The sequence below is a fragment of the Erythranthe guttata genome, chromosome 1 (genome assembly GCF_056151865.1).
Source record: "Erythranthe guttata isolate IM_541 chromosome 1, IM_541, whole genome shotgun sequence".
In the NCBI taxonomy this organism is placed as follows: domain Eukaryota; kingdom Viridiplantae; phylum Streptophyta; class Magnoliopsida; order Lamiales; family Phrymaceae; genus Erythranthe; species Erythranthe guttata.
Window position 1 is genome coordinate 7,533,795 of NC_142533.1, and position 72,089 is coordinate 7,605,883.

Here is a 72,089-nt window from a genome sequence, read left to right on the forward strand (position 1 = left end):
CAACAATTTTCAGCCGCCGCCAACCCTAACAGTTACCGCTCGCAGCCGCCGCGACTTTAGCCACCTACCGACTTTGGAAAAACCTAGATCCGCCATATGAACCCAAATCAAGCAAAATCTCTTAAAATATAAGAAAATTATAGATGCAATTAATAAGTCAAAATATGTTTTCAATAACACCCAACCATAACCACAACCCCCACCACACAAACCCCTGTTATCACCTCCTCCACCAAGCCTCCACCCGCTTCCGCCGCCTCCACCACGCCGCCCTTGCTACTTCCCCCTCCGTCGCCGGCGATGGCGGGCTGCCTTCAAACCTGAAGTTCTATCTCTCAACGTCTCTTACGAGAATGAATCGATGGTCAGGCACCTGCTACTGGAGAAAAAGGAGAGAGAGAGCGAGAATAGAGAGAAAGGGAGATGGGAGCAAACGTGAGAGAGAGAATGGTGAGAGAGAGAGAACGTGAGAAAGAGAAAACAAAGGGAAGAAAAATAAATCTAAATTGAAGAAACGTGAATGTATAGGTTATATGATTTAGGGTATAAGGGCAAGATTTGGATAAAAAAAATTAGGGATGTGGCTCATATATTATTTCAAACTAAGAATTTAATTAAAAGATTGGATTTGAACTTGTCATTTAGTTCACATTAAGTTTCGTTTGAGGGACTCATGGCATATTACCCCAAAATGTAAAGACATTAGTTTTATTTGTGTTATTGAGCAATTACAATCTTACCGCCACCTTTAGTATATAAAACAGATATGTGAATTTTAATGATTAGAAATATTTCAAACAAAATAAAAAATTAAAATCACTATCTCCTTCATTTTTTTCCAACATAATTCATCTTACAAACAATATTTGGATGACTATTTAAGCAATTGTTACCCCACCTTTAGTCTATGAAAAATATATGTGAATTAGTACTTAGAAATATTTCAAACAAAATAAAAAATACAAATTAAAGTCACTATCTCCTCATTTTTTTCCAACATAACCCATCTTGCAAACAATATTTAGAGAACTATTTAAGCAATTGTTTATCTTATTTTAATATTTTATTAGGTTGAACTTATTTTTTTGTAGTTCGTTATAATGGCAATTTTTTTTTTATATAATTAAACTCCATTAAGGAGACCTATTTATGGTGTTTGAATATATTAGGGGTTTGAATTAATTGAGTGGTATTGTTTACCCTAATTTAATTTCATATTTTGAGATATTTGATTTAATTAAATAATAGGTATCCAATTTCTAATATAATTTAGTTAGAATTGTTATATAAAACTGAACTCATGTTAACAACTAGAGTTGGACATATAGTGAAGTTAAGAAGAAAAAAATGACAAAAATGATTTCAAATGAAAAAATGAGGAGAAACAAAGGCAAAAAAATAAGACACATATAAGCTTTAAACCCTTGCACAATAGGGGTAAAAAAAAAAAAAAAAAAAAGTCGTTAGGTGATGTCAGCATATTCAAATAGAATACAAACATGAGGGATATTTGATATATTTCGTAATTAAGGGGTGTATTTGCGCACACCCATAATTTAGGGTGCAAAGTGAACTTTGTCCTAAAAATTATAGAACATTGCACTTCTTAAATTTTCAATTTTTTGTACTTTGCTTCCGAACATTTTGTTATAAAAATAATGCTCTTGCTTTCAATAAAAGTGCGAAATGTTAACATTAAAAATAGGGAAAAGTTCACTTTGCACCTTTGAGTTATATATGTATCGCTAACACATTCCTCAATTACAAAACGTACTAAATACACTCCCGCTGTTCGCATTCCGTTTAAGTATGCTTATATCACCTGTTGACTTTCTTGTTACCAACATTTATTATAGCATTTGTTTTTTCTTTTTTTTACATTTTTACCCCTGTGTTGGCTATGACTATTGTGTAAAGGTTGAATGCTTATATGTGCCTCATTTTTATTACTTTAGTTTTACAATTTTTTCATTTGAAATTTTTTACTCAACTTTTTTTTTGTTTTCATTATAATGTCCAGCTCTAATTGGCATCATGAGCTCAATTTCATATATATGTCAATCATAACCAAATCACAGTAGTAATTCGATACATAATTTTGTAATTAAACCAAATATTTCAAAATAGGATATTAAATCAGGGTAAACATCTCTCTCAGTGTAAGTCAAACCCCCAACATATTCAAACTCCTTAAATAGGCATCTATAATGGAATTTAATTACAAAGAGTTGATTCGTCATTATAATCTAAAAACAATATGCTCAAGTTGATAAAATATTAAACTATGCTAAACAATTGCTTAATAAATCATCCAAATACAGTTTACAAGATGAGATATGTTAGAGAGAAAAATGAAAGAGATAATGACTATGTATTTTTTATTTGCGCTCAAATATTTATAAGTACTAAAATTCATTTATAAATTCATATATATATATATATATATATATATATATATATATATATATATATATATATATATATATATATATATATATATATATATATATATATATATATATATATCACATACACTACGGGTGGATGTAAGATTGTAATTGCACAAGAAAACATTACAAAATTAATGTCTTTATATTTTTGTAGGTTTGGTCATAAAATATAGGAGCACATTTGATACGTTGCGTAATTAAGGAGTGTGTATGCAACATATCCCATAATTCACGGGTGCAAAATGAACTCTATCCTTAACATCATAGTACTAAAACTCACTTGAAATATACCATCGTTGGTCTGAGAAGAAAAGAAAAACATATGTTATCCTTCATAATTTTAATTAGCTAAATTGGTCTGACTCTGATACCATGTTGAATAACCACTTCAACCAAAAGTTTAAGATGTTGGTGAAATGTACCATTTAATATTAATATCTCCCATAATAAATAAAAGTAATTAACGCCCAAGTAAAACTAAAAAACCCAATGACATGTTAGTAATTTTTTAAATTATTCTTTTAATTTTTGCATCTCCTATTTTTTATTCTCAAATTAAATTAGCAAATCCGCAAGTAAAATCCTAATTCACTTGGATTTTTTTTTATCTAATATTTTTCAGTCAGATTGTTACCAACACAAAATTTATTTCACTTGAATCAGATTTGCGAATTCGCAAGCAAAATCCAAATCCACTCCATTTCTTCTGTTTTTTTTTTTATTTCTTTTTCTTTTTCTTTTCCTTTTATTATTAATTTTTATATTCTATTTTCCATCATTTTTTATGTAATGACGTTCATAGCAAATCGAATTTGTTAGCAAGAATGAATCTTAATCCACTTGAATAGTTTTTTTTTTTATTTTTTTAATTTTTTTTGTCTCATATTTTCCCGTCAGTTTTTATCAACACACAAATTCTGGGCGTTATATTTGAATTTTTCTTTCACAACTAATTCTCTAATTTTCAATTTTGAAATGTTATCCCGTGTATAGCACCAAAAAAAAAAAATAGTGAATATAATACCTGGCAAGAGATGACTTAATTGGGTAAACAAATTAATACGACTTTTATTTTAGTAACTGAAATGCTAAATCCCACATTATTTTTACCAAATCATGCACATAACTAAAAATATTTCTCTCTCCAAAATTCTCTTCTCCTTTCCCACCCTTCTTTTTTCCCTAATGTTTTCACAAAATCACACACTAAAAACAGCCCTATCATTCCAAGTTCGATTTTGATAAAAATCTTCCCATGTTCAAACTAAAATACAGTTGGAATTTGAGGAAAATATTCGAATTGATATGAATTTGAATAATTAAAAATGCTTAATGAAATTGAATAAATATTAAATAAACGAAACTCATTTTTTATGATTTTTCACGTAAAAAATTAATGAATTTTGAGTGACTTGGATAAAATCATTTTAGAGAGAAGTTAGAGAGAATTTGAATAGAGAGAGATTTCTTTTTAATTTATGTGTAGGATTTAGTAAATTTTAGTGTGGAATTTAGTATGCCCCTTTTAGTAAACATTATAATTTAAAACTTTCAAAAGAACCAGGCATGATTAAATAATCAATTTAGTTAACTTTTGGTTGTTAAATTTCTGGAGTAAAAAGAAACCTATGCCAAAAAATAAACTAAAAAATCCCCTAGTTTGTTAAATAAATGGGGATTCTGATTAAATAAAATAAATTGGCATTAAATTAAAAATATATTGTTCCTAAATAAATAGAGGATTACTTTATTGAAAAAAGATAAAGTAGATTTATGTTTAAAGGCGTATCCTGAAAATGTTCAGCTTTGGGCAGCGAATATTACTCTTGTTCTTCGCATATGCTTTTCCTTTTGTTTTGCTTTGGTATGGGTAGGTGTAGAATACAGTGTAAATGAGCATATAATGTAAGTATCAATTTATTATTTAACTTAAATCATTTAATAATAATGAAAAAAAGACAATATTAATATATAAAATAGAATAACATGAGATGAGCTCCATCTCAAACTTAGAAAATGAATTCTCGATGAGCTTGACCTCGAAAAATTGCCAAGTTGCCGGCTCGGCTCGCTTAGTGAACTTATGTCAATCAATTAATTTTTTGGTTAAGTTAACCAAGTTCTCATCCAAGTCAAGTCATATGCATCGATTATGTGGTCGACTCATATAATCAAGTGAATTCATTTGGTTTCGAGTTTTTCTTTTTCAAACGCCGATACAATGGGGAGTTAGGCTAAGACCCCCAATACGTCCATCTCATCTAAATAAATGTCATACAAAGTGACAAAACATATCAAAAGTGGCATAGTCGAGAAATCGCAAAAAAAAAAAGAAGAGGATCGGTCAACAAAGACAAAAACATTGTCGAACAATGACAACCAACGCCTAGTTTACTAAGGCTGAGAGTGCTTACAAAGCTAGTAAGCCGAAAGTCGTGCAAAAACAAGGGCCCCGTAAGCTTAGAGCTAAGATAAAAAGGAAAGACTTAAAAAACCCGAACGAAGATGAGAAAACTAAGAACAAGTAATCTCGGCCGATCTTGGGTTCTTGCCCTCGTAATGACAACAAAGTTTATACTTGTTTCGAAAAGAGATACGCGCCAAAAGGAGAACTGTGTCGGAAATCGAGCCTATCCACTAATACAAGAACAGGCTCAAAAAGTGTCCTGTACAAGCGGCTGGGAGAGTGAATTGATTTAGTTAACTAATATTCATCATAACAGAGTCTAAAAAAATAAGATTTTTTTTGTGGAAAATTTTCGTACAGTTTAACATACTTTTTTTTTTATTTAACAACTAAAAAAGAATAAGAACAACATGAATATTAATCAATCAAATCTGTACTCGAAAAGCTCACATAAATCAAACTCTGCTTGACATTCATAATGCACACTTGATGAACTCAAGCTTTGTTTTACTCAAATACAAAAACTAATACATACTAATCCCACATGATCGAGATCTTTATTTTATTGCGAAGGGTCTAACTTTAATTGGTATACACCATTCGTCATATATCGAATCGAAAAAAGTCTACAATCGAGCACTATGGAGCTGTTGCTTAAGCAGAGGCCTAATGTACTCTTTGTAGCCATCAGGTACAACCGATTCATTCAATGGTTCCTTCCAAGCAGCCTCGTAAAGTTTGGGGTAAACATTTCCATCATATCTTCCCAGAATCGAACCAAGGTAATGGTCCGTGTAATTGAATGCATCAACAAGAGCTATTGCATTCGGACGAACCTTTAAAAAAAAAACAAAAAGGATGTTGGTACAGTATTAGTAACAAAGAAGTTTTTCATGTGAAGAAAGATTAAGTAAGAAGAAGAAACAAAAACGAGTTTTAAGGACAAACCTTGGCATACAAGGCTCTGAGCTGATCGTTAGCAAGTACGGCCTGCTTAGGTGTCAGATAACTAGTGGCTAGAAAGTCACCCTGGTGTTTGTGAAGAAGTGAGAGGTAATATATACCGCAAAGTGCCTCTAGTTGTTGCTTCACTCCTTCACCGGGAATATCTTGTTGCAGTTTCTCGATAAACCTAAGCAAAAGCATTATTTTTTTTTCAAACAACCACTTTAAATACAATGACTCGGAACTTTTCTCATTTGTTTTTAGAAGATCGTTACGTTGAAAACTTAAATAACTATCCAATACACTGTTGAAAAGAAACTATCCAATACGCACAGCATAAGATCAGGTGCAGGGAACCTTATAAACAGAATTCTAGAAGTTCACAACTTCACTTCCTATGTTTTGGCTACATATCTTAGGGAATGAGCTTTTTCGGGTTTTTTTTTTTTTTTTTATTGAGGGAACAAGTTCTTATTTCCTCATAGTTTTTAGCTCTATTGGTATCTTTTGTTGGCAACTTTTATATGTGTGTTAGATACGCAAAAAGTTACTGCAAAACAGCATGAATGATATGAATTCATTGTTGGGTCAATCGAAATGAAAATATTAAAGATTCCATCAAATCGAAGCCCTAGACCCCGCATCCATATTCTATCTTCGTACAATATTAATTAGACAAGCGTAAACGAAAAACTTACTTGGAGACAACGATTAATTGACAGTGAGCAACTGCCGCCTCAACCAAATCAGCTGACAGCTCTGCAAAGCCTAAAGTAAAAAAGAAATAAAAAATTAAAAGTTGTATTTTTACAATATATGAACTGAACCCAACACAAATTCACCGGACCAGATTACAGACATAACAAAAACTCGTGACACCATTAGATTAAAATATAGGAAATCATTAACGTTCACAATTTTCACCGATTAGAAAATAATAAGTGAACAAAAACGAAGTACCTTCTTCAGGGTTACTGAATTTGCTCAGATTCTGAGCACAGGAAACGGACATTTTAGCAGCTCTTGCCTCGAAAGCTTCCAAAACTTGACTAGGCTTTAACCAATCCTCAGCTGCATGACGGGTAGAAACACAGCAAAGTCATGAAAGTAATTCATCCAAAGAGCATATGGGTGTAAATTTCTCGATGAAAGTTTTCATGATTTTTATTTTATAATATTTATAATAAGAATGAAATTTGTTGAATATATACATACAACATAAAATGCAATATTTCTCAATGAAATATTTTATACGAACATAGATTGAAGTGAATTTCTACAAAGCCTAAAGTACTCCGCCACTACTAATAGCAATGTGCATGTAGACAATCAATCTAGAGAACATGTAGATAATCAATCTAGACAACAGGAAAAAGTTCATTGAAGAACATATTTCTATCCCAAAAATTATCTTCTTCGATAATATTGATAAAAGTTCAACTACTCAACTACTTTGATGTTAGGCATGGAGAGTATGTATCTGAAATACTGTTTTTTCAGTATTTCTAGGCGGAAAAGCAATCTACCTCTTTGAGCAGTACAACGGCTTTGCATTAGATGTTCAAGTCTTCCCATATAAGCAGTTGTGCCTACTGGCTGTTTGCCTGATCCAAGCTGGGAGACAGTCTTCATTAGAAACCTAGCTACCTACAGTAGAAGAAAAAACCGATTAGTTAAATCTCTCTATTCTCAACATTGTAAATAGCTATAAAATGAAGTCCATTATTTTAGAATTTAGATCATTCAAATTAAAACAGACACTATGTAACTATTTAACACTCCAACAGCTTGGGATGTTCCAGATTCAGCTTTTGCAAAACTAAGACGAACAGAATGCTGGAGAATTAATGGGAGCAAAGCAATTCAAGAAAACATACAGAGCAACAGAGACATTTTGCTGGTAATAATTGCTAATATAAAAACTTGCACATTCAGAGCAAGTAATCTGACAGCAAGTGATATAACTGTGTGCTCGGAACATAAATTTTTATCCTTTATTGTGAAGAAAGCAATAACTACTCAAACACTACCAAATTATCCCTGTTTAAAGGAAACATGTACTAGAAAACTTATACTATTTTACTTAAACCTAATGTTGTGGTGATCCACTTACCATTGAATAACATATGATTTTAAATTCGCCACGGTTTCAAAAACACCTCTAACAGTACTTACCTGTGAGGAATCTTATGTCCAATAGTAAGAATATATACTACAAAATCCAAAATCAGGTTCCAAATGGTAATCATGTTTGATGTTGATTTTGGTTCAATATTTCACATTGTGAATGAAGTTAAAAAAAAAACAGATGAAGATGAAGAAAAGAAAACTTTGTCCATAGAATACATATCAGATGCACACATCTAACAGCAACATCTGAAGAAAAATACCTGTAAAAGCAGGACAGTGTTGTCTCCTTCATATGTACAAGCTGGAACATAAGCTGCAAATAGTTCTGGAAGCCCACTGCTGCATAAGTAACCGTGTCCTCCACATAACTTTCGACATTCTTCAATTCCATCCTGCCGATAAACAAGAATCATAAGAGAATGAATGAGAAAACTATAGCCTTCAAACAGTTCAAAATAGTAGCACCTAGCTGATAAATTCCTAGTGCTAAGGATTAAGCTCAAAGAAGAAACAGATACATAAATACATCAGACTGCATAACCACAAGAATAAAACAGTGATACGCATCGACGGTCTAAGAGAAAGGATGATCAGTTGCCATTCATAACTTACAGCAGTGATAGAAGTAGTGATGGACTTTAACCCTGCTGTGCATGCATGAGCCTCGGGCAATGTAGAGAAGTCGTTGGCTTCCAATCTTTGAATAACATCCTTGTACAGCCATTCTAGCCATTCACCCACAAATCTAAAGGCATAAGCAGAAGCCAACAATGGGAAAAGTCTGCTCTGTTGTGTTTTGTAATCAATGACCTATGCATCAAACATGTGTCGAACTAATTAATAATCTGTTTGCCTCAAACATTAAAAAATAGTACATTTTGCACCTCATAATAATTCCATCAAATCACTAAATCTCTAAAACGGATTCCTGAAAAATGTAATTAGCTTATCAAAGTTGAGGAATAATAGGATAAATAAGACTTAAAAAGGCCAAAATTGTTTGCTAATTGGAGTACTGGTATGGCATGACAATGGTGTAAAATATGTAATTGATTTGGACGTAAAAAGGTATTATCTATCCATCTTTAGTGACTGATTTATAAATAAGTACAAGAAACAAAAGTATTGAAGAGATCAATGAACACCGGATGTTTAGGAAGAAACAAGAACTAATTTCACACATTATCAGTGGTTGCAAGGATGAGCAGATCAGACCAATCAAAGTAAAATTATACCACAAACACTATTCGATACAGTATTAGGCCAAGTATGCACAGATATTAATGACAAGAAAGAGTAGATGTAGTTCAAAATTGAAGACATAAAATTCTGGAGCAAGTCAACTGGTTCACCTTTGAGGCTTTGACCCACTGGCTGATTGATTCTTAGACTAATATTAAAACTATATCTCCTATTCAGATTTCAAATGAAACTAGATATCAAAATGTACGAAGTAAAACTACCCTCAATTAGTTCATATCTTACCTGAGTTTCAGATCCACCATTCTGTGATCCGAATTGTCTACGTACAGCACTATATCTCGTAGCAATACAAACAGCTCTTGACAAAGCACAAGAAGCATCTTTTACAATTTGTTGCCTCACAAATACCATAGTGCCATAAACTAACTGCCGTGGCACGTCTGATTGCTTATATTTTCCTTCTCTTGTCACCTGTGAAACCCTGAGAGATTAAAAAAAAATTATACACATTTGCAGTACTTATATTTTCCAGATATAGTATTCCAAAAGGTTACACCAAGAAAGAAACTGCAAAACATTGACGCTACTTCGTGTTATTTGTAGTTGTCAGTACCAATCTAGCTAGATTTTCTCAAGGTTCACTGGTTCAGTATATAAATGCTCGCATGAAGATGACTATTGTCACACGATGAATTGTTTTAGGTAAAAGGAACGTCTTGGTGGTTTTAGAGTCTTTTCTATAAGTTTGTCTAAGCTTGAAGATTGAGACGAGTTTGTAGTTTTCAGGTCGGTCATGTTTCACACTATAATTGTTGCTGCAGTTTCCATTTTGGGATGTCCCAAGATAAAGACCTCATCTTGTAATGTGGATTTCTTTTGTCAGTCCATACACTCTACCATGACTTAAACCAGCAGTTATGCAATTATCCTCACTACCCTAGGGTTTGGTTGACCATGTGCTACATTACATGGTACATTCTGACAATGGACATTGTTTCTTAAAAATATCTAAGTAGAAATCATTTAAATCAACCAAAAAAGTCTAAATGAATATTTTAAATCCATTTGTGTTTCGACAAAGGTAAACATTTGTGTTTCGACTCGGTCATTCCAAATGCACATGTAGATGTAGGTACACTTAAAAACCCAAAAAAAATGTACATTAGCAAAGAAACAAAAGTCGAGTGTCAATATAACATACTTCATTAACATCTGATCCCTTGGAATGCGAACATGATCAAATCTCAACACTCCATTGTCCATTGTATTATAGCCTCCATTTCCAAATTTCATTCCAATATCACCAACGGTTATTCCTGGAAGAGGTGTATGGTCCTCCAAGCTCCGTAATTGAACAATAAAACCTAAAAAGAAAATGTTACTACACTACCCCATTGAAGGAAGATAACCAGACATCAATTATATTAAAACAAATAGAAAGAGTTGACTTGTACGTACCATGAACACCATGGTCTTTCCCATCTGTAATCAGACGAGCATAAACAACAGCATGTGTTGACACTTTTCCTAGTCCACCAGGCCACCACTATTTAAGGGGAAACAAAGAAGATGTGAAATCAATGAACAAGAAACGAATACAACAGAATAAAAGTACGGAGCCTTTTTCTCAAGTGTAACTTACTTTGCTTGAAGTCAATGTAGGACTATGAATTACAAATTCGTCTTTATCAGCATCAAATGTTGCAGTGGTTTCAAGACCTTGCACATTGGAGCCATGACCAAGCTCAGTTTGCGCATAGCAACCAATTATTTGCATCTTATATGCCAACGGCAACCATTTTGCCTGCTGTTCGTCAGTACCCTGACCTTTTAGGGCCGGTACAAACATTCCCTAAAAGAAACAGTGCAATTAAGTCACAGTGGCCAAAACAATTTTAAAAACACTCAAACAAAATATCAAAAACTAGATGAGGTAGCTACCCAATGAAGATCAGTATATGCTATTTCATCCACATAAAACCTTAATCTAGATGCTTCTTCTTCTGCAACCATGAAAATCAAAAGAAACGGATGAGAACTCCAGTCAGAAATAAATAAATAAATAATTAACACACACGCACACACAGAGAAGAAACTTTGAAGTTCGAAGAAAGAGTTTTCACCTGATAGACGAAGATCGATAATCCGTTTCCATGCATAAGCTGCCTTCCTAAGAGTATTTTTGAACAATTCCTTCCTCGGTAGCATCGGCCTGTCATCCTTCCGAAATCCCTAAATCCGCAAACGAAATAAGTTAGATCATACTAACATTCAGTCGAAAAAGACGATCAAACTAAAAAGTTATATACTTTTCGAAAGTTAATTTGTGTAAAATCAGAGTGATTGATACTCCCCATTTGTTTATTCCAAATTCCAATACAGTACATCAGGTCCCATCCCACGATTCTTAAATTTCAAAATATTCAATTCTAACGCTGTCTACATAGAAAAAATAAAAGGATAAAGATCAACTGCAGCAATCGATTTCGATAAGAACTTATCTAGGGATCTAAATCACTGATAGCAAAATGATTTATTTTTTTACAATTAAATCAAGTATAACGAACGGAAATTCTCAAAATAATTCCGTCGAATATCATCCAGCTCGATAAATTCATTCATCACCGACGAAGTTAATTCCACAACCCCAAACAATAAAAAATATTAAAAAAAAAAGAAGGAATTAGAAATTACAGGATCGGCGGCGACGAGCTTGGAAATACGATCGGAAACTTCGAAGGCCTGCCGCGATCCAGCCCAGACAATCTTCATGGAATCCACATCGAATACAGCCTTCTTCCTCTCGTCGGCTAGATAATCCATTTTTCTTCAGATAAACAAACAACAACAATGCTGCTACTAATTCACAGACTAACAATAACTATATCAAAATCTCTCTCTCTCTCTCTCAATTGGAGTAAGAGATCGTACAATTTTATGTATGTATACGTAGTATCTATAGCTGTATATATATCTACGTATTTTCTTTTGCGAATGAGAAGAGAGAAAACTAGCGATAAGGATATTGCACACGTCGGTTTGTGCTTCCCGAGGTAGGTGAAATGTATGTATATCTGTATCTATATGTGTGTGTGAATACGCGCACATTTAAGTTGCTCACCGGCCAACAGTTTGGACTTTGGACCACTACTAACTTTTCATGTTAAGAACGAATTTGATTTGTATACTCACTCTTTTAGGGGGTGGGTTTGATAGGGCATCACTATTTGCTACCGAAATTTTTTTTTTTTTTGGTAATGCAGGAACCCGCAGCCAACCATATAGGTGCACTGGGTAAACCTACACTCTCGTATAATAGCTTGCAAACCATACGAGAGATGTAAACCACACTAGGCTAACCATGTGTGACAAGCTCGACCTAGCGACCGTTGGCAAGGGGATTCGAACTTGGGTCAATTGACCCAAGCTCTCTTGCTCCAACCGCTAGGCCACCCTTGCGGGTGCTACCGAAATTTCATAATTATGAAATTCATTACTATTGTCATACAAAAAACTTCAATATATTAAAATTCGGCATACAGAAAGTTCGGTATGATAATAATAATTACTAATTTATTTTAGGGGAAATGAGTGATACCTCTAATTTTGAAAATATATATGAGGAGGCTCAATAAAGTTTTCATCTCTAGTTAAAAACCCAAATTTTGATCTTAATTACTGAGACCCCTAGATAACTTGAAATACATGTTTTACCCTTTTAATTTTAATTCAATACATAAAATCCTAACCCTAACCTTCTCTCTCACTTTCTCTCTCTCTAACTCTCTCTATATCAGCAAACCCTCTGCGGCCAGATCTGATCCTCCCACCGCCTTGCGTCGCTCGCCACTGATCCCCCACCGCCGCTCCATCACCGACGTTTGCCGATGCTTCGCCACTGACGTTTGCCGCTATTCCGCCCACCGTCGTTCGCTTTGCGCCGCTGCTCAGCCACCTCCGTGCTCCGCTACTCAGTCACCGCCTTGTGCCGCTGCTCCACCACCGACGCTCGCCGCTGCTCCACCACAGCCATTCGCCGCCGCCTCGAGCCGTCGGTCGCTGCTCCTCCCACCGCCTCTGTGGAAATAACTGCGATCTATGCTCTCATTATTCAGACCATAAATTCTCGTATTTCGTGTAATTTCAGATACCCAAGATTCATGTTAGAGGTGGAATGCCAATTGCATTTGCAGATTTTGAGGTGAAATTTACTATGTTTTTTAAGATGAGTTAATATTAAAAAAATTCTTTTGATTAATTTGATTTTTTATTTTGTTTGATTCTTATGTTGTTCATTTTAGTTATACATCATATGTCTTTTATTTTTTGTATTTATTTGAAGATGATCCGAAATGCCTCAAGTGTGAGAGCTTTGTTTCCCTGTAGTAGAAAACTTAATTAGTAGTGTTACTTAGATGGGTGATTTGGGTTAGGTGAATATACAGTTATATGTAGTCATATTCAGTTATATACGTAGTCATATACAGTCATATATATAGTCATATATGTCGTCATGTATAGTCATGGATACATATAACTATACATGACTATAGAACTTGTAGTATACTATAATCATTTGTGGTCGATTACAGTACAGTAAATTTATCAACAAAAAAAAAAAAAAAAAATCATGTTTTTTTTTGTATTTTTCATATAATCTAACTCGCATGTTCCATTTTGCTCTTTAATTTGTATTTTTTTTGTCACAGGTTTTGCTTTGTATAACATTATGAGATGCTAAGGATAAGGCGCAGAGAAGTGCCATGTAAAGTTGCATTCATGCTACAGTACTCCAAACTTATGTCACTTATATAACTATAGATAACTATAGTCATGTGTAGTAACATATAGTTATATGTATGCTATGCAGTTTTTAATGTATAGTAATGCGTGTTCATGCTTTGATGCTTATATGCACGTAATTGTGTTTTTTTTTTTGGTTAGTTGATTTATAATATCAAGATTAAAATTGTGAATTTTGTTGTTGGTATAGATTAATTTTGGGGTAAAAAGACATAACATGATTACATTTAACTATACACGACTGTGGTAAACTATAGTTAGGTGTAGTATACTATAGTCATGTATAGTCAATTTCAGTACAGTAAATTTATAAAAAAAAATTAAAAAAAAATTAAAAAAAAATTAAAAAAAAATTAAGAAAAAAATTAAAAAAATTAAAAAATACAAAAAAAATACAAAAATACAAAAAAAATAAAAAATTACAAAAAAGGATATGTATAAAAAATAATAATAAAATAAACATTTATATTTTTTTATTTAAAATAATCTATAAAAATGATAAATGCAGGCCACAAATGCTAAATGCAATTGGGCATTATGCTGAATGCAGGGGTGAAAATACTAATGCAGTTGGGCAAAAATTGCACTTAAAGGCACAATAATACTTTTGCCTCTCCAGAGGGGTATCTCAAAGGAAGAATTTTAGGGGTGGACATATCCCTATATATTTTCTATATGAGAGGTGTATATCTAATGGACCCTTTATTTTATTTACTATTTAAATTTAAATTGAATATCATTTTATCAAAGTAGTTCAAGGTTTTTACATGTTTAAAGTGTTCAAAACTAGTATTTAAGATATGAGTATTCAAAATATATATTCTTAATTTACCTAATATAAAATATTTCTTGAATAAAATTATAACATAAAAACTCTTAAATATCAATTATATCATTATTAATGAAAGCAATTCTAAATATTTTTGACAAAATTTATATTTAATTTTAACTAATAGTAGTTAGTTAGAATATTATTATGTTCACTTTTTATATAAAATAAGTTAGTTATTAAAATAAAATTTTATTTATTATTATTTATTAATAATATGTCGGTATGGTAGGATAATATTATTTTAATAATATACAGTATTGTTGCCCTACCAGAATATTTCGGTACAATAATCATTCGGTAAAAATATATCGGTGGAGAATCGGTACGGTTCGGTAGGACGATGGGTAGGTAGGGAAATTTGGTAAAAGAAAATAAAAATAACCGGCCTTACTCACTCCAGAAGAAATAAAATTAATTTGTACATAAATAATTAGGTAAATTACGGGCACCGCTGTTGATGCAAACCTCGCCAACAATGTGACGAGATCCGATATCAATACTTCGGATATCAAAAATCCCGGACCGTCCTAAAGAAGGAATCAAAGGGGTGTATGCGAAGACGCCACAATCGATTGCGAAAGTTCGATTGATAAGTCGGGGTGAACAGACGGAATCCACCGATATGTTCGAACAGTTCTTAAAGAACCAAAGAAAATAAACTCAATTTAAATCATTAAAATTCGTCCCATCAAATAAGCCAAATTGGCAACCTATTTATAAGATCTAAAAAGACTCCTTTTTCAGAAGGAAAAGGACTCCTACCTAAACTATAATAAGGAAATAAATAAATAACCAAATCCTAAGCATAAAGGACTCTAAAATAATAAAAAAAACATAATAAAACCTAAATTAAAAACGTGCATAATTAAATAAGATAACTTGATCTTCAAGTCGGCTTCTCGATCACCCTTCTAATCTCGCGTAGACAATTGGCTGTGCATGTGCACGAACTTCATGCTGAATTACGACACCGTTACACTTCGAATCTCTCTCCTCACGAAACATGAAAGTTGTAGTGTTGGGTGGCCGTTCAAATAGCATTAATATTACAGACCTTTAATCAAATGAATTACACAGATTAATAGGCCTAAGGGGAAGGGGAAGGGGATTAAGACTTAACAAATAAATTACAGAAATAAATAATAATAAGAACGAATCTGGGGTAGATCGAAAATCTGCCCGTTTTCGGCTCCGGTGGAGAAGATGACACAGCGACGGCTCAGTCCTCGTTTCCCGTGTCCACGTCCGGAGTCCAATCGGCGGCAGCCAGCACACTCCCGGTGTCAAGCTCACAGATCCACGCCCAGCAGTCGAAACATCATCCGAGTGCTCAGATCTCAGCCTCACTCCGACTGTAGTCTCAACCCAACCCAAAACCCCAACGAATCGAACTCACACACACAGTGTTTCCCCAGATCTGGTACCCTCACTCACAGAGGTCACGAAACCACTCACCACAGAGAGGTTTAAGACAAGAAGGTAGAAGATGGGAAGATTTCGTTGTTTTCGTTATGTTCTTCATCGTCAAGAAGAGATGTATATATACTCGTGCAGCTGCAGCAAGAAAGGAAAGGGAATCGACCGAATCTCCGACCGCCATGGAAACCGGCGAAAGATTCGGCCGTTGAGAAGAAGAGAGAAGAGAGAGGTGCAGCTGCTAGGTTAGGGTTTGGAGGCTTTGTGAGAGAGAGAAGATATATATATGTGGCATGGATGGCTGAGATCGAGACTTATCAATCAACGGTCCAGATTGACTCTGCTTGGGCTTTAAGTGAGCTGCTGGGCCGACACCAAGGGAGTGGGCTGCACAAGGTGGGTTAGCAGTTTTGGGCCAAATAAACATTTGGGCCCCTTTTATCTAACAATCTCCACCTGGGCCCAAATGGACTATCGGGACAAAATTGGGATATGAGGTCATCATTGCCGTTTTAAATGTACCTGCACAACAACACACAAAGTCAGCACCGTACATTAAAAGATTAATCACACAGATTAAAAAGTAGGGGCAGTCACGAAGACAGCCCTTCAATTACACACAATAATTAGGATTGAGAGATTAGGCTCAAGCTTTTCAAGCAAGAGCGAAACTTCTCGAGCGGTAGACACTTAGTACCCATATCTGCTGGATTAAATTGTGATGGGATTTTTTCCAGCTTGATAATACCATGTTCCACAATATTACGAATAAAGTGATACTTAATCTCAATGTGTTTAGTACGATCGTGGAAAACCAGGTTTTTACATAATTGAATTCTTGATTGGCTATCCGAGAAAACGGTGACATCCTTTTTAAGAAAACCAATTTCGCGCAGAATGCCTTTAAGCCATATGGCTTCTTTCATTGCCTCGGTGGCAGCGATGTATTCAGCCTCGGTTGTAGATAGGGCTACAATATTCTGCAGTTGCGATTTCCAACTAATGCATGATCCACACAAAGTGAAAACGTAAGAAGTGGATGATTTCCTACTATCTCTATCATTCGCAAAGTTGGAGTCAACATAGCCAATTAATTCAATTTCAGTTTCAGATTTAGAAAAATTTAGGCCAATATGCAAAGAATGTTTCAAATAACGAAGAAGCCATTTCAAAGCTTCCCAATGCGGCATACCTGGGTTTGACATATAGCGACTCAAACAACTTACTGCATAAGCTATATCAGGACGAGTGCTTACCATCAAGTACATCACAGAACCTATCGCATTGGCATAAGGAACATTTTGCATAGAGTCAATTTCAGTTTCTGTCTTGGGGGACTGATCCTTACTTAATTGAAAATGGGCATCTAAAGGCACGTTTGCAGGTTTAGCATTAGACATGGCAAATTTTTCTAAGATCTTACTCACATAAGAAATTTGATTCAAGAATAGCAAATTATTATCTCGATTGCGATCAATGTTCATGCCCAATATTTTCTTAGCATCCCCTAAGTATTTCATGTCAAATTGTTCACTTAGACACATTTTCACATGATCAACAGATTTCACACAAGGGCTGATTATGAGCATATCATCAACATAGATCAACAAGAAAATAGGCACAGAGCGAGTATCTTTGAAGTAAAGACAAGGGTCATAATCACTTTTCTTAAACTTCAATGAAAGCATGCAAGAATCGAATTTCTTATTCCATTGCCTAGGTGATTGTTTCAAGCCATATAAAGATTTTTTCAGAAAACACACATATTCAGGCCTTTTAGCATCTACGAAGCCCTCGGGCTGTTTCATGTAAATATGCTCATCTAATTCACCATGCAAGAAAGCAGTTTTTACATCCATTTGTTTCAATTCCCAATTAAAATGCGCAACTAATGCAAGCATAATACGAACAGTGGTAAATTTAACAACGGGAGCAAAAATTTCAGTATAGTCTATACCTTCCTTTTGCGTGAAACCTTTAGCAACAAGACGAGCCTTATACCTAATGGAGTCTACCTCATCCTTAACCTTAAACAACCATTTGCAGTCTACCAAAGAGCAATTAGCAGGTTTAGGAACAAGAGTCCAGGTTTGATTAACATGCAAAGAGTTCATTTCTTCTTTCATAGCATTTAACCATTCAGCTGATTTATCAGATTTTAGAGCATCCCTAACAGTTTTAGGTTCATTGCTATCTATAGATTCAAACACATTGAAAACATGAGAAGCAAGATGAAAGCTATCAAAACGTTGTGGAGGCCTAGCATTTTCACGTCTAGGTCGATCTCTAGCAAGTTGATAATCAGACAAGTCATACACATTAGGCAAGTCATGTTGAACATTTTGGTCATGCAAACTTTCAAGTATTTCAGATTCAATATCAGGCACATTTTCAGATTTAACAGTAGGCAGCTCCACCTCATTTGGAGCAGCCTCTGAATTCACAGCATTATGCACAACAAGGCAAGGAAAAACAGATTCATTAAAAATCACATCACGACTAATAGCAGTTTTATAGCCATGTTCCCCTTTAACCCAAAGTCTATAACCTTTAACCCCTTCGGGATAACCCAAGAAAACACATTTCACAGAACGAGGTTCAAGCTTATCACTTTTATGATGCATGAATGCAGCACAACCAAAAACACGTAAGTTGGACAAATCAACCTTTTTACCCGACCAAACACATTCAGGCAAATCACCATTTAAAGGCACAGAGGGAGATCTATTAATCAAATAGGTGGCAGTCAAAACAGCCTCACCCCAAAACATAGTTGGTAAACCCGAAGTGGCGAGCATGGCTCGAACCCTCTCTAAAAGAGTTCGATTCATACGTTCAACCACCCCGTTTTGCTGAGGGGAGTAAGGAACAGTTTTGTGCCTTTTAATACCAGATTCAGAGCACATAGCATCCATTTCTTGATTACAAAATTCTGTACCGTTATCTGTCCTAAGGGTTTTTATCCGTTTTCCTGTTTGGTTCTCAATATAAACTTTCCATGTTTTGAACTTATCATAACATCAGATTTTTGTTTCAACAGGAAGACAAACACCTTACGAGAAAAATCATCAATTATGGACAGAAAGTAACGGTTCCCACCATGTGTAGGAACACTGGCAGGACCCCACACATCAGCATGCACATACTCAAGAATATCATAACATTTAGAGGGATTGGGGGAAGGGGTTGGTTGAAAAGAAACACGAGTTTGCTTTCCAACGATGCAAGAGTCACACATAGTAACCTCAGACACTTTATCATCGCCAAAATAGTGATTATTATGCAGAATGCTGAGGCCTTTATTACTAATATGACCTAGTCTATTATGCCACAGAATAGAGTGATCACTTTGGACAGCATTCACAGAAGCAGATGATTCAGAATGACATACATACATATTTTGAATTCTCATGGCCTTAAAACATAGCAGATTACCCCTCATAATTTTCATGCAACCATTACCCCAACCATCATGAAACCCATCATCCTCTAAGATAGCACATGAAATCAGATTTTTACTCAAATTAGGAACATGCCGCATATTTTGCAAAGTTAACACATAACCAGTTTCAAACTTTAAGCAAACAGTTCCAATTCCATGAACTTGGCGTTTTGTGCCATCAGCCATAGTCACATTGCAATTATTCAATGATTCATAGTGGGAGAAAACATGTTTCATAGGAGTCATATGATGTGAGCATGCAGAATCTAAAAGCCAATCATTTTCACCAAGAGATGATAGCACAGAATTCACACAAGCATGTTCACCAACCATAAACACATCACCAAGATTATTATCAGAAACATGATTAGCATGCTGATCATTAGAGTGTTTATTAGGCTTAGCACAGTTTTGAGCATAATGACCAGGTTCACCACACTTATAGCACTTACGGTTACTAACACGAGTTTTTGACTTACTCCTGCCCCTGCCCTTTTTCTTTTGAAAATTTTTTTGATGAGAACTATTTTGAAAAACATTTTGGTTACTGGAGGAAGGCTTATTTGAAAATCGGTTTTGCTGCCTTCCTCTCACAAAGTTTACCTCACCAAAACTCTTATTGATTTTATTAACTCTCAAATCCAGTTCTTTACTCTTTAAACCGTTTATGACAGTGTCAAGAGAAATATTATCCCTGCCATACTTAATAACAGATTTCAAATCGTTGTAAGAATCAGGGATTGCGTTTAACAAAACAATGGGAGTATAGTTATCAATACTTTTGTCTCCCGTCAGTTTAATATCCTGAACTAATCTGGTAAACTGATCTATGTTCTCATCAATATCTTTGGTTAGATCCAATTTGAATCGAAAAAACTTTTCGAGTAAAAACAATTTTGTGTACAACTCATCTAACTTTTCCCACAGACCTTTGGCAGAATCATGCGTACCTACCTTTCTAATCACAGAGTCAGAAAGATTCAATATAATGGCAGAGTAAGCAAGTTCATCGAGTTCTATTTTCTTAGAAGCAGTAGTTTCAGCAGCATAAGATTCATCAATAGCCACATAGCATCTTTGTTGAATTAACACACCTTTCATTTTCTGTTTCCAAATAGAAAAATCACCCTTACCATCAAAATGAGCCATAGAATAGACAGACATGGCAGCCATACAAATTTCAGCACAAAGCAAGATATTAGACCAATTTTTCACAATAGGCCAAAAAAGTGGGACAGGTGCATATGCAACAAGGATAGGCAATCTTGGAGACCCTCCCTCACAGGATTCCAGGGCACTTGCGGTCCGGTCAAGTGAGGTCGAGAATCCAAGTTATACCACCCTTTAATATTTATATATATAAGTGAGCAGTTTATATATATATGCAGCGGAAGAATAATGTTCACACAGAAGCAAGAGTGGCACACAGACCACAACAGAACACACAGAGTGGCTCACAGACCACGAATCACACACAGTGGCTCACAGACCACATAATCTAACAATAAGGCAGTACCAATCACAGCAGAAAACTAAATCCCAACCATAGGGGGTTTAGGGTACAATACCTGAGCGGAATCCGGTTGGATTTCCGTACGCCCTATTTGAACGAGCACCCCCAACTTGACGATGCTCTGGTACCACTGTTGGGTGGCCGTTCAAATAGCATTAATATTACAGACCTTTAATCAAATGAATTACACAGATTAATAAGCCTAAGGGGAAGGGGATTAAGACTTAACAAATAAATTACAGAAATAAATAATAATAAGAATGAATCTGGGGCAGATCGAAAATCTGCCCGTTTTCGGCTCCGGTGGAGAAGATGACACAGCGACGGCTCAGTCCTCGTTTCCCGTGTCCACGTCCGGAGTCCAATCGGCGGCAGCCAGCACACTCCCGGTGTCAAGCTCACAGATCCACGCCCAGCAGTCGAAACATCATCCGAGTGCTCAGATCTCAGCCTCACTCCGACTGTAGTCTCAACCCAACCCAAAACCCCAACGAATCGAACTCACACACACAGTGTTTCCCCAGATCTGGTACCCTCACTCACAGAGGTCACGAAACCACTCACCACAGAGAGGTTTAAGACAAGAAGGTAGAAGATGGGAAGATTTCGTTGTTTTCGTTATGTTCTTCATCGTCAAGAAGAGATGTATATATACTCGTGCAGCTGCAGCAAGAAAGGAAAGGGAATCGACCGAATCTCCGACCGCCATGGAAACCGGCGAAAGATTCGGCCGTTGAGAAGAAGAGAGAAGAGAGAGGTGCAGCTGCTAGGTTAGGGTTTGGAGGCTTTGTGAGAGAGAGAAGATATATATATGTGGCATGGATGGCTGAGATCGAGACTTATCAATCAACGGTCCAGATTAACTCTGCTTGGGCTTTAAGTGAGCTGCTGGGCCGACACCAAGGGAGTGGGCTGCACAAGGTGGGTTAGCAGTTTTGGGCCAAATAAACATTTGGGCCCCTTTTATCTAACATGTAGAACTTCCAGTTGGCTTTCCATAGAAATTTGAATCACCTAAATTAGACGTCATATGAGAGAGTTATAGTCCGAATGGTAAAGTCTGCCAGAATCATACGGGATTTTCGGGATGCTTGAAATTCGACTTGTCCAATGAATTTCCGTTTTCTTTTCTTCCAACTCCAAACCAAGGACTCTTCAAAGACTTGATCCAAGCATTTATTCTTCAGTTCCAAACCGAATAAATTCTTTAAACTTGTACGCTTTCGCTTCTTCCAATTCTTCGACTTGGAGCTTGTTAGGATCGTATCAGCTGTGGTAAGGTCAAATTACCAAAAAATCTCTCATGTTTGGGTAATTACAACCACCCCTCAACTATGGATCTTCTTACACATTTTTCCTTACGGTGTCAAATTTTAGTGGAATCTTCTACATTATGTGGAATATATTCCCCAGTTTGTACTCATTTTATCATATTCGAGCTCCACATTTCGAAACAAGATGATCATAAGATGTGTCTTTTGGCTTGTAAATATCAGATTGTGGTGCATCTAAAACTGCATTCTTGCACAAAACGGATACAAACTACAGAACATTCCACATTTTATTGAATTTGATAACATAAGGATGGATATGTAAGAAAATTCATAGTGATGGGTGCTTGTATATACCCAAAATAGGAGGGAGAGTTTGTAATTTGAGATCACCTCAAGGGTTGGCCATAATTTACCTATTTATTACTCAGTAGTGCTATTTCCACCTCCAAATATAATTATCTCAATTTACAACCAAATTTACATAAAATATCATGACTCCCTTCAAACTTTTAATCCACTATCCTTCGTTACATTCGTTGAATCATTCCTATGTTCTAAGTTATTATTACTTAAAAAATTTATTAAAAGATATTTAAACTTTAATGTAAGAGAACATGCAGATTATGTAACTTTTGTTAATGCAACGGAGCATTTCATCCAATTTTGCACAACAAAATTGTAAACTTTAAATTGTATATAATTAGCTGACAGTTGATCTTTCCCAAAATTAAACTTAAAAAGGTAAAATAAGATTTTCCAATCTGAATCAGTTTCTGGGCAGATTGCACTAAATGAAATGTAACCTATTTTTCAAATTTTCATCCAACAAAAAACAATATCAAAAATCTTAGATTTTTTGTTTATTTTTTAATTTTATTTCTACACAAGCATTCTTATTTATTCTCCAAAAACATGAATTCTTTCTCTTTTTGATATTTGGGTATTTTTCTTTGGTGAAGGTATCGTTCACTTAAGATGAAGAGAGTGGGATTTTTCCGTAAGGATTCTAGTGGAAAACGGTAGAGTTTTTTTGTGAATATTCTAATTATTTTGGTGGTGGACAATTTATAATTGTACAAAATATTAGTAAAAAAGGAAGAAAAGAGTAAAATAAAAAAAATATATTTAATTTAGTGTGAAATAAGATATTTTGATTTTTGAGTTCGAAAATAACACGTCTCTTATTAATAAATTCTTTTAAAAACATAATTAAGGATGGGTTTGCCTAACTAACAACCTTTTGGCCTTCCTTATTCTAATCCTTATTCTGAGTCATGGTATCTTATGTTTAAAACATATTTTGGTTGACCGGAATTTCCCATAGGATATCGGACATAAAGTTATATTATAATCGCAACAAAAGATACTAAACAAACAAAACTTAAATAAAATTATCGAAACTCTGGCAATGAAGTATATAGTCTTGGAATATTATTTATACTTTGACTATCGTTCAATATAATTATTTTGACTAGGCTATATTAAAAAAATAAATAGTTTGACTAGGCAAATTTTGCAGGCAAATTCAATCGAGTGTGCAAATTCAACTCTCATGGAAACTTTTAAGGCCTCATCTACTTGCAAAGATATAATTATATAATTCAATGAAAATCCAATCTTACTACGTCCAACAAAAAACCTTCTAAAGACAAGATAATCTATAATAACATAATATTTGCGAATGCGTAGGTTGTATTGGTTTGAGGGAGTTGGGGTGTGTGATTGTTAGAAGATTGAATAAAATTTAGCGCGGTTTTAGTAAGTATCGATACGTGAGGATTTTTTTTTTCTTTTTTTTTTTTTTTTTGTGTAATTCTACCATCCTTTTAAAAGAAAAAAGATTTCGGTAACTTAAAACTTTATAACTTTTTTTGTCGAAGAATTAAAAATATTACAAATTTTTTTATTAGGGTCCATTTGGATGGAGGAATTTGGAGGAGGAAGGATTTGAAATGCAAATCCACATCAATTGCTCCATTTATAACTGAAAATGAGGGATAGAGACTTGAAATTTATCCCCAAATCCCTCAATCCAAATAAATTCGAGGGATTTGCCCCGCTCCAAATCCATCCATCCAAATGCTCCATTTATATCTAAAGAATTTGGTTAATCATTGGTCAAAGGAGGTTTTGATAATTATGAATACTCAAGGAGTCCTTGGTAATTAGACTTTAGTTCAGGTAATTTTACTTTAGTTCGGTATTTCAAACTTACGGGGTTTTTTTTTGGTAATTATACTTTAGTTCAGGCGGTTTTCGGTAATTTTCAAACTGAGAAATCACCGAGAAGCAAAGCCTAGTGCAACACAAAGCAAAATAACCGGAGAGAGAGAAGAACAACAACAACAAGATCTGTATCTATAAATTATAACTCCAAGTTTCTATTACCTCAACTGGTTCAAACGATTAACTAGTTCTCACATTTCATCGTTTATAAGTCAAAATTAATAAATAACGAAATATATATTCTCTCGACATAGTCCCGTTCCGTTAGCTCCTTTGACATTGACCAAAATAAGGATCCGGATTCTGTACACTCCATTGCAAATCTCTCTCTCTGGGAAAAAAAACAATAAAAAAGTAAATGGAAAGTCGAAGAAAAGCATAATACACAAAATCCACAACTTCAGACGAGCACGCATCTCTCTTACAATGTGTAAATCAAGTAAAACAACGTTATCATAAGCGAACGAAGCATACCTCCCAATCACGAAATCACGAAAGACGGAAATGCCCTTGGTAGCTTCTAATTGGCGCAGGTCGATTCTCTACCCAACTGGATTTCTAAGTTTTCCTCAAAGATAAAGAGCCGAATTTTTTTTTTAAAACACATTTCGCTCGTTTATACTTGTCAAGTATAAACAGAAACAAGTGCACTTGCAAGAGAGTAAGATTTCATCACGAACATATGTTATTCTTTCTCATCAATTCTATACTTCCGGCAATTGTCGACCCAGCAGTACCGTAGAAACCAAGAGAAGCACAGCTGCATATACTTTCTTCCAAGTATAAAAGTACATCAGGTAGTGATTGAGGATTGCATTGCTCCTTTCTCCCATCAAAATTACTCGAAACCGATTGAAGTTTCATACTATGCCCTGCATTCACAATTTCCATAGCAGTTTGAGCAACGAACTCGTCTCCCTCACTCAGAACAAACACCTTAAAAGCATCAGAATCTTTTGCCAGATCCCCCAAATAAGTTCCAGTCCAATTAACCTGGGGAAGATCGGTCATCACGAATATATGAACTGGACGAGAGCCCGTCTGTTTCAACACGTCCAACATTTGTTGCAATCCTAGGAAAGTATCTTTCCAGTGGTTCTTGAATTGACCATCCAATAACCGAAGCTGTGCGCAGAGAAACGGAGCCTTAATTGCCTGACGAGCAAATTGCTTCCCAGCATTTAGGATTTCTGTCACAAATGGAAGAAACTCGATATTCTGAATCAACAGTTGTATTCTTTGGTTCCTTGGAGATTCGTGGATGTCGATGTGAGATTCAGAACCCTTATACGGTGCAGAGAAAAGGCTTCCAAACGACAGAATTTTAGCCGATCCAGCTTCAGAGCCAGGACCAAGGGCGTTATAGACATCTTTCCTTTTCCTCACGAACGGAATTTTTCTTTTCTTCTTGAGTTCCGAATCGGCTTGAAAAGAATCAAGAACCCCATCGTCATCACTCGTTTGGTATGTCCATACTGTCGTTCTACAATCTTCTTGTGAAGCGAATAAACAAGAAGAGTCCATATTGCTATCGTATCCAGAGAGCAATGATCCACATTGTTTCAGCTCTTCGTTCAATGGAGAAAGCATACTCGATTCTGTGCCGCAAGCCGAGTTGATGTTCACTCCACACCATGTCGACACAAAAACCCTGAAATCTATAAATCTGATAGCTGAAGAAGACATTAGAGACGAAAGATCGATTATGTCGGCCATGGATATGTACCTGCACAAAACATCAAGTCGAAGCATCTCAATGTTTGAGTACAAGTGCAAAGGCAAAGATGGAAACATTAGTACAAGATCTTCGCCTACATAAACGAGCAAGAGTATGGTAAATTAACAACTACTTCTTATTCGTCGGATTCTAACGACTGCCACTTCATTCATTACGATTCGAAGTAAACGAACCGAAATGGAACCTAAATAATTAAGCCTTCCTAATACAACAAATGCCACTCGATCGATCACGATTTGAAGTAATCGATTAAAAAATCCAAATCAGCATAAATAAGCCTTAGTCAGATTCTAACGACCGCCACTTCATTCATTACGACTTGAAGTAAACAAACCAAAATGGAACCCAAATAATTAAGCCTTCCTACAACCACAAATGCCACTTGATTGATCACGATTTGAAGTAATCGATTACAAAATCAAAATCAGCGTAAATTAAGCCTTCCTACGATCACAAAGACAACGTGATACAGTGATTCGAAAGCCGATTTAAACATAGTTTCTTATAGTATCGCAATTTACAACAGCAATCTGATTCAACAAAGTGAGTGGAAAGGAAACAAAAAAAAAAATACAAATCAAACATAAATAATGACGAAACTTGCCTGCGATCGCGGATAAGCTCAACACTGTGATTCCACACTTTGAATCTGAGCTCGTTCGGATCCAAAACCCTAAATTTGGGGCAACTCCCGAGGGCAACTGCGTGGTGATCGAGAATGGGAGGCACAATCAACGTCCGATTCAGAATGGCGGCCATTAAAACAGCGTTTTTGAACTCGAAAAGCTGGTTGCTGAAGCCGCTGTGGGGCGCGTACCAGAGGAATTTCTCTCCCGGAGAACCACCACCACCGGCGCATCGTGGTCCGGAATTACGGGAAAAGGAGATGGGGGAAGGGGAAATTAGGGTTTTGAAGGAGAAGAAGAGAGCAAAGGTGATTAAGAGGGTGAAGAGGAGCGGAGTTCTGTAACTATGGTGAATTGTGGCTCTTCTTCTCCATTTGGCGATGCCTCTGATGCTGCTGTGGAGACTCAAATCCATCTCTGTTTGCTTCAGAGCTTCAATTCCGCAATTCAACTATTTTATTTGGTTCGGGTCGGGTCGGGTCGGGTCGGGTCGGATTGTTAGAGTCCGAATTAGGGGCTTGGAATCGGAAACTTTCAGAAGATTTTCAATTTTTGTTTTTTTTTTCTAAAAAAAAAGTGGAAATCCAACTCCAATTACGTTCCAAAAGATATTGGGAAAATTAGAAAGTGGAATTTCACAAATTGAAATGAAAAAAAAGTGTTCCCTGTATGATTATATCGAAACTTTTTAGATTGTAATCGGTAAAATTTGGAAATTCTAACATTTTAGTTAATTATAATATATAAATAGATAATAAGATTGATATTATAAGTGTGATTTTTTAAAAAAGAAATTGGAGTTCTTGGAAATATTTTTGGAAAGTAAAATCGAAATAATTGGAATCGAAACTTCCGAAAGTCGGAATGAAAACAGTGTTCCAAAATTGGATAATTTGGGATCGAAATGGGTTGAGCTCATAATTTTCTTTCCAATTTCCACTTGTTGTAGTCTGAACATGTGCAATATTGAGAGAGATAGGGGGAAACATGAAAGAACCGTTGTATTTAGAACCATCTCAAATTGATCATTAGTTTGGTGTACAATTGATCATAAAGAAACCCATCAAAAATAATAATTTGTGGACAATCACTGTTTTATTTTTGGGGCAATTTGCTAAATATCCTGGGTACTAATTCTCTTTCAAATCAAGACAGGTAGATGGGTTTTGTTAATTTGCTAAAAGTCCTGTATTCTTCATCTCGCCTTCATCCCGTCAAATCCATTTAACACCACTTTACTCCGTCAGATCCGTCCAATCCCACTTCACTCCATCAAATATGTTCCATCACTGTGATACGATTAGGCGTAGTTCTCGCAAGCCAAAACCCAATCCACGCTATTTAACAGATGGCTAGAATGATATGCACGAGAGAAGTTTAATTAAATATTATTATTTATTTACTTATATTTTGTTTAGTAGTTATTATTAGATTATGGGTAATTATTGTAGAGAAGTTAATGTATTAATGGGAACTATTGTAGGAGTTGGTTTTCTTTTTATGCAAAAATGGAACTTGAAGTTTCATCTACAACAATATATTCTTCTTTTACCACGAGATAGTATCAATTGGTATACAGAGCCACGTTGCGATAACATCAATACCGGCTTGAACGATGGAAACTTACAGAGAAAGATTGGAATTGTTGGAGAATTCCATCCAAGAAATAAAGACATCGATGCAACAGTTAATGGAGAAAGGGTGAGAACAACGCAATCTGCGTAATCCTTGGGGCACACGGAACAGTCGTTCGCCGACGAACACGTCGACCGAAGGGGAAGATAGCGAGAGGAGTCATGCTTTCAACGACTCAGTGATAAGTCGAGCGTCGGGACAGAGGGGTCACGAATTTAGGGACAGACGGAGGAATCAAATACGAATGGATTTTCCAAGGTTTGTTGGGGAGGAACCGAGGGTTTGGCTCAGTCGGGCAAAACAATTTTTTTTGGCCAACGAAATCAACGGTACAAGAAAGATTACATTAGCGTCATTTAATCTAGAAGAGGATGCCAATCAAGGTGGCAGTGGTTCGAGCGAGCAAATCGAGATCGTCGAATTTCGTGGAAACACTTCGAAAAGGGACTTCTTCTCCGATTTGGGCACGGAGACTATGAAGATCCAAATGAGTCAATATGTCGTCTTCGTCAAAGAGGACGATTTTGTGAATTCTTAGGAGAATTCGAACGCCTCATGAATTGTTTGCCGAAGTGGGGAGAAAAGGCACTCATGGGAGCCTTTATGGCTGGCCTCCGAGAAGAAATAGCGAGTGATGTTCGGCTATTTAAACCAAACGATTTGCAAACTGCTATCGAATTGGCCAAGAGAAAGGATAAACAATTACATTCAACACGAAATTGGAATTCGGGTAATCGCCTAGCAGGGAGAGGGGCGCCAACGACAAGTAATTCTAGTCGACCGCCGCTGACAGGGGAGACACAGCGAATATCGTGGGATGAGTTGCAACAACAGAGAGAAAAAAAAAAATGCTACAACTGCTACGAGGGGCATCGATGTAAACGCGCACAAGCATTATTGATTGAAATGCAGAAAAATGAAGAAGAGGACTTTGAAGACGAACCCCAAATTTCATTAAACGCATTGGGGGAAGAAACAGGGGCCCCTACGATGCGCCTCGCGGGTTTGTTAGGGAAGGACCGAAACTCGAATTCGGATGGGGGGAAGTTAGAATGTTGTGAGAAGTTTGTAAAGGTACCTATGGAGCTGCAAGGATATGCGTTTGAAACGACTATATTTTCTCTTCCGATTATTGGCTTGGATGTCGTACTCGGCTTGCCTTAGCTAGAATCCCTCGAGCCTGTTCTAACAGATTATCGTGCTAGGTCGATGTGGTTCTACAAAGGGGATCGAGAAAACCACATTAAGGGACGTACGAGGAAATAAATTGAGCAGAGTGACGTGAATTCAATTTTGGCAGATTGGGAAGAAGGTGGAGAACTATTTGGGCTTACATCGATTCACCAATATGAACCAAAATCAATTAAACCTGCAGAAAATAAAGCCATACAAAAAATTCTGGAGGAATTTGCTGATGTACATGAGGAACCAAAAACATTACCACCACCGAGAGAGTTCGACCACCGTATCCCTCTTACCGACGAGTCAAAAGTGGTGAACGTTCCACCGTATAGAGATGCTCACATTCAAAAAAATGAAATAGAGAAGCAGGTAGCGGAATTACTCGAGTCGGGGCTGATTCGGCATAGTAATAGTCCGTTCTAGTCGCCAGTTTTATTAGTACGAAAGAAGGATCATTAGGCCAAAATGCAGTTCAGGCGACTTTTTTATTGCGACGAAACAATATTCGTCGCACGATTTGCGACTGTTTTGTAAAAAATCGTCGCAAAAAAATTGGAAATTATATATTTATAGAAATTATTGCGACAATAAATAGTTTCGTCGCAAAATATTGTCGCACAATTAAGTGCTAATATTTCACTTCAATATTTGCGACGAAAATGAAATTATCGTCGCAAACTTGCGTCAATAATATTCTAATACGTCGCAATGGAAAAAAAATTTAAAGTTTATTTACCAAAAATATATTGCGACGTTTTAATTGAAAACGTCGCAAGTAGAATGGGAATTTTGCGACGTTATTTGCGGCATTTTTATTTAAAGTCGCAAAATTAAGATAAAAATCGCCTACTTAATTCAAGCTTGCGACGTTTATATTGAAAACGTCGCAAGTAGAATGGGAATTTTGCAACGTTATTTGCGACATTTTTATTTAATGTCGCAAAATTAAGATAAAAATCACAAACTTAATTCAAGCTTGCGACGTTTATATTGAAAACGTCGCAAGTAGAATCAGAATTTTGCGACGTTATTTGCGACATTTTTATTTAAAGCCGCAAAATTAAGATAAATATCGCAAACTTAATTCAAGCCTGCGACGTTTGTATTTAAAAGTCGCAATTTATTAATTATTAAAAATCCTTATTGCCCTAATTTTCTCCTCTCTCCTTTACCCCTCTCACTCTCTCACTATTTCTCACAGCACTCTGCCAACGACGACGCGTCCGCCCTTCACCGACGCCACATCCGCTCTTCTCCGAGGCACCAGGAGCCCACACCAACGCCTGCTCCGCCCTTCGACGACGCCACCTCCGCTCTTCTCCGAGGCACCAGGAGCCCACACCAACGCCTGCTCCGCCCTTCGCCAACGCACCTTCGCCCTTCTCCGACGCATCAGGAGCCCACAACAACGCCACCTTCGCCCTTCGCCGCGCCACCTCCGTTGTCACACCTCCGCCGACGCTAATCAATTGGTATGATCTTACTATTTTTTTTTCTTTCCTATATTTTTTTCATATATTTTATTTGGGGTTATTATTATTTTTTGTTTCCAAAATTAATATATTGTGGCTTACATTTGCAAAACCAACTATTTTAATTTATGGTTCTCTACTGTTTTTCAATTTTTATTTTTTTGGTTTTTTTTGTCTTGTTTTTTTTTTTTAATGTGTCTTACTGGTATTTGATAAATGGACATGGTTTGTTAGTTGGATTGAAATCTTATATGACAAACTTGTAATTTTTTCCGATTTCCCAGGTTAGTAGTTGGATTTCACCGTTTTTTGTTGCACACTGCCACGCCACGCCATTCGCTGCTCGCCGCTGTACATTACCAATTCTTTGAGCTTTACTATTCATTGTCGCGAACCACTCGTTCCCCGCTGCGTCTGCTCTTTACCTTGGTGGTAAGGTTTCAATTTTTTCTCAAATAATTTCATAGTTACGGAATACATTTGTGCCGATAATAAGTTCATTTAATTGAAATTGTATGTATTTTATAATGTTTATGAGCCTACGATTGACAATGCAATTCCCTTTCTCTTGATTCGTTTGCTTTCTAAATTTGGTGAATTTGTCTTCATTTGTTTTCTCATGACATTTTTTGTATTTGCATTATGAATCTAAAAACTTCATTATTCCAAAATAAAACAACTATTGTTGTTTCTTGGCTCTTAATGATTATGATGGTTTAAATAGTAATTTTTGTAGATAGTGTATGCATCAATCTTCTTGAATTGTCTATTACTACGGACTTGAAGTTTCTCTGGCAATTAAATGTATATACATTTGATGCATATATGCTATAGCATCTAATATGGTTTTTTTGTTTTTCCTTTGTTTAGTTACTAATTATCATATTCTTGACTCTTGGTTTTCTTCATTTTACTGTTTGCAGCAATTAGACAATATAAAAACTTATGCTTGTTTTATTATGTTTTAAACATATATCAAGGAAAAAAAAATATAATAGCATGAAATTCTAATCTTCAGCAGATTTTAAACTTTAGCATGTCAAGGCACTCTCAACTCCCTCTTTCCTCTCCGAAAGAAAACCATTGTCCCCCATGCTAACAACATCGAGGTTTCACTACCTTATCTAAGTATTTCAAGTTCCGTTCAAGGGATTTCGGACATAGCAATGGAAGAAAAACTATTGCATCAGTTTTATAGCCGGTGTAGCCAATGTAAGTTCGTTGATTATTAATTGTCATGTCTAAAGGTTCGTGGTTATTAATGAAGATTTTATTGATACAAACATGTGAGTAGAACAACTCATGGTTGGTTTAAGGTTGATTTTGTTCACTGTAAATGAACTACTTATATGTCGGCTAGCTACATGAAGGGACTGAAAAGTTGTCGAAAATAATTATTTTGGGACAAATGGTTCTTGTGTGAAAAAATATGTTTTCAGATGCAAAACTTTTGGGTATTAGACTTGCATATGATGTATTTTGTTGATCAGATGCAAAACTTTTGTTAATATGATGTGCATTGGTATATGCGAATAGCTGTATTAGGCTATATATTTGTGCAGAATGAGAACTTGTCAACTTATGTAATTGAAAATATTTTTATATATGTTCTTAGTTGTATGATAGTTATTTATATTTCACTCACCATGTTCTTGTTTTTGCTACAATATGTGTAGGGGATTTTCGATTAGCTTCAGGAAAGATAACGAGTCATTCAAGGTTGTTACTGCTTCATATAGCTATTCGTCGTTTCCATATTATTTCCTCATGCTACGTCTTTCTTTATTATCTGCTAACTGCAAGATTCAAGGATCATATATGAATTTTAAGGATTGAATATTGATTGAGCACTCCTTAACTATGCAATTTGTGCGAATGAGAGTGGACAACAATATTCCTTTGTCGGCAACTAACTCTTATGAAGATGAAGGAGAAAATTGAGATCAACTGATCTTCTATTTGTAATGCTACAAGCCTACGACATTAACATTTTGTGTATTTTAATTTCATATTTGGATGATTTATTTTTATTGTTGGATGATTTAACTTAAGGATATAAAATTTCAGTTGTTCATGCTTTTGTATATTTGATGAATTAATTTTATTGGTATTGTTCATAATTACAGGATAATTAACTATTAATTAAACAAATAAAATCAGTAATTTAAAAAAAATTATAGATTTGTGACGTTTTATAATTTTTCGTCGCAATATACAACAAACTATTGCGACGATTTATATATTTTATGTCGCAAATGTAAAGCCAAACATTGCGACGATTTTGTGCAAACGTCGCAACTAATTGCGACGATTCCTAACATTTCCGTCGCAGTATCTGCCTTGACGAAAAAAATGAAGGTTTGTGACTTTTCTCTTGAAACGTCGCAAATAGTGCGACTATTTTTACATTTCGTCGCACAAATTTGCGACGGTCACTTTTTTGACTTTTTTTTGCGTCCCTTTCGTCGCAAAATATTCGTCGCAAAAAAAACATTTCGTTGCAAACACGCTTTTTTCGTCGCAAATTTTCGTCGCCTGAAATGGATTTTGGCGTAGTGGATGGATCTTGGCATTTTTGTACAGATTACAGAAAATTAAACGAAGTCAGTGTCAAAGACAGATTTCCAATTCCAACGGTTGACGATATGTTGGATGAACTTCATGGTGCATAATTTTTTAGCAAATTAGATCTTCGGGTTGGATATCATCAAATACGCGTTCACCCTGACGATACCTACAAGACTGCATTTCGGGCACACAATGGGCACTATGAATATTTGGTGATGCCGTTCGGATTGTGTAATGCACCATTGACATTCCAAGCTGCCATGAATGAAATCTTTCGACCATACTTGCGGCGATTGATCCTCGTTTTTTTTTTGACGATATATTGATCTACAGTAGCAATTGGGACGACCACTTGAAACATTTGCATACGACCTTTGGAATATTGAGGAAGGGACAATTTTACGTCAAATCGAGTAAGTGTTGCTTTGGGCAGCGACAAGTTGAGTATTTGGGCCACTGGATATCTCGAGATGGAGTTCGTGTGGACCAACAAAAAGTGCAAGCCATGGTGGGGTGGCCGAAACCAGCTACAGTAAGAGAGTTGCGTGGATTTTTGGGGTTAACGGGTTATTACCGTAAATTCGTACAGAACTATGGAACGATAGCGCGACCGCTGACTAATCTCCTTAAAAAAGGGCAATTCATGTGGAATGATGCAGCAGAGAAGGCTTTCGATGTGCTGAAACTTGCAATGACGACCACACCTGTATTGGCTTTACCGAATTTCGCCGAAAAATTCGTTATAGAGACAGATGCATCGGGGAATGGTATTGGTGCAATCTTGAGTCAGAATGGACGTCCAATAACATTCCTTAGCAAGGAAATCGACGAGAAAAAACGAGCATGGTCGACTTATGAGAAAGAAATGTTAGCAATCCTAGAAGGGGTCCGGAGCTGGCGACCTTATTTACTTGGGCGACGGTTTCAAATATGCACCGACCATAAAAGCTTACGTTGTTTGCTCGAGCAAAGAATCACAACCCTGGAACAACAGAAATGGATAGCCAAGCTTTTGGGATTTGATTTCGAGATAGTATACAAGCCCGGAAAAGAGAACGGGGCAGCCGATGCTCTATCTCGCCGTGAACAACTAGACGACGAGAACCTCAACATGTCCGAGGTTCATCAAGAGACGGAGGATGAATTGCGGGCAATCACGCTACCAAATGGGGATATTTGGCATGAAATCGCTCGAGCAACTCGTGGAGATCCGCAACTTAAAGAGTTGCAACAAAAATTGAAGGCAGATCCACTCAGTTCCAAGGGGCATGAGTGGCGCAATGGATGTGTGTGGTTCAAAGGGCGAGTAGTGCTGCCTGAAGTGTTGCCCCTTCGCGAGAAATTATTGCGGGAGTTCCATTGTTCTCCCTCAGCAGGCCACGCGGGTGTTCTTAAAACCATTAAGCGGATTTCACAAATATTTTATTGGCAAGGGTTGCGTAGCGATGTCAAGAGGTTTATTCGAGAGTGCGACATGTGCCAACGGAACAAGGCAGATTTGCGTAAACTAGCTGGGTTATTGGAACCTTTACCATTCCCGAGTTAATTTGGTCAGATATTAGCATGGATTTCATCGAGAGTTTGCCGAGATCGCGTGGAAAAGATACAATTTTGGTTGTTGTGGATCGATTGTCAAAATATGCTCATTTCTTAACCTTGGCTCACCCTTTCACGGCTAAAGATGTGGCCAACATATTTATTTGTGGGGTGGTAAAGTTACACGGCTTGTCAATGTCCATTGTTTCCGACAGGGACAAATATTTCTATTGTTTTTTGAAATATATAATATAATTTTATGATATATTTTGTAATTCCATCATATAACTTATGTTATATTTCATATGAAAAATATACCTACGGAAGGGTCAAATAAATTAAAAGCTTAGAAAAGATTAATTGATATCAGAAACTTTATGTTGCATTTTTTCTTATACGAAAATCTATATTTCAATTTGTTGTTCCTTCATGTGTTTTTAATTATTGGGTTTTGTCGAACTCTTTTTTGGATTTTCTTGCATTTTCTTGCAAAATTTTAAAAAGATAGAAAAATATTGTGAATTTTTTTATTATATCCAAATTTGGAACAAGTGATTACAAACTAATGTAATTTCCGAAATTACTGAAATTACGCCGATTCCGTTGCGTAATCGGAATGAATTTTTGCATTCCAATTTTTTGGAACGGAAATTGGAACCCGTTTTTTACTTTTGAAAAAAATTAAAACTTTTTCGGAAAAACCATTTTGGATCTATTTTGTCCAATTTCCACCACTAGGTAGAACCTTTAAAAATTTATTTTCAATTAAAGTGAAAACTGAAAATAACATACAGACTGAAAAGTGACAGGTTACCAACTTTTTTTCCTTTTGGTTTGTTTTCTTTATTTTTTTTATTTTTTTTATAAACCTTTATGATTTTTTTTCAATAAAAAAGGGCATAACATAATATTTTAGTACTAAATGTTAGGGTAAATTACGGTCATCCCCGTGTGTTGGTCGAAAACCTACACGCAAGTGCACGTATCGTACAAGTAATATAGTGGACAATTAAGTCCGGATATCGAACCCACAGGGAATATTTAATTATCTAATCCTAGACGCTAAATTCTACCAATTATTATCAAGCCCACCCTACACAGTCGAATTTAGAGAGAATTAACTAAATTAAAATAAATTAAAAAGAAAATTAAAAAGACAAGAACACGAAAGCAATTTAAAAACGAAGATTAATCAAAGTAGACAAGCCTAGGATTTTATTCTTCCCCCTATGCGATTATTACTCCCCCAATTCCTTCAATTATGCAAGCAATTAACCCGGATTATTAACCTGAGATGCTAAAATAATCGTAACCCGCTTCCGCGTGTATTACGATTCTAATACTCTAGATTCAATTACTATATTCCTATGCAATTAATTCTAGAACACAGCATTAAGCACAAATCTCAATAATGGCTACCTAAGAGATTAACTATATTCCTATGTTAATACCACAAAGGCTCTTCTACCACAGTTCTAATTATTAACCCGATCTTCCGATTCATGCGATTAACAATAACATAAAAGCGCATAAAGTGGCCAGTTTCATGAACTTAATAAAACAAGTAGAAGAAATAATCCGGAATTAAAACTTGCATAAAATCATAGAATTGGGTTCATAACTCCCACATAGGGTTCCAAATAAAATCCTAGAAACTAAAGACTTAGCTACTCGTGATTCTTATGATAAAGAAAATAAAAGAAATAAATTAAATAAGAAAAACTATGCTTGAATCTTCGTTGATCTTTTTTTGCTCTTGAATTTGCGTCCCAAGATTGATCCCCAATTGTGTGCTTGGCTTGGTCTTATATAGGGTGAAGAACTTGGGGAAGAAGGCAGTTTCCTTGTGCAATTAAAATCCCTTTTCTGCGCAATTTCGGAGTCTCGGACGGGGGTCCCATGATTTGCACTAAAACTGGGACGGGGGTCCGAGCCTTGTTTCTTCAGAATTTTGATATTTTCACTTTTGACCCATATTTTCGCCAAAATTGCAGTTTTGACCCCATACTTTTCCAATTCTTCAATTTGTACCTAAAATACAATAAATCAACTTTTTAAGCACCAATTATCATTAAAACACACCAAAAGCCCAAATAAAAAGGTACGATAAAGTGTAAAAATATACACTTAACACACCCCCAAACTTGAACTTTTGCTTGTCCTCAAGCAAATAACTCAACTATTACATCTCATCACATAGATCAATGATCAACTTCACGTTTTCAGAACTTGTAATTATAATGACAATTCTTAGGCATTCGCAAGCTCAAAATTCAACAACACTTAGTCACTCACCATTACCAAAAACCACAATTCATACAATTGCTTCAAGCATCCAATATTTGCAAATTAAAGATAGAAAGAATTTATACTTACATGCATATGCTTGACTCCAAATACTCACCAAATTATTCTACTCTACTAATATCGAACATTAAGCTATTGGGATCATTGGGGCTTTGTGGCTTTCAATTGTTAGGCTCTTTGGTTTGAGGTAGGAAATATGGGTATGTGTGGCTATTTTTCTTGAATTTAGGTGATTACGCCAAATTTGAAAGATAGGCGTTTGAAACAATGAATTCACCTTTAAGGACTTTAATAAACTCGATTCTTAAGAGTTCAAAAGTCTCCACTTTTGCTCTTAAGACAATGGATCGAGTTTTCAAAAATAATTCAACAACTAGTCCTTATTTCTCCCTTCTAGTCTCTTCTTCTTCTCTTTTTCTCTTTTTTTTTTTTTTTTTTTTTTTAATATTTAATATATATATAGAAGCATATATATATTTATCTCTTTTTTTTTTCTTTTTCTTTTTTTTTTTTTTCCTTTTTTTTTTTCGAAGAAGAAGAAGGACCTTATAAAAATTTTCGACCGAACTCCAATGGGTAGTTTTTCAAGAATCTCCACTTTTCTACCTTATACACATTGGCTAAAAGAAAGAACACCTTTTCTCCGAGGCTCAAATCAAGGTTCTAAGGATAATTTTGATAAAAATGTCGGCTTGAAAGGCTCAAACGGTTCAAAGAAGGCCCAAATCATATCCCAAATCACTCACTACTCAATACTTCGTATCATAAATTTCCTAAGGTGAGTTCTAAAACCGAACATAGCATGATCTAGCACAAATTAATTCCAAATTTAAAATACAAAACATTCAACCAAAGCAATGCACAAAGTGTGATTCCTAGCAATAATTCGCTTCTAAGTCCCGTTGAATCGAAAGCTAAACAAACATCAAATCCTTATCACATAAAACAAGCAATTTCATCATCAAACATTGATCATCTCTCATCATCATAAATCATAGATGCATTCGACTCAAGCAAATTTTTTTTTTTTTTTATCTTTTATATTCCGGAAAAACGAGAAAAACAATAAAAACGAATAAAACCTAATGCATGCAAACTAAAACAAATAAGCACAAAAATAACATGTTTTTCACCCCCAAACTTAAAATTTTCGTTGCCCTCAACGAAATTAGCACAAAGTTTAAGGATAGAAAACACCTGATTTAGTCGGAGTCGATGTGATCGGGGTGCTCCTCCCTAGCTCTCTCATGCTCCTCATCATCGGAAAGCTCTCTCGCTCCATCTTAATTCGGAATCGTCGATCGGCACGGGAGCTTGAGCCTTCGGGGTCGTCTCGGGCTTGAGGAGCGGCTTTGGAAGAGGAATCGTCGTTTTGGTGGCACTTTTCTTGCCTTTTCCTTTGCCTTTAGAAGATGAAGCTTCACTCGTGCGGCTTCTTTTGTTGGACAAGAAAGTTGGGAGAGAGGTTGGAATAGATTCGGTAAGAATTGGTTGACAATCGAACTCAAAATTTGGTTGGAGCAAATTATCGAACACCTTGTGGGCGTGTCTTGAAAGAGTAGATTTTGAAGATTTTGGTTCGATTCTCTTGCCTCCATTTGTGTGTGGGAGTTTGAGAGAAGGAATGAGGAGGGTTTAGGAAATAATGGGGGATAAAATCTGATTTTTAAACATTTAAAACGCCCCAAATAGGTTCGGACGGCCGTCCCGGTTTTTGTGCTAAATTTCGGACGGCCGTCCGAAATTTTTTTCTCCTTACTGGTTGTGGGACGGGGGTCCCACATTTACACCTATTTGTGGGACGGCCGTCCCACAGGCAGTGGTGCAATTTTTTTATTTTTTTATTTTTTTTTTTTTTTATTTTTTTTTTTTTTTTTTTTTTTTTTTTGTTTGTTTTTCGGACGGCCGACTCGACCCTCGATCACGTTTTCGAACCTGAAAAGTAAAATTCAAATAGTGAATTAGAATGCATGCTTATGACAATAAAAAAAAAAAAAAAACGAAACGAAAAAATTAACGAAAACTACGAAAAACAATAAAGCTCGGGTTGCCTCCCGAGAAGCGCTAAATTTTAAGTCTTCAGCCGGACTTTGCTTCTTGAAATTGTTATGTCCAATCCAAAGCCTTGTAGATTGCGCATCCATCCATGAGCTTTGTCACTTCAATTGCAACCGATACAGGGATAGGATTGCAATATGTCAGGGTCCACCTTAGCTTGTAGTCTTTCTTAGTTGTAATCAATCGGTACGAAGCCAAGTAGGGATCTTCATCACCCGCTCCCTTAAATCGGTAAACAAAAACCTCACGTCCGCGTATAACCTCCACTTCAAACACATTCGCCTTCTTATCAACCTCTATTGATGCCTTCAAAGCCACGTCAGGAATAACAATAGGATCATCAATTTGAATATTTGCATTAACCACATCCATCTCTTTCTTCTCTTGTTCCGAGACATCTTTGGAGTTGAGCTCGATTTCATTGTCTGATTCATCATCTTCAAGTGTCTTCGTAATTTCTTTTTCCCTCTCATCGACACTATTTTCTAGGTCTAAAGGATTTTTCTCACTACAAGTTTCAGACGGATTTTCATTGTTGCAACCAGTCTCGATATTGTCTGAAATATTTTCAAGAGACCTTTGGCGCCTGAATTCTTCCAACTGTAACTCCAGTCTCCGGATAGATGCTTGAGTGGATTTCATAAAATCTTCAAGGATGGATTTCCTATAACACTCCTCAATAGTGGGTTCTCGTGGCTTTGCATAATAGGTTTGAAAATCATCAAATTGCGGCTCACGATGTTGAAAATTGTGGAAATCTTGGCTTGAATTGCTCTGCTCGTACGTGTTGGTGTATGTGTTCCAGTAACCTCTGTTGGTATTATCTACGAAATTATTCGCTTTCGGTGCATACCAACATTGGTTAGTGTAATGATCTCCACCACATCTTGAACAACGTAACGGCATATTATAGGTATTTTGGAGGTATTCACCAGACGGAAGCCATTCATATCCTGTTTGAGTTTCGCGAAAATTGTAACCTGACATGTAACCAAAGAAAAGAGAAAAAAAAAAATATTAAAAAAAAATTAATTTGGGTGAATCGTGAAAATTGTTCAAATTTAGAGCTAGAATAAAATAAATAATTAAAATATTCCCCGGCAACGGCGCCAAAAACTTGTTGGTCGAAAACCTACACGCAAGTGCACGTATCGTACAAGTAATATAGTGGACAATTAAGTCCGGATATCGAACCCACAGGGAATATTTAATTATCTAATCCTAGACGCTAAATTCTACCAATTATTATCAAGCCCACCCTACACAGTCGAATTTAGAGAGAATTAACTAAATTAAAATAAATTAAAAAGAAAATTAAAAAGACAAGAACACGAAAGCAATTTAAAAACGAAGATTAATCAAAGTAGACAAGCCTAGGATTTTATTCTTCCCCCTATGCGATTATTACTCCCCCAATTCCTTCAATTATGCAAGCAATTAACCCGGATTATTAACCTGAGATGCTAAAATAATCGTAACCCGCTTCCGCGTGTATTACGATTCTAATACTCTAGATTCAATTACTATATTCCTATGCAATTAATTCTAGAACACAGCATTAAGCACAAATCTCAATAATGGCTACCTAAGAGATTAACTATATTCCTATGTTAATACCACAAAGGCTCTTCTACCACAGTTCTAATTATTAACCCGATCTTCCGATTCATGCGATTAACAATAACATAAAAGCGCATAAAGTGGCCAGTTTCATGAACTTAATAAAACAAGTAGAAGAAATAATCCGGAATTAAAACTTGCATAAAATCATAGAATTGGGTTCATAACTCCCACATAGGGTTCCAAATAAAATCCTAGAAACTAAAGACTTAGCTACTCGTGATTCTTATGATAAAGAAAATAAAAGAAATAAATTAAATAAGAAAAACTATGCTTGAATCTTCGTTGATCTTTTTTTGCTCTTGAATTTGCGTCCCAAGATTGATCCCCAATTGTGTGCTTGGCTTGGTCTTATATAGGGTGAAGAACTTGGGGAAGAAGGCAGTTTCCTTGTGCAATTAAAATCCCTTTTCTGCGCAATTTCGGAGTCTCGGACGGGGGTCCCATGATTTGCACTAAAACTGGGACGGGGGTCCGAGCCTTGTTTCTTCAGAATTTTGATATTTTCACTTTTGACCCATATTTTCGCCAAAATTGCAGTTTTGACCCCATACTTTTCCAATTCTTCAATTTGTACCTAAAATACAATAAATCAACTTTTTAAGCACCAATTATCATTAAAACACACCAAAAGCCCAAATAAAAAGGTACGATAAAGTGTAAAAATATACACTTAACACCGTGGTAATGTTAAATTATGAAAAGCCTGTACTGTTTGGGTAGTTATAACCACCCTTTAACTAGGATTTTTTTTTTTATATTTTCACTCTTGCGGTGTCAAATTTCGTGGAATCTTCTAGATTATGGGGAATATTCTACAATTTGTACCTATTTTGTGCAAAAAAAATGCAGTTTCTCACACACCACAATCAGATATTTTCTAGCCAAGAGACACAGCGTATAATCATCTTGTTTCAAAATGTGAAGCTCGAATGAGGTAAAACGGGTACAAACTGCAGAATATTCAACATTATTTAGAAGATTCTACCGAATTTAAAACCGCAAAGATGGGCGTGTAAGGAGATTCATTCTAATTACCAAAAAACATTTTAGGTTTTTTTCTTCGTAATTTAACTTTACCTCAAGGGTGACCGTAATTTACCCTAAAGCTTATGATGATCGAGAAAGTCCGTCTAATTGTACGAGTAAACAATGACCTTGAGCGCGTGGACCACCAAACTTAATTTGGACAAAAGGTCAATATTCCATGCAAAAGGCTGCATGGCTGAATGAGGAAATTGGAAGACTGGTCTACCAAGCCCTAAAAATGGCGGGTGTACAAGTTTACTGACAACTATCCATATTTACCCCTCTCTATCTTATTTATTAAGGGGGTGTTCAAGTGTAAAATTTAGCACCGCTAGCTCTCTCTCTCTCTCTCTCTCTCTCTCTCTCTCTCTCTCTCTCTCTCAAGATATATGGGTTCATACGTAGTAGTTAAATGTATTTTTTTATACTTGCTTGGGCTGTTACTAGGAACTGTGACTGCATTAATTTGCGTGTTGATTGCAAGAATTATCAAGAAAATGAAAAGGTAGGGGAACATATATATATATATATATATATATATATATATATATATATATATATATATATATATATATATATATATATATATATATATATATATATATATGTATATTGTTTCTTGATTTTTCTTTTCTTCTTAATTACTCAATCACTCTCTAATCAAATTTTAATTTGTTATATGGTATAGTTTTATATGTTTCGTATAATCGGGTTGCTTCGATTCATACTAAGATTTTTGGTTTTCTTAATAGGAACAGAGGAAACATGGGAGCGAAGGTTTGGTCTCAAATGGATGAACTCAGGTTTTTTTTGTGGTGTTTTTCCTTTTCTCTTTTTTCTTTTTTCCTTTTTGCTCTTTTCTGTCAAATAACTATCTGAATTTCATGTTTTTGACTCTTGTAACCTAGTGAACGACATCCAATTGAATAAATTAAATATGGCGAATAGTTTGGATTTTTCCGTATCCCACTACTACGCTCAGAGCAACTCCAATGGGAGAATCAAATGGAGTATTAAATTCCAAAACTATCATTTTGATTTCCAAAAGTGAAAATATTTCACTCTAATAGAGACATTAAGTGGTAGTTAATTTGATACTCAATCTCCTAGAGGTGCAAAAAATGCATAAAAAAAAAGAGGAACCATATATTCCTTAAAAATAGCTCTAGCAAATTCAAGGGGAAAAAAATAAATAAATAAAATCTCAATAAATTTCAATGAAAAATGGATAATAATTTATGTAATGCCTATGGGTTGGAGCGAGCATATGAGTTTTTTAAAAGTATCAAAGTATTATCTCAAGCATCAATTGAGTGTTTGATACTTCATTTTAATACCTCTCCATTGGAGTTGCTCTTATTATCATACTTATAAACAACAAATTATACAAACCGTGAGGAAACACATAAATGACGTCACAAAATGTATACTTGATGGTTCTAAACCGCCAAGAAAAAGACTGACTAATGATATGCCTAATTGGGCCAGCCCAATGGGCCTACAATCTCTTTACCTATTAGGCCACGAGCCCAATATCTAAGACTATTATCACCGAGGCCCAATCACCTTCAAATAAGGTTTGGACCCAACACCTCATCTAAGCTATAAATAAATGTTTGAACTCATTCCTCAAGGTACGTCCTATTAACTGAGCAATACTACAATGTATATCCTCTGGACTATTTCTATGATCAGCACGTCTGACTTGAGCGTCGGAGGGGTTTCCGCCGGATCAACCCCCGGCTTAGTTCATGTGTTCTATGATCGCAGGTACCTCAGGATCATCAAGTTGTCAAGCTATTGATCTGCTTTGCTCTCCCAATTCATTTTCTACACTACCCCAGATGATCTAAGTAATTAGCATCATCATTTTGGCGCCGTCTGTGGGAACGATGCAAACCAGATCACGTAGCCAACAAGATCCTCCTGAGGCGTCTGCTCGGAGAGAAAATGACACAGCTAACGACCTCCCACCTCGTGGAGGCTCTGGCTTGCCACCTCCTCCACGTCCCATGGATCCGCCTCGCGAGGTTCAGGTGATCCCCCTCGGGACCCACCACTCGCCGATCCACCACTCATTGCTCCTCTAATGGTTCAAATAACCGAGGATGCTCTTCAACGCATGATAGCAGAAGCTTCAACTCGCGCTGCCACAGAGGCCGTGACCCAATATATCGCCACGATGGGAGCAAATGCTCCCAACGCGATACCAACACCTGCTCTACATGTGGAGCCACCTATGGCACCACCGCCATCGACTCCCTGGGGGTATACAGTGCCCCCAAAACATTTCGCTCGCCAAGGGTTATCGACTCCCTGGGGGCTTACATCTGCCCCCAAAATATCTCGCTCGCCAAGGGTTATCGACTCCCTGGGGGTATACAGTGCCCCCAAAACATTTCGCTCGCCAAGGGTTATCGACTCCCTGGGGGCTTACATCTGCCCCCAAAATATTTCGTTCGCCAAGAGTTATCGACTCCCTAGGGGTTTATAGTGCCCCCAAAATATTTTGCTCGCCATGGGTCATCGACTCTCTGGGGGCCTACTTCCGCCCCCCCTCTAACGGTTCAGATAACCGAAGAGGACCTTCAGCGTATGATCGCCGAAACTTCAACAATATCAACTTCTACTTGCTCCTCTAACGGTTCAGATAACCGACAAGGACCTTCAGCATACAACAGCGAAAGCTTCAACTCGTGTTGTCACTGAAGCAACGACACAACCGTGTGCATTCACCTCAGACCATAGGTCTCGAGCGCCTCATCCTACAGTGGGTGGTTAACCCATCCCAAGGTTGGGCATCACCCTTACCTTTCAACCCCAAGTGGGTTCACATCACATCGCAAGAGACGAGTATAATCTTCCTACTCAAAAAATAGAACATCCCAAGGGGTGAACATCAACCAACAAAAAAAAAAAAAAAAAAGGAAGAAAAAGAAGAAGAAGAAAAAAGAAGAAGATGAAAAGAAAAAAAAAAAAGAACAGAAGAAAGAAGAAGAAAAAAGAACAAGATGAAGAAAAAAAAAATATAAAAAGAAGAAGAAGAAAAAAAGACAAGAAGATAAAGAAAAAAGAAGAAGAAGAAGAAAAAAAGAAGATACAAAGGAAAAAAAAAAAAAAACGCGTACATCAGCACCGCGCGGTTGGCCCAATGGAGCCTCGGTAGCCGCGCATCGTCCAAAACACGCGCCTCGGTCCGCGCGCGCGGCAGTAATTAAATTAAAAAAAAAAAAAAAAAAAAAATAGATAAACTGGGAGCGTGCAAAGCACGCGCGCGTGGGGGCGCCTACCGTTCTGTCAGCTGCGCGCCTCGGTCCGCGCGCGCGGCAGAAATTAAAAAAAAAAAAAAAAAAAAAAAAGAGAGGAAGGCTGCCTGCGCGTGGAGAACCGCGCGCCTCATCGGTACGCGCGCGCTGGCAGACAAATAAAACAAAAAAAAAAAAAAAAAGAAAAAGAGAGATGAGCAGCACACGTGGACATCAGCACAAAGCACCAAAGCAAGCTTTTCTCTCTCCTCCATTAATGTGCGTCCCATCACCCATCATCTCTCTTCTACATCAAATCCTACGGCTACTCAATCAAGTGGCGCGGCGCGCAGTTTTCTACTCCCTCCGTCCCAATTTAAGTGACGTTTTGGGTTGTTGCACATGTATTAAGAAAATCAATAAATGTGCATAGATTATAGTGAAAAGCATAGGAAAATACTAATATATCCCTGACATTAATTATTTTACACTAACTAATTAAGAGTGATAAAGGGTAAAATTGAAAATAGTGCAATTAATGATTCATTGAAAATCTAAAATGACAAATAATTTGGGACAAAAAAAACTCTCTAAAAAGACATATAATATGGGACAGAGGGAGTACTAATTAAATCAAATTGCGCGCGAATTTCAACACGCCTCACTAAATTGCGCACGCTCTCTTACGGACAAATAAAAATTATTATTTCTCAAAACCACGCCAGCGAATAACGGTACACTATAGCACCAATCTACTCTCGACACGATCCGGTACCTTTTTCGACTAGGCTCCCACATCAACTCGAGAGTGGGGGGCTTGCGAGACAAACCCGCCGGGAGACAACTCCCACGAGGAGCAAACTCGCTCGGAACTACAACCCGTAGCGAGATAACTCTCACGAGGAGATAACTCGCTCCGTCTTATAACCACAGCGAGTTAACTCCCACGAGGAGACCACTCGCTCCGTCCTATAACCCACAGCGAGACAACTCCCACGAGGAGCCAACTCCCTCGGGTCTACGAAACCATAGCGAGATAACTCCCACGAGGAGACCACTCGCTCCGTCTTATAACCCGTTGTGAGATAACTCCCACGAGGAGCCAACTCCCTCGGGTCTCATACCCACAGCGAGATAACTCCCACGAGAAGACCACTCGCTCTGTCCCACAATTCGCAGCGAGACAACTCCCGCGAGGAGCCAACTCGCCCGATACTACAACTCGTAGCGAGACAACTCCCAGGAGGAGCCAACTCGCTCGGTACTACAACCGGCAGCAAGACAACTCCCACGAGGAGATAACTTGCTCAGTCATATAACCCGTTGCGAGGCAACTCCCACGAGGAGTCAACTCCCTCGGGTCTACGAACCCACAGTGAGATAACTCCTACAAGGAGACCACGCGCTCCATCCTACGACCCGCAGCGAGGCAACTCCCACGAGGAGCCAACTCGCTCGGTACTACGAACCCGTAGCGAGACAACTCCCACGAGGAGCCAACTCGCTCGGTACCACAACCCGCAGCGAGACAACTCCCACGAGGAGCCAACTCGCTCGATGCTACAAATCCGTTGCAAGGCAACTCCCACGTACAACCACCTCGCTCGATAATAAGACTCCCTGCGAGACAACTCCCACGAGGAGACAACTCGCTCAGAGCAACCTCAATCCGCACGCTCCTCAATCGCGCGTCATCCAATGCTCCTACAACTTCGCTGCAAGACAACTCTCTTGAAGAGACAACTCGCTCGCAATGCACTACATAATCGCAAGCTCAAGTTAGCACGATTACAACCCTAGAAACACTTAGAGATATTATGATAATCTATATAGCCTGGCCAGCTTGATTACTCAAAATTTATCTACTTGTTTTCGATGGGTCCTTCATTAAAACGTGGCCACGGTCCAAACATACTTACGACCCACGAGGTCTAACAAGAGGCACGATCCCCATAAAAAAAAACTCTTGAGAGCCTGATCCCCTCCTCAAGTACATCACGCACAAGGCTATATGTAAACACATACAAGCAACGCGTCAAAACATTGACAATATCGATAAATAACAACTCCCATGAGGAGAATATTAGCACCGTGCTACTACATTATCACGAGACAACTCCCACGAGGAGATAACTCGATCAACTCTATTACCCCACGACGAGACAACTCCCACGAGGAGATTACTTGATCCGTGCTACCACATTATCGCGAAACAACTCCCACGAGGAGATAACTCGATCAACTATATTACCCCGCGACGAGACAACTCCCACGAGGAGATAATTTGCTACTACATCGTCGCGGGACAACACCGACGACTCAAATAACTTACATAGCGACAACTTGGTCGCGCTACGCGCCAACGCGCATTCACGCCCCTCCGACACACGCTCCAACGCGTTTTCGCACACCATCGACTACTACAATTTTACTCTCGACACGATCTGTCACCCATTCCAATATGGCCCCCACATCGACTCGAGAGTGGGGGGCTTAATGATATGCCTAATTGGGCCAGCCCAATGGGCCTACAATCTCTTTACCTATTAGGCCACGAGCCCAATATCTAAGACTATTATCACCGAGGCCCAATCACCTTCAAATAAGGTTTGGGCCCAACAATCTCATCTAAGCTATAAATAAAGGTTTGAACTCGTTCCTCAAGGTACGTCCTATTAACTGAGCAATACTACAATGTATATCCTCTGGACTATTTCTATGATCAGCACGTCTGACTTGAGCGTCGGAGGGGTTTCCGCCGGATCAACCCCCGGCTTAGTTCATGTGTTCTATGATCGCAGGTACCTCAGGATCATCAAGTTGTCAAGCTATTGATCTGCTTTGCTCTCCCAATTCATTTTCTACACTACCCCAGATGATCTAAGTAATTAGCATCATCACTGACATATATGTTTCTACAAGTAACTGTCAAGATTCTCGACGCTTTGAAAATCATCATGAAAACTAGTATATATTTTCAAAACCGTCAAGGATACTTTCTCGGCCTTTTAAAACCGCCGGGAATACTAGTATGCATTTTTTTCAAAATGTCGCGTGGATTAATGTTCAAACCAATACTCAAATGTAAACGCATGTCGAAAAATAAATATGATTTCCAACAGGGGCTATTTGCAAAAAATAATAACATGTAGTAGACACAAGACCACCCCAATACAAAAAAAATGTTATATTTCCTATATACACATACTACTAGACCTAGTTCCCTAATTTCCCTTCAAGATTCAATCGAATCACATATTTCAAGACCAATAAAAATGACAAATTCAAATACGAACACACGCACGAAACTTACGACACTCTGTTTTATTAAAAAAAAAAAAAAAAAAAAAAAAAACGCCGCTAGTTGTTCATGAAAAAACGCAGGACCAATGCCCCACACCGTCAGAAAAACCGACTCAAAAAAGGAAGAAGACCATCACCATCGGAAGCCCAAACTGCGGAAGCTCGGCCTCCGCCGAAGAAGAAACATGCCGCGCCGTAATTTAGAACAACTAGTAATCGTGTCCCGTGTGTTGCATGGTGTCACATTCAAATAGGGAAGAATAATTATTTAAATAAATAATATATAAATTGTAATGAAAAATCCATCAAACAATATTAAACTATTTATCTGTGAAATTTAAATTGCACTAGGTGTTGCACGGAGTAGCATATAACAAACGGAATTATCAAATAACAAACACATGAATTAGATAGGAGGAATAAATAACAAACTTATACACCAAATAGTAATTTTAATTTATAAAGAACACTACTAATTAAGTCTTTACATTTACCACTTTTCTTGTCGGCCTCAAGCCACCTAATCCGCGTATTCTAAAAATCGGTCGAGGCGGCCAATTAATCGGTCTTCGAGGCAGAGGCGGTCCCAAACCTTTACGATTTTAGTGTAAAGGTTTGAAAAATCGATTTTTGCCAGTGAGGCGGTTTCAGGCGGTCTGAGGCGGTCAAACCTTTAAGGCGGGTCAAACTCGGTGGCAAAAATCGGCCAACAATCTGTCAAAAATAGGTTTTTTTATTTTATTTTATTTTATTTGATAATTCAAAATAAAAGTTGAGATTTTAATATAAAAACATATGAGTTTACTTTATTTTGTTTATGTTAACTGTTATTGTTAAAGAACTAACGATGTATGACAGGAATGTTCAAGAATAAATGTAAATTCAAAAAAATTGTCTGTTTATTTATATTTTATAAGGATATTTTTGTATTATGATCTTATTATTATTAAACTTTTATTATGTTATTAGGATATATATGATGGAGATACAACTAGGTTTAAATATCTTTTTATATATGTTTTGAGTATTTATAAATATTATCTAGAAATATATATTATTAAATTTTAAAAATTAATTTATTTCCGATTTATCACCGATTAATCACCGCCGCACCGATTAATCGTGAGTCGGTGCCTGACCGCCTCCAACCCAATTACCGTTTTTTACAACCTTGCCTAATCCCACACATAGTATTATCTTTGATCCGGTTACTTTTGCACCACCGGGGTAGAGCATACAAACATTGTTTTTTTGCTTTTTTGAAGCGATTTTGAATGTAATGAACTATGATCTTTGGCCATTTCAAAATAAACTCCTTGTCTAAATTGTATTGAACAAATTCAGAGAGACCATTACATTGTCAAATCATTGTTCAAAAGGATAAAAACACGTTCGTTTTTTACTCGATTCTTATACACAGCTAACACATGTCCCTTAGTTGATACTGAATGGTAAAATTAAAGCATTAAAAATTGCAGATAATTTAAATCTTTTATGGACTTGTAATAGATTCAAATTATAAATTATTGACTATACATTCGTCGAACTTAACCGTTGGTGTCCTAATAAATAATAATATATTAAAAATAAAAATAAAATGTTTGCAAGAAAATCAAGGTTAAATATGAAATGATTGAAAAATGCCATATTCACAGAAGAAAAATGATTACTTCATACAGTATTCTCTGCAGAATACCAAATTCAATCGATATGCAATAATATATATCGATACACATTGAAGAAGTAGTTGTATTAAAAAAAATTAATGTATAAAAAACCTGCAAGCAAGCAATTAGCAAAATGAAAACCACAATAAAACATAAAAATGTGCATATTTTCTTTGAAAAATAACCACAAAAATATAAAAGAAATAAAGTCCATAACATCAGGCAGTAAGTATTGTAATAATGCAAGTTAAGGTTCTACTAATCATGTTTGAGTTTATTGCAATTACTACCCCTGTGAAAATCGCAACTGCGTGTTTGCCCCCTGTCATAAAAAAATTAGTAAATACCCCCTGTATATATTAGTCAAAGACAAAAAACCCCCTTATCGCAAATCGTGTGTCTCACTCGCGGTTTCTGCGATTTTTCTTCCTTTTGTTGTGTGAAATGACAGTACTGCCCCCAACTTCTTTTCTTTTTTTTTTTTCTTTTTTTTTTAAGTATTAAGTATAAACCAAAAAAAATAAATCGAATAATATTTAATTTTCTCAAACTTTACCTTCACCGTTCTCCACCATCGTCCACGGCGGGGGACATCAAACCACCACCACTCCCCGCAGAATACACCACCCTCTCATAGCAGATCCCCTTGTGATTCCCTTTTCTTCTTCTTCGTCTCGTCTGTTTTCTTCTTCGTCTCGTCTGTTTTGATTCCCTTTTGCTCTGTTTTGTGTGCTTTTATTTTTTTTTTGTTGTTGTAACAAACGCCCCCCAACCCCCCAACCCCCCACACCCATCATCATCTATCCATCTTCCAACCAAACCCCTGACTATTATTTATTATTTTATTATTTCTCCGTCCAGTTGATCTGTATCTGCCTCTCATATCGGCATTTTGAAGACGACCCAGAAAAAAAAAAACTTTTTTTTTTTAATTCGCTCGTATACGATCAAGATTGAATTTTTATTCTCTCTCTCTCTCTATACTTCTTTCTCTCTCTAGGGTGGTGTAATCTGATTTTCGTCGATTCACCCGCATTTTCCCAGCCACACCACTGTTCGAAGAAATAGTACAGCACTACAACTCCTCGCCGCCGTAGGCGACGCGGAGAGGAGGAAATTCTGGTGAAAGTGGGAGGTGGAATGGGAGGCGGCAACGAGGTGAAGTTGGCGGTGGATGGGTGTCTGCGACGAGAAGAGTGGAGGAGACATGTTGTGGAAGGAAAGGGGTGGGTCCGGCGGAGGTGGCGGCGGGAAGAGGTGATGGCCGGAGGTGGTGGTGGGGGTTTGTTGGTGGTGGCGATTTCAATGGGGAATAAGAAGAATTTGGGGAAGACATGTTCTTCTCTCATTTTGGAGGCGGCGGCATAACCAGGTGATTGCCGCTGGTGCCACGGTGGTGGGAATTTGGTGGTGGTGGTGGTGATTTCAATGGGGAAGAAGAAATTTGGATTTTGTGGAAGACGATACTTTTTCCAAAATGCTGATTTCAGCTCCCACAATTTTACTAATATAATGTATTTTCTGAAAAATTATAATTCAGTCCCTAACTTATTATTTGATTAAGTTTCTACATTTTTTTAGTATTTCAATTTGGTCCCCAAGGTTTTTTGCAGAAACATCCTAAGGCTATTTTTGTCCTTTCACAATCGGTCAACGGGAAAAAGAGAAATGGGTCGAGTAAGCTATCTAAACATAAATACAGGGGGGTATTTGCTAATTTTTTTATGACAGGGGGGAAACGCACAGTTGCGATTTTCACAGGGGTAGTAATTGCAATAAACTCAATCATGTTTACTATCATTCATCGTCGTCCGAGTATAAAAACAAACAACTAATTTATGCAAAAGTATAGTTTGAAAAAGAATTCATCAACATCATTATTTAATTTCGGGAAACATAAGTGCAAATACTTTTAATGACCATAATGTTATTAATTCAATAATAACTACAAAAACACAGAACCTTGGGTAGCATATTCTCATAATATAGAGCGAAAAGAACAGGAAAAATCTTCTTCTTACCGAAATCCTCTTTTTACCTACACCACATGAAATTAACCAATTTGCCAAATAATACAACTAACGTTACAACAATTGTTGTGCCTCCAACATTAATAGACGGTGACTCCTGAAGACATAAAACGTAATGAGTCTACAAAATAAAAAAATAAATGGCATAATAGGTTTTCGAAAACGAAAAATACTATGGTCAACCCTACAATCAAAGAGATGAACATTATTTGAAAGCATATGGCTGACGTGCGGGGAGTCATTGTGAACAAAAATTATGCCTGAGTTGTACAAAAAAATCAAAATTATTAGCAACTATTATGTGGTGTGAAATTTAAACATATGACGTAAAATAAATCAAAATAAATAATTGTATTTTTTACCTATAATAAACAATTGCTTATTTTAAAATATCTTGGTGAGGAAGAAGATGACGAACAAAAAAAATGAGCAAGAAGAAGATGAAAAAAAAAATTGTGCTTTTCGGTGGAGTTCTCCATGAGTTTAAATAGAGTAAAATTTGTAATGGGGTTGAGATCATGGGGTTCTTACTTCTACCATGAGTTAGTGGGGGGTTAGAGAGGAGAAGGAAAATACGAAAGAGAAAAAAAAAATACAAAACTACAAGGAAAATATCGGAAAAAAAAAGGAAAACAGAAAATACCATGATCAACCCAACAATCAAAGAGATGAACATTATGTGAAGGCATATGGCTGACATATTGAACGAAAATTAGGTCTGGGTTGTACAAAAAAATCAAAATTGTTAGCATCTATTATGTGCTGTGAAATTTAAACATATGATGTAAAATAAATCTAAATAAATAATTGTATTGCTTATCTGTTGAAAGCAATTGCTTACGTTGAGGACGAACAAAAAAAAATGAGCAAGAAGAAGACGAACAAAAAAAATTGCGTTTATGGCTCTAGTTCTCCATCAGTTTAAATAGAGTAAAATTTGTAATGAGGTTGAGATGATGGGGTACTAACTTCTACCATGAGTTAGTGGGGGGTTAGAGAGGAGAAGGAAAATACGAAAGAGAAAAAAAAATACAAAACTACAAGGAAAATATCGGAAAAAAAAAGGAAAACAGAAAATACCATGATCAACCCAACAATCAAAGAGATGAACATTATGTGAAGGCATATGGCTGACATATTGAACGAAAATTAGGTCTGGGTTGTACAAAAAAATCAAAATTGTTAGCATCTATATGTGCTGTGAAATTTAAACATATGATGTAAAATAAATCTAAATAAATAATTGTATTGCTTATCTGTTGAAAGCAATTGCTTACGTTGAGGACGAACAAAAAAAAATGAGCAAGAAGAAGACGAACAAAAAAAATTGCGTTTATGGCTCTAGTTCTCCATCAGTTTAAATAGAGTAAAATTTGTAATGAGGTTGAGATGATGGGGTACTAACTTCTACCATGAGTTAGTGGGGGGTTAGAGAGGAGAAGGAAAATACGAAAGAGAAAAAAAAATACAAAACTACAAGGAAAATATCGGAAAAAAAAAAAAGGAAAACAGAAAATACCATGATCAACCCAACAATCAAAGAGATGAACATTATGTGAAGGCATATGGCTGACATATTGAACGAAAATTAGGTCTGGGTTGTACAAAAAAATCAAAATTGTTAGCATCTATATGTGCTGTGAAATTTAAACATATGATGTAAAATAAATCTAAATAAATAATTGTATTGCTTATCTGTTGAAAGCAATTGCTTACGTTGAGGACGAACAAAAAAAAATGAGCAAGAAGAAGACGAACAAAAAAAATTGCGTTTATGGCTCTAGTTCTCCATCAGTTTAAATAGAGTAAAATTTGTAATGAGGTTGAGATGATGGGGTACTAACTTCTACCATGAGTTAGTGGGGGGTTAGAGAGGAGAAGGAAAATACGAAAGAGAAAAAAAAATACAAAACTACAAGGAAAATATCGGAAAAAAAAAAAAAGGAAAACAGAAAATACCATGATCAACCCAACAATCAAAGAGATGAACATTATGTGAAGGCATATGGCTGACATATTGAACGAAAATTAGGTCTGGGTTGTACAAAAAAATCAAAATTGTTAGCATTTATATGTGCTGTGAAATTTAAACATATGATGTAAAATAAATCTAAATAAATAATTGTATTGCTTATCTGTTGAAAGCAATTGCTTACGTTGAGGACGAACAAAAAAAAAATGAGCAAGAAGAAGACGAACAAAAAAAATTGCGTTTATGGCTCTAGTTCTCCATCAGTTTAAATAGAGTAAAATTTGTAATGAGGTTGAGATGATGGGGTACTAACTCTTACCATGAGCAGTTAGTGGGACGTTAGAGTGGAGAAGGGAAATCCGAAAGAGAAAAAAAAATGCAAGGAAAAAAACAATAAAAAAATAGAAAGAAGAAAAGAAAAAGAAAACGAAAAATGAGTGGACAGATAGTAGAAGTGCATGAGTTGGAGTGGAATTATACCACAATCCAAAAGAATAGGAAAATATTCATGCAAACATTTTAAATTATGAACCGAACAATTATTATAGTCTTAAATTAGAGATTTATTAATTGACAAAATTGCCCATAGGTTTAGGTTTAGGTTTTAATTCAAAATATCTTTCTTTTATATATAAGATTCCGAGCTATCTCTTATTGGAGATATTAATATTGAAAATACATTTCACTAACAACTTAAACTCTTGGTTGAGATAGTCATTCAACATGGTATCAGAGCCAGATCAAATGAAAAGATCCTGAGTTCTAATCGCACAGACACCCATTTCAAATATTTCGTCTGACTATTATTTGAAGTAATTAATCAAAAAAAAAAACCCTGAACAAATTGGAATGGTAATTGTAAAATTACTTGATTGTATAGTCGAACTGTAATTGTTGAAATTATATCAAAATATCAACAAATATATGTTGACTTTTTGGACAATAATGGACGCTGATCGGAATGTCGATATTCTTCATAATATTCAACATGTAAGTGTCGATTGTTTTGAGAAAAAATCGTCAATCTATATGTCGAATGTTTAGAAAAGTATCGATAGACAATATGTCTTTTCCATCACAATTTATATGCAAATTTAATGGTGCCCAAAATCTGCACCATCAAGATATGCACCCTTCAAGATCTCTTTCTAAACGCATATACGTTTCCCTTCCATGATTTGATCTTATCTCCTTTCCTTGTATGAGTTATCTTCTCATGCAAGAAATCCTCGAGTCCTTATCTTTTACGAATTCTTCTCTGCTCGTTGTATGTTACACGCTTCATCCCTACTTATGCTAAAAGATCTCGTGATGACGACCTTTTGGATTAGTAAATTATACAGATATCGGCGAACTCCGTCGTCTAGCGAGCCCCCAAGCCCACATAAAATTATAGTTGAGCCTCCAACTCAATAAATTCGTCTTGACTCTCCTCCGGGTTATGCTTGAGGCCCACCTTTAAGGGGTTCGGTCCAAATTTGCCAAATTGGTCCCCATTACATATAAAAAAACAAATCCAAAACTATGAAAAAATCTAATCATGAATTATTTAAGAGGATGTAAAATAAGTGTACTAGATCCTCTATATGCCTTGGTGGGTCCACCTAAAAGATCATTAACTAATGGCATGTCTCGCAATGGATGACCTAGTGTTTGGAGCAAGTGAGAATTGTCACTTGACCCATGTTTGAATCCCCTTGCCAGTCGCTAGATCGAGCTTGTCATGCATAGTTAGTCTAGTGTAGTTTACATCTTTCGTATGATTTGCAAGCTATTATATGGGAGTATAGGTTTACTCAGTACACCTATATAATTGGCTGTGGATTCCTTCGTTATAAGAAAACGAAAAAAAAAATTAATGGCCTGATTCTATTTAACAAGAGGTTGTAAGCCCATAAGGCCTTACTAATCCTACTTGGAGTTTTACTTCTAATAAGAATTATATTAATCACTCTAAAAATAATCTATTTCGCTCATTTTATTATGTACATGTACCTTACGCCTAAGTTACATAGAACTCTTATTGTTCTAGTTAGGGGTGATTTTATTTTGGGACCATATTGCCCTACCAACCCATTGCCCTATCGAACCAAACCAATTCTCTACCGAAATATTTATACGAAATGATTACCGTACCAAAATATTTTGGTAGGGCAACGATAATCAATATTATTAAAATGGTATTACCCTACCGTACCAAAATATATTATTAATAAATAAAAATAATTAAATTTAATTTTAGTAATTAATTTATTTTTGTATAAAGTGTGAAGATAATATGCTAAGTAACTATTATTTGTTAAAATTAGTTGTACATTTTATATATGTCAAAAATATTTTTAATGTTTTCATTAATTATGATATAATTTGTGTTAAGAATATTTATGTTATAATTTTATTTATAAGGAGTTTATATTAGACAATTAAGAACATATTTAGAATACATATATCTTAAATACTAGTTTCAAGCATTTTATATACCTTGAATTGCTTTTAAAAAATGATACTCAATTTTAACTTAAATAATAAATAACATAAATTGGTAATTACCCTTACAATACCGTATCGTACCGGGTTTTTGGTATAACGAAATTGTTGGTAGGGCAATGATTTCAGAATATCGAAATATCGGTAATGGTAGTGATTCAAGTGGTTTGGTACGGTTACCTACCAAACCCACCCTAGTTCTACCTACCTACCTGTTGGCCTAAGCAACTAAGTTGAACATTAGAGGGGTTTTCCAACGGATCACTTACCGGCTTAATCTATACATGCTCATCTCGTAGGTTAAGATTCAGGCGTTCAACAGCTCTCCACATGGCAGCGACTTCGGCTAGAACACATACTCGTCTGCCTTAAACAATATTCCAATTAAATCAACCTAAGTGATACAACATTATTTCGGCGCCGTATATGGGAATGTAGGCAAGATCGCAACGTAAACAAGGTAAATCGGAGAACCGCCTACCATAGGGAGCTACCACATTAGCTGGCTTAAACCTCTCTCCGATGGTGAGTCCACCTAGGCTGAATGAAGTCCCGCCCTCTCCACCTAGGTTGAATCAACTCCCACCAGCTATAATACATTACATCGAGACAACTTGCCCGACACTACTAAATCATGCAAAAACAACTCGTGCGAAGCTACTATATCGCGGCATGACAACTCCCGTGACGCTACTACATCGCGGCATGACAACTCCCATGACGCTACCACATCGCGGTAAGACAACTCTTTAGGACCTCAGACATTACCAGTTGTTCTGAAACCAATTGATGTCAGGAAATGCACAAAATCCTAGCCTTATAGTGCATTCAACACACACAAGCGCCCACAACATTCGATGGTGAGTCTCGCATACCCGGACCTCCCCCCATGTACATTGCTGCTAAACCCGGCTAACAAACTCCCATGGCACTACCTTGCGTTGTGATAACACGCATAGTGCTACGATATCGCGACGAGACAGCTTGGGCGATGCTATTACATCGCGACGAGACAACTTCCATAGTGCTTCGAGACAACTCGCGCAACACTACTACATCGCAGAGAACAATTTCCACGGCACTACTACCTTGTGTTGAGACAACTCACACAATGCTACGACATTGCGATGCGAATACTTTCACGGTGTTACTACCTTTCGTCGAGACAACTCCCTTGGCGATACTAAGTATGGAAAAAAAACCAATCTACGTGAGAGCTATCTGAGTCTACTACCTAGTTGAGACCTACCTGGGTCAACCTAACTAAGACCTACCCGAGTCTACATGCTTGGGTCTACCTACGAGTTACCTACCTAGGTGAGACCTACATATCTGCTGGCCTAGGCAACTGACGTGAGGGTTAGTGGGGTTTGCGCCAGATCAACCGCGGACTTAGTTAGTACAATACAAACATCTCTCTTCTCTGCAATTTGTTTTTGATTGAACATAGAAATCCCTAACATAAAGGCGGTTGTTAAGTACTCAAAAATGGATTATATCATATTATTTTGTCTTTATCTACCTAATACCGAATCTTTTTATTTTTTCTCCAATTCTAACATGTAATATCTTAATAATGGTATAATTTTATTTTTGTTTTACTATTCTATACAAAGATGTATGACCTTAATAAGTCTAAGAAAATTTTGTTTATAGGATTGTTTTAGAAATTCTTTTCTATTTTGATCTGTTGCAATATCCAATTTAAGTAAAAAAAATTCTTTATTCGTATGTGCTTATCTCGCGTGTTCAAGACTCAAGCATTCTACAGCTCTCACGTGGCAGCGACTTTATCTAATCACCTGCTCGCATACAATTACATACCCTATCATTCCTATTTAATCTACCCAAATAAGTGATACAACAGATATCCCTTATTTCGAATTATTAATGTTATAATTATTTCGTGCAAATTAATTATATATATTTGTGTCCGATGAATTCCAGATTCAGTTTTAAATGTCGTTTTACTGTTTTACGAAGAGTTGCAACAGTTAATGAAACAGTAATAAAAAGACACAAATTTTAAAGTGGTTCGGATACAATTGTACCCTACATCCACGGGGACCTGCAAATGAAATTTACTAATCTTTAGTTTTACGAATACAATAATAGGACTTAATCGAAATGCAAAGACTCTCTCTTTGTCGACGCCATTCTTGTATACTACGCTGAATTAACAATCTTCACTTTGCAGCACGTCCTTGTTCCGCACGGTTGAAATTCCTTCAACGCTGAGTCCCTCAGTCGGCGGATCGACCTCCTCCCGAGATCTTCTGATTTCTCCTCCCGAAGAACCGATCTTCTTTTCGCGTGAAAGAAGCAAATCCTTTTTCTGTATTTTTCTTCTCGAATTAAGATAAAAAAGTTTGGAGCAGCAACGTAAGAGCAGAAAATAATTTTTCTCTCAAATAAAAGGGACAGCCTTCAAAGACGTTGATGCTCCTCCTTTTATACTTCCGTAGTTGAATAGTAGAGCCCTACACAAGATTAGAGCCCATTAGGTTAGTTTTTAATCTCACGTAAAGAGAAAGAGTTGTGTAACAAGGAAAGTCTTTGTCAAGAAAATTCCTTGTTAACAAAACACTTCGGCAATTAAATAAATTAATGACAAAATAAGAGTTCAAAGAACTAAGGAAACTTCCCTAGTTTTAAAATACATTTTTCACACACGTGCTGAAAAAAAGAAATTAGAATCCTCTCGGATTCTAACAATCTCCCCCTTTGTCATCTATTTATTATAATCAAGTCCTCTTCCTTAATCAAATACCTGATAAAACATTAAACTGCATAATAGAGTAACTGTTAGAACAGTTCAAACAACATATCAGTCAAAAAGAGAACAGAGTTAAGCCAATCAGACTACTACACGCCATTGTTCAGAAAACAAATAAAACAGTAATAATAAACATTAGTCCAGAATATCTTCAGCATCAACGAACAGCTCCCCTTCATCATCCGTATCAGCATCAGCTGTTGCATCATCAACTGTTGGAACAGTTGGAACAACAGTTGGATCAGCAGTTCCAGCAGCTGCAACAACTCCCCCTGTATGAGATACCTCCTGATGTGATGATTCGTTGCCAACTCCCCCTGAAGTATCTCCCCCTTTCTGAGCAAGGGTAGTAAAATAGTCGAGCTTTGTCTTCAGTTCGGCTGAACGAGCTACCGCAGCCTAATATTCAGACGAGAGATGCGAGATAAATCCGAGAGCAAGGGCTCAGTAGTAGGAGGGGAAGCCTTGGGATGAGATTTGTCAGACTTGGAGGATGGAGTCGGTCGGCAGGGCAAATCATCCACACATGGTTTATCAGAGTAAGGATTCACAATTTTAGAGTGAATAGAGAGTGGAAGCGGAAGAGATGGTACCGCATTACGACGATTGCGGACATAGCCCTAATGACAGAGAAGCCGATAGATTAAGGAAGGAAACGGCAGGGAGTACGCAGTGGATTGCGATCCGGCTTGGTCAAGAAGTTCTTCAAACAGGAACTGAGCCATGTCAAACGGGGTGGCTGTACCGATGTAATAGATAAGAAGCCCCCTTCGTCTAGTCAAGGTTCCATGATGGGCAGTGGGGAACCAATTTGCTGCTCCAATTGAGAACAAAAGACGGTATGTCATGGAAAACGAGGTCGTGTCGAGTGGCCACGATCCCGTTCCATGGCGGCGGTGTTGATGAAGCCGATGGCGGTGCAGACGGTGGTGGTGACGCTTGAGCAGCCGGTGAGAGCGGCGGGGTGTGAGAGCGTGGCAGTGGGGAAGATGGGGCGGATGTGGAGGAGTAGGTAAACGGTGACGGCGGCGTCACTGGCGGCGACGGCGGTGGAGAAACCCTAGGAACCAAAACAATTGGCAGATTGCCAAAATTTTCAGCGGATGCGGCCGTGAGGAGGAGTGGGGGCTCTCAAAAGGCAAGATGCATGGCATCCGACGGTTCCCCGAACGCAAATCGGTAACCGGAGCGGCGGGGCGGCGGTGGATGCGCCGGAGACGTGGTCGCTGGTCGAGAAGTCCCCCTTTTGGACGATGAGGATGAAACACCGACGTTTTTTCGTTTCCCCATGACGATGTTGTTGATTCCCTTCGATTTGGTTGAAATTTGGGAGTTTGCTGCAAAAGAAGAAGAGGAAGCAACAGAGTAGTAGGGAAGAAGAAGTAAAGAAATTGGGGAGAAGAAAAAAAAAACGTGAAAGAGGGATTTTCCAGGGATGACTGTTGATCTGCTCATGGGCAATTGAGCAATTAGGAAAAGTCAGGTGAAAAAATGCAAATATGATTATTATGCTCATAATAAATTCAATTAATGAAGACCAAATTCAGATATAACACACTCTCAATCTTCGCATATGAAGCCCAACACAATTCAAATAAACTTCGAGGAAAAAATGCTCAGAAAAATGGGTTACTCCGGAAAAATTGATTACCGCCAAAAATACGAACCCACCTTTTTTTTTTTTTTTTTTTAATTAATGCCTAACATGCATAAATGAATTACTAGGACGAAAAATAAACGTGTGAACGAGAAAAAAAAATATGAGTGAGTAAACACGAGTGAATAGGATACTATTAGGACTATCAAACCCATGGGGTTTATATTCAATTTTAACAAAGAGCAAGCTCCAAAAGACAAACTAAGGAGACTAACAACAAATTTAACACCCCCAAATCAAGCACAAAAACGCTCTTATTAGGTAGCATACACACACTACTAATGGTAGCTTTTTCATGAAGGGCAGAGCAATTAAAATAGCGAGATAGTTGGTCGTACAATGTGTAGTCCCCTGGGCTTTCTAATTGAGCCGTGTAGCGAGTGTTCGTTCATGTGGTTTACCGGCTCGACTAAAAAAGGCTTCGAACTATTCACTGACCGTATATAAAATTTATAATGGTCGTGCAATGTGTAGTCCCCTGGGCTTTCTATTTGAGCCCTGTAGCGAGCTTTCGGCCACGTGATTTACTAACTCAACTCAAAAAGGCTTTGAACTATTCACAGACCAATTGATTGACATTATATATAGTGTAAACAAAAAATTCAAGAGTAGCTTTCACTCATTTGGAGCGGCAGCTTCTCCTTATGAGAGTGTTTAACCATGACGAGACTGTGAAGAGTAGTAAATATGCTAAAGCCTCTGTAGCTATCATTTGGGGATTGATGAAGTTCTACCTCACAAAATTCGAAAGTACAGACAATATCCAATTCACAAGAGTTTTCATCACATGCAGTATGTCTAATGCATAACCTAGATGAATAAAATGCAGTATGAGTGATGTGTCCCTAAAACCTTAAAAGTTGCAAGTCTGGACACAGACTGTTGCAACAGTTTATGCAACTGCACAGGTCAAACAATACAGATTCGAAGCAAATTTCGCAAGGAATCAAATCTTTGTGCATCTAGGGGTTTAGTAAAGATGCCAGCAAGTTGTTTTTCCGTTGTGACATAATCTAATGAGACAGTTCCTTCATCTACCAGATTTCAAATGAAATGGTAACGGATTTCAATATGCTTAGTTCGAGAGTCCTGTACTGGATTCTTGGAAATATTAATTGCACTCATATTGTCACAATAAATATGCAATAAATCTTGACTAATACCATAATCACATACCATTTGTTTCATCCATAAGAGTTGAGCACAACAACTACATACGGCGATATATTCCGATTCGGCAGTGGAAAATGAGATACTATTCTGTTTTTTGTTGTACCAGGAGACGAGATTGTTCCCAAGATAGAAGCATCCTCCAGTTGTGCTTTTTCGATCATCAGCATCACCTACCCAATCAGCATCGCTAAAGCCTGCAAGTGTTGTGTTAGTATCCATGGAATCCCAAATACTGAAATCAATTGTTCCACTTACGTAGCGAATGATTCTTTTGACAGCACTTAGGTGGCATTCCTTGGGATTTGATTGATACCTGGCACAAACTCCAACACTATAGCATATATCTGGTTGGCTAGAAGTAAGATACATAAGACTACCTATCATGCTTCGATATAGTGTGGGATCTACAGAGGTTGCATCCAACTGTCGCGACAGTTTGTCGTTCGTTCCCATAGGAGTAGTTCTAACAGTTTTTGCAGATTCCAAACCAAAACCTTTGACAAGATTTTTTGCATACTTGGATTGAGTTATGAAAATTCCATCACTCATTTGTTTAACTTGAAGACCTAAAAAATACGTGAGTTCCCAACCATGCTCATTTCAACTTCACTAGACATTTGTTTAACAAATTCTTCAATTTTTGTTTGAGAGGTAGACCCAAAAACGACATCGTCAACATAAATTTGAGCAATCACGATGTCTCCCTTTGATTTTTTTAAAGAAAAGAGTTCGATCAACGCTACCCCTAGTGTATCCCTTGTGCGATAAAAATTCTGTAAGACGCTCATACCAAGCTCGAGGCGCTTGTTTGAGACCATACATGGCTTTGTTTAATTTGAAAACGTGCTTGGGATGATGTGGATCTTGAAATCCTTTGGGTTGTTCAACATAAACTTCTTCTTTTAAAATACCATTTAAGAAGGCGCTTTTGACATCCATTTGAAAAAGTTTGATTTTTAGAAAACAAGCAATGGCTAGGAGTAATCGAACATATTCTAGTCTAGCAACAGGAGCAAAAGTTTCATCGAAGTCAATGCCTTCGATTTGACTATAGCCTTGTGCAACTAATCTAGCTTTGTTACGAACAATATTTCGTTCATCAGACTTATTTTTAAAGACCCATTTTGTACCTATTATATTGACATTGTTAGGCCTAGGAACCAAAACCCAAACATCATTTCTAACGAATTGTTCCAGTTCCTCATGCATGGCTTGAATCCAATATTCATCTAATAAGGCGTCTTTGACGTTTTTGGGTTCTATAGTCGAAGTGAAACAAACATACCTTGCCATTTCCTTGTAGTTCACCTTAGGTTTACCTCTGGTTTGAATTCCTTCTTCTACCGGACCAATGACTTGATCCACTGGATGATTCTTCTTGACTCTTTTTGAGGGTTCCTTGTGAGTTTGGTCATCCAATTCGAGAGCGCTGACTTCAGCTTCATCTCCTGTTTCAGAATTAACGTCACTTTCTTCTGAAATGGTAGAGGCTACATCAACTGTTGGAACTGTTGGTGTGACACTGGAGCTGTTGTCTGATTCCTTTGTTGGTTCCTCTTCCAGTGGTCCTGCATTATTGTTAAAATCATCAAATTGAACGTATGCAGATTCCATCACAGATTTTGTTCTAAGATTGAATATTCTATACGCATGGCTATTTCGAGAGTAGCCTAAGAATATTCCTTGATCACTTCTAGCATCGAATTTCCCAAGCTGTTCTCTGTCATTCAAAATATAACAAGTACAACCAAAGGTACGAAGATAGCTGAGTTGAGATTTTTTACCTTTCCAAATTTCGTAGGGAGTTTTAGTGGTACCTGGTCGAAGATAGACTCGATTTATAATATGACATGCTGTGTTAACTGCTTCAGCCCAAAAACGAGGAGCGATTTCCTTTGCGTTCATCATGACCCTGGCCATTTCTTGCAGAGTGCGATTTTTGCGTTCAACCACTCCATTTTGTTGAGGTGTTTTAGGTGCGGAGAATTCATGAGATATTCCATATTTTTCACAAAAGTTAGTAAATAAAGAATTTTCAAATTCTCTCCCATGATCGCTCCTAATTCTCACAATGTCATGCTGTTTCTCAACACTCACCTTTTTGCACAGTTTTTTAAACACATCAAAAGAATCATATTTTCCCCCAATAAATTCTATCCAAGTAAATCTTGTAAAATCATCTACACACACAAATATGTACCGTTTTCCACCTATACTTTCTACTTGCATTGGTCCCATAAGGTCCATGTGTAGGAGTTCTAGATTTCTACTGGTTCTCACATTAGCTAAAGCCCTGTGTGAACTTTTGATTTGTTTACCCATTTTGCAATCACCACATATTCTTCCTACTTCTTTAGTGAGTTTGGGCAGACCTCTAACATACTCACTGCTGGAAATTTTTATGAGGTTATCAAAGTTCAGATGTCCTAACCTTTTGTGCCAAAGCACTGTAGAGTCTGACAGACTGTTGAAACAGTTCATACCAGCAGATACAAGAATATAGCAGTTGTCAGATGATCGAGTTCCTTGAATAACACAATTCTTGTCTTTGTCTATGACTCGACATGCGAATTTGTTGAATCTGACTTCAAGATCTTGATCACATAACTGGATGATGCTTATCAGATTTGACGTGAGTCCTTCTACAAGTAGTACATTCTTCAGCTTTGGCAGATTCTCATGATTTAGCGATCATTTCCCTAGCACTTCACCATTTTTCCCGTTTCCAAAGGTAACAACTCCACCGGTGATTTGTTGATAGTTTTTCAGAAATTCTTTAACACCGGTCATATGTCGTGAACAGCCACTGTCAAAATACCAATCATTAGCAGTACTTGCTTTTAAAGAAGTAATGGCAGATAAACATTTAAACGTGGACTTTTCAACCCAAATTTTTTGCTGAGGCCTATTTGAGATATCAATTTTATTTTTGGGTTTTTGAGAGGGTGCAGGAAAGTGACCAGCCCTAGCAGAGTATAGAGAACGAGCCACTAGTTTTTTCACAAGCTTCAAGTATTTGAAACATCTAGGGCGTATGTGACCTGGATTTTGACAGAAAAAACAAAAGGGAATAAACCTTTTCTTCGAATGGAGCGTCGTTGCTTCAACAGTTGCAACTGTTTGTGCGACAGAAGTTTGTTTAACAAAGTTGATTTTTCTGTTTTGATCTTCTTTTTGTTTTAGATCAACTTTGGGCAGCTGACTTGCTCCTATACCAAGACGATTATAGTTCGGCTTATTGTTATTTAGAAGTTCATCTAAATTACCTTTACACATATTCAATTTTGCAATTGCTTCTTGAGTTTGAGTAAGTTTAGCCTGCAACTGATTTTTCTCTTGATCACTAGATAGGACCCTTTCCTCAAGAGTAGAGATTCTTACCTTGAGTGTCTTGTTCTCCTCTATAAGCACAAACTTCTCCTTTTCAAGGAAGTCATTTGTCTTAACAACGTCAAGCCATTTTTGATACATTTTTTCATATACCTCCTTTACTTCCTCCAAGGTTGGTTCTTCCTCATCATTGCTGCTGTCCAGATCCTCTGCAAAAAAAGAATTTGTGTTCAGATTTTTGTCATTATCAGAACACACATTTTCATACCTGGATTCTGTTTCACAGTCTGTTGCAACAGTTGTTTCTGAACTGTTCAGAGGAACCTTGCTGCTGAATGCTACAAAATTAGTGACTTGATCGTTGTTTCCTTGGTCATCATCAGAGTCTTCTTCATCACTCCAAACAGTAGTAAGTGACATTCTTTTCTTTTTCTTCAAGGTGTTTGCGCATTCTGATTGAATGTGAGCAAAGCCTTCGCACTCTCGGCATTGTATTCTTCTCGGTTTTGACTCCTCTGGGTTATCTTAATTTGAATTTCTCCTGGCATTTTGAAAATTCACAGGTTTCCCTGCGTTGGAAGGATTTCCCCTCTTTCCTATCTTTTTGAGAAATTTCCCAAAGTTTTTCGATAATAGTGCCAAGGATTCTTCAACCGTCTGCTCATGTTCTTGAGTTGAAGAACTCTGGGATGTTCCATATGACGCTTCTTCTTGAAAGGCTATCTTCTTATCTCTAGGCTTTTCACGATGATTTTCACCATGATTGAGTTCTTGAGCTAGAAGTTTTCCCATGACTTCGTCTAGTTTGAGCGTGTCAAAATCTCTGACTTCTTCAATCGCAGCAATTCGGTAAGCAAATCTTTCGGGTAATGAGCGCATTGGTTTTCTCACTAATTTGCTTTCTGAGTAAGGTTCACCGAGTGCGTATGATTCATTGGAGATATCGCATAGTTTAGCATGGAAGTCAGTGATCGTCTCATTTTCCTCCATCTTTAAACTTTCAAATTTGGTGGCCAGCATCTGTAACTTGGATGTCCTTACAGTTGACGTTCCTTCGTATGTAACTTGAAGGATTTCCTAAGCTCTTTTTGCGGATTCACATGATGCTATTAGTTTGAATTGGTTGTCATCCACACCACTAAAGATCGCGTTTAGGGCCCTTGAGTTGTAGTTTGCGAGTAGTATCTCTCCATCACTCCAATCTGCTTCTGGTTTGAATACTTCCACTTTATCTTCTCCTTTGATCATGGGAGGTGTCCAACCAGTTATGATGGCGCGCCATGCTCTCTCATCTATGGATTCGATAAACTTCTTCATTTTTTATTTCCAGTATGAGTAGTTGGAGCCGATTAATTAGGAGAGGTGGACGAGTAGTTGAAACTCCTTCTCGTTGGGTATTCATATCTGCACAAAATAAAAGTAATTAGTTCCCAAAATCTCACTAGATGTATTTAGTGACAGGCTCTTGATGCCAATTGTTATAATTATTTCGTGCAAATTAATTATATATATTTGTGTCCGATGAATTCCAGATTCTGTTTTAAATGCCGTTTTACTGTTTTACGAAGAGTTGCAACAGTTAATGAAACAGTAATAAAAAGACACAAATTTTAAAGTGGTTCGGATACAATTGTACCCTACATCCACGGGGACCTGCAAATGAAATTTACTAATCTTTAGTTTTACGAATACAACAATAGGACTTAATCGAAATGCAAAGACTCCCTCTTTGTCGACGCCGTTCTTGTATACTACGCTGAATTAACAATCTTCACTTTGCAGCACGTCCTTGTTCCGCACGGTTGAAATTCCTTCAACGCTGAGTCCCTCAGTCGGCGGATCGACCTCCTCCCGAGATATTCTGAGTTCTCCTCCCGAAGAACCTATCTTCTTTTCGCGTGAAAGAAGCAAATCCTTTTTCTGTATTTTTCTTCTCGAATTAAGATCAAAAAGTCTGGAGCAGCAACGTAAGGGCAGAAAATAATTTTTCTCTCAAATAAAAGGGACAGCCTTCAAAGACGTTGATGCTCCTCATTTTATACTTCCTTAGTTGAATAATAGAGCCCTACACAAGATTAGAGCCCATTAGGTTAGTTTTTAATCTCACGTAAAGAGAAAGAGTTGTGTAACAAGAAAAGTCTTTATCAAGAAAATTCCTTGTTAACAAAACACTTGGGCAATTAAATAAATTAATGACAAAATAAGAGTTTAAAGAACTAAGGAAACTTCCCTAGTTTTAAAACAAGTTTTTCACACACGTGCAGAAAAAAACGAAATTAGAATCCTCTCGGATTCTAACAATTAATATAAGTATTCTTGTTTCATTTCAAAGACACATGGCCGGCCCTCGGGTGGGGCGAGCATGGCCCACGCGCAGACCCATTTTCCTATGGGGCCCCTTTTTTTTATATCTATACTTATATTTTTTATGTGTAAAAAAATTATTTTTTCTATTATTTTTTTGAAAAAAAGTGTATTATATCTATTGTTTAAAAAAATCTACTTGTAATTTTTAAAAATTAGTTTAAAAAATATACAATTTCAAATCTTTATTTTATTCAAACAAATATTATTGAATACTTCTCTAACATTTGCTTTACAAAAAAAATTATTTAGATGTACATTAATATTTTCAATCTTTTATTAATAGTGAATAAACATATTATAAAAAAAATGAGGCCCTGAAACCCCATATTATTAAGGATACAATTTATATTCTCGCCCCGGGCTCTCAAATACGCCGGACCGGTCCTGCAAAGACAATAGAAGTTACAGTTAAAAATAAATAATACTAAACATTTATAATAATATAATGTACCGTACCTTTCTAGTCACAAAGAGCTGTTGAGCTGTTGCAGTCACTCCAATTTTTCGTACGACATGAAACTGCTGGCTGGGCTATATGGGTAAGCGGCTGCTTAGAGCCCCCAACCTCAAAGCCATAATGTTATTATTCTTTTAGAAAATGTAGTCAAAATTAATTTTTAATATGAAATACAAGAAGTTAGATTTGGAAATTTCTTTTTGCAAAAGTCGATCTTTCATCTTTGTTCTCCTAATATAAATATAAAATATGTTTTAGTCGTTTATTTCGAAAACTGATAAGCAACAGTAGTTAGATAATTATTTTGATGATGCTAAAATATAGCTCACCTAGGGTGGTGTAGAAAATGAACTGGGAGAGCAAAGCAGATCAGTAGCTTGACAACTTGATGATCCTGAGGTACCTGCGATCATAGAACACATGAACTAAGCCGGGGGTTGATCCGGCGGAAACCCCTCCGACGCTCAAGTCAGACGTGCTGATCATAGAAATAGTCCAGAGAATACAATTAAAAGTATTGCTCAGATAATAGGACGTATCTTAAGGAATGAGTTCAAACCTTTATTTATAGCTTAGTTGAGATTGTCGGGCCCAAGCCTTACTTGAAAGTGATTGGGCCTCGGTGATAGTGGTCTTCGACATTGGGCTCGTGGCCCATTAGATAAAGAAATTATAGGCCCATTGGGTTGGCCCAATTAGGCATATCATTAAGCCCCCCACTCTCGAGTCGATGTGGGGGCCATATTGGAATGGGTGACATATCGTGTCGAGAGTAAAAATTGTAGTAGTCGGTGGTGTGCGATAACGCGTTGGAGCGTTGTTAAGTGTATATTTTTACACTTTATCGTACCTTTTTATTTGGGCTTTTGGTGTGTTTGAATGATAATTGGTGCTTAAAAAGTTGATTTATTGTATTTTAGGTACAAATTGAAGAATTGGAAAAGTATGGGGTCAAAACTGCAATTTTGGCGAAAATATGGGTCAAAAGTGAAAATATCAAAATTCTGAAGAAACAAGGCTCGGACCCCCGTCCCAGTTTTAGTGCAAATTATGGGACCCCCGTCCCATACCCCGAAGTTGCGCAGTAAAGGGATTTTAATTGCACAAGGAAACTGCCTTCTTCCCTAAGTTCTTCACCCTATATAAGACCAATCCAAGCACACAATTAGGGATCTTTTGGACGCAATTTGGAGAGCAACAAAGCAATAACGAAGACGAAGAATTCGAAGACTCTAAGCATAGATTTATCGTTTATGACTTATTTTATTTGTGTTTTTCCTTTAATCATGAGTAGCTAATTTTTCTATTTCTAGGATTTTATTTGGAACCCTATGTGGGATTTATGAACCCTTTTCTATGATTTTATGCAAGTTTTAATTCCGGATTATTTCTTCTTCTTGTTTTATTAAGTTCATGAAACTGGCCACTTTATGCGCTTTTATGTTATTGTTAATCGCATGAATCGGAAGATCGGGTTAATAATTAGAACTGTGGTAGAAGAGCCTTTGTGGTATTAACATAGGAATATAGTTAATCTCTTAGGTAGCCATTATTGAGATTTGTGCTTAATGCTGTGTTCTAGAATTAATTGCATATGAATATAGTAATTGAATCTAGAGTATTAGAATCGTAATACACGCGGAAGCGGGTTATGATTATTTTAGCATCTCAGGTTAATAATCCGGGTTAATTGCTTGCATAATTGAAGGAATTGGGGGAATAATAATCACATAGGGGGAAGAATAAAATCCTAGGCTTGTCTACTTTGATTAATCTTCGTATTTTTAATTGCTTTCTTGTTTTTGTGTTTTTAATTGCTTTAGCTTAATTTAGTTTATTAATCCTTTTTCGACTGTGTAGGGTGGACTTGATAATAATTGGTAGATTTTAGCGTATAGGATTAGATAATTAAATATTCCCTGTGGGTTCGATATCCGGACTTTTAGTCCACTATATTACTTGTACGATACGTGCACTTGCGTGTAGGTTTTCGACCAACAAGTTTTTGGCGCCGTTGCCGGGGAATATTTTAATTATTTATTTTTATTCTAGCTCTAGATTTGAACAATTTTCACGATTCACCCATTTAATTTTTGTTTTATTTTATTTTTATTTTTAGGTACTGTGTATGCGTAGGAGACTCGATCTTGCTAGAGAACCGTTTGATCCCGAAATCGAACGTACTTTTCGAGCCGCTAGGAGACTTCAACGCGCAAACAATATAATGGAGGACGAAGAACGCAGGGCAGCGGGTAATTTACTCGGGGCCAACGGAAACCAAGTCCAAGAACCACCCCCTCAACTCCCATTACAGCCAGCAGTTAGGCCACGGGCACTTCAAGATTACATAATCCCGACTCATGATGGATTCCGCCCGAGCATCCAATATCCACCTATTGAGGCGCACAATTTTGAGATCAAGCAAGGCCTCTTGACGATGCTCCAAAATAACGGGCTATTTAGTGGATTGGCGGGTGAAGATCCCCATCTTCACATTGTCAATTTTCTAGATACCTGTAATTCTCACCGTCAAAACGGCGTTTCCCAAGAGGCGCTACAATTAATCCTCTTCAAGCACTCCTTACAAGGAAGAGCTCGCCAGTGGTTGATGTCCCAAGCTCCCCACTCTATCTCGTCGTGGTCTCAACTCCTCAACCTTTTCATGAAAGTTTACAGCTCACCCGAGAAGGACGAGAGAATCCGACGAGAAATTCATAATTTTGTCCAAGAGCAAGGCGAGCAATTGTACGAGGCATGGGAGAGATTTAAAACTCTTTTGCGGCAATGTCCAACACATGGAGTCGAACAATGGCGGCAAATCCACATCTTCTACCAAGGGATTAACGAGAATGCACGAACCGTTTTAGATGCCTCAACCGGAGGAAATTTTATGAGCCAATCGATACCGGATGCTTTCATCATGTTGGATCAAATTGCTCAAAATCGGTTTGCCAAGTCAAGCGAGAGGACGGTTAGTGGAGCCAAGAAAGTTCCCGGAGTGTTGGAGTTAGATGCAATTACGGCCCTTCAAGCTCAAGTGACCCAAATTGCTCAACAAAATCAACTCCTACTACAACACATCAAAGCAAGTCCACCACAACAAGTCCAAGCAATCGATTCTCCATGTTGTGAAATTTGCGGTGGAAATCACTACACGCTCCAATGCCAACAAGATGTGGAGTCGCTCAACTACGTCAACAATGCGCCTCGCCA

General features: G+C 36.8%; 2 protein-coding genes and 1 long non-coding RNA gene across 4 annotated transcripts; 1 reads left to right on the forward strand and 2 right to left on the reverse strand.

The window, feature by feature from the left end:
* Positions 1 to 5,308: 5,308 nt before the first annotated feature.
* LOC105948652 (peroxisomal acyl-coenzyme A oxidase 1) lies at positions 5,309 to 12,643 on the reverse strand. 2 transcript variants are annotated; one of them, XM_088819341.1, is made up of 15 exons: positions 12,601 to 12,643; positions 11,830 to 12,365; positions 11,259 to 11,367; positions 11,077 to 11,138; positions 10,778 to 10,987; positions 10,594 to 10,681; positions 10,337 to 10,499; positions 9,418 to 9,616; positions 8,545 to 8,742; positions 8,193 to 8,324; positions 7,329 to 7,449; positions 6,763 to 6,873; positions 6,501 to 6,570; positions 5,806 to 5,989; positions 5,309 to 5,693 (listed from the first exon to the last, which is right to left on the reverse strand). In XM_088819341.1, the coding sequence occupies exons 2-15, from the start codon at positions 11,956 to 11,958 to the stop codon at positions 5,484 to 5,486; spliced, it is 1,986 nt and encodes a 661-aa protein (XP_088675467.1). In that variant the 5' UTR covers positions 11,959 to 12,365; positions 12,601 to 12,643; the 3' UTR covers positions 5,309 to 5,483. The 2 variants fall into 2 exon arrangements, with proteins under 2 accessions (XP_088675467.1, XP_012827333.2); XM_012971879.2 differs by lacking the exon at positions 12,601 to 12,643 and having other exon boundaries at positions 11,830 to 12,377.
* A 12,107-nt stretch (positions 12,644 to 24,750) lies between these two features.
* LOC105948676 (O-fucosyltransferase family protein) lies at positions 24,751 to 27,473 on the reverse strand. Its single transcript, XM_088819351.1, has 3 exons — positions 26,984 to 27,473; positions 25,116 to 26,367; positions 24,751 to 24,970 (listed from the first exon to the last, which is right to left on the reverse strand). The coding sequence occupies exons 1-2, from the start codon at positions 27,418 to 27,420 to the stop codon at positions 25,314 to 25,316; spliced, it is 1,491 nt and encodes a 496-aa protein (XP_088675477.1). The 5' UTR covers positions 27,421 to 27,473; the 3' UTR covers positions 24,751 to 24,970; positions 25,116 to 25,313.
* Positions 27,474 to 42,696: 15,223 nt separating this feature from the next.
* On the forward strand, positions 42,697 to 43,381 carry LOC148772744 (uncharacterized). The gene is made up of 2 exons (XR_016032754.1): positions 42,697 to 42,917; positions 43,165 to 43,381. It is a non-coding gene; the product is annotated as an uncharacterized LOC148772744 (long non-coding RNA).
* Positions 43,382 to 72,089: the final 28,708 nt, after the last annotated feature.

Excerpts from the sequence above, each read along its gene's own strand:
- LOC105948652 (XM_088819341.1), bottom strand. The coding sequence starts at position 11,958 with ATGGATTATCTAGCCGACGAGAGGAAGAAGGCTGTATTCGATGTGGAT. Across the intron at positions 9,617-10,336 it reads AGGGATCAGATGTTAATGAA|GGTTTCACAGGTGACAAGAG; the intron begins GTATGTTATATT and ends TTAATCTCTCAG. Across the intron at positions 5,694-5,805 it reads TCAGAGCCTTGTATGCCAAG|GTTCGTCCGAATGCAATAGC; the intron begins GTTTGTCCTTAA and ends TTTTTTTTAAAG.
- LOC105948676 (XM_088819351.1), bottom strand. The coding sequence starts at position 27,420 with ATGGATTTGAGTCTCCACAGCAGCATCAGAGGCATCGCCAAATGGAGA. Across the intron at positions 26,368-26,983 it reads GAGCTTATCCGCGATCGCAG|GTACATATCCATGGCCGACA; the intron begins GCAAGTTTCGTC and ends TGTTTTGTGCAG.